Source organism: Lacerta agilis, chromosome 6, assembly GCF_009819535.1.
Source record: "Lacerta agilis isolate rLacAgi1 chromosome 6, rLacAgi1.pri, whole genome shotgun sequence".
Taxonomy (NCBI): domain Eukaryota; kingdom Metazoa; phylum Chordata; class Lepidosauria; order Squamata; family Lacertidae; genus Lacerta; species Lacerta agilis.
In genome coordinates this window covers 93,310,250-93,382,338 of record NC_046317.1, presented here as the reverse complement: position 1 = coordinate 93,382,338, position 72,089 = coordinate 93,310,250, and the positions used below count along the sequence as shown (strand labels likewise).

At 47.6% G+C, this 72,089-nt stretch overlaps 1 long non-coding RNA gene across 1 annotated transcript; it reads right to left on the bottom strand.

Moving 5' to 3' along the window:
• Window positions 1-64,947: 64,947 nt before the first annotated feature.
• Window positions 64,948-68,265, bottom strand: LOC117047834. The gene is made up of 4 exons (XR_004426782.1): window positions 68,219-68,265; window positions 67,524-67,569; window positions 66,139-66,202; window positions 64,948-65,024 (listed from the first exon to the last, which is right to left on the bottom strand). It is a non-coding gene; the product is annotated as an uncharacterized LOC117047834 (long non-coding RNA).
• Between the last annotated feature and the right edge of the window lie 3,824 nt (window positions 68,266-72,089).

The window sequence follows — 72,089 nt, the reverse complement described above, 5'->3', positions numbered from 1 at the left end:
GCAATCCGCCTTTCTATTAGATGCTGTTGGAGTCTTCATTCCTTTTGCTGGTGAGGTATAATAGGCGTGCCATTTTTTTGGCCTTTATTCTATATTTTAGGCATGACAGGTGTGGTTTTTTTTTTAAATTTTTATTATGCTATATCCTTCCTCGATGGTCATGTTATTGTTGTTGTTCAGTCGTTCAGTCGTGTCCGACTCTTCGTGACCCCATGGACCAGAGCACGCCAGGCACGCCTATCCTTCACTGCCTCCCGCAGTTTGGCCAAACTCATGTTAGTAGCTTCGAGAACACTGTCCAACCATCTCATCCTCTGTCGTCCCCTTCTCCTTGTGCCCTCCATCTTTCCCAACATCAGGGTCTTTTCTAGGGAGTCTTCTCTTCTCATGAGGTGGCCAAAGTACTGGAGCCTCAACTTCAGGATCTGTCCTTCTAGTGAGCACTCAGGGCTGATTTCTTTGAGAATGGATAGGTTTGATCTTCTTGCAGTCCATGGGACTCTCAAGAGTCTCCTCCAGCACCATAATTCAAAAGCATCAATTCTTCGGCGATCAGCCTTCTTTATGGTCCAGCTCTCACTTCCATACATTACTACTGGGAAAACCATAGCTTTAACTATACGGACCTTTGTCGGCAAGGTGATGTCTTTGCTTTTTAAGATGTTGTCTAGGTTTGTCATTGCTTTTCTCCCAAGAAGCAGGCGTCTTCTAATTTCGTGACTGCTGTCACCATCTGCAGTGATCATGGAACCCAAGAAAGTGAAATCTCTCACTGCCTCCATTTCTTCCCCTTCTATTTGCCAGGAGGTGATGGGACCAGTGGCCATGATCTTAGTTTTTTTGATGTTGAGCTTCAGACCATATTTAGCGCTCTCCTCTTTCACCCTCATTAAAAGGTTCTTTAATTCCTCCTCACTTTCTGCCATCAGGGTAGTATCATCAGCATATCTGAGGTTGTTGATATTTTTTCCGGCAATCTTAATTCCGGTTTGGGATTCATCCAGTCCAGCCTTTCGCATGATGAATTCTGCATATAAGTTATATAAGCAGGGAGACAATATACAGCCTTGTCGTACTCCTTTCCCAATTTTGAACCAATCAGTTGTTCCATATCCAGTTCTAACTGATCATGTTATGCTTTGGTCATGTTATGCTTTGTCCTAAATTTGATGCGCTTTGGCCCAGCGGTTACGGAGCAAGGTGCTGTCGCGCACGCACGCACGCAATGGGAACATTTATATATATATAGATTGCTGGGTGCTCAAGTTCCTAGTCCCTGGGGTTTGCTTGTCTCTTGAGTCTCATGGTGGGAAAGGAAGTATGCAGGACAGCCCCAAAATGTTTGCAGGTAATATTGATGCATGTCCAATGAAAAGGATGTTCAGAAGCACCTTGCTTTGCAAGGGAAAGAGAGCCTCTTCCTCCACCTCGTCTTGGGGCGTCTTCCCTGCCCTCCCTCCTCACTGTGGGACAGTTGTTTGGCTCGGGTTTTCTCTCCCGAGTTACTTCTTCTTTAGCAGGGACACAGGTGAGATCTCCTCACCTGCACCCTGTGCCTCTCCCTTAGCAATTCTTTCCCCCCACCCCAGTCCCTCAATGCAGTGGCGTTCCAAGCCGCTTGGCTGCCGGGAGCGGCAAGCAAAGTGGCACCCCCTGGGGTGATGTTACGGCATGTGCATTGTGACATCACGGCATGTGTGGCATCTGGTTGGACTGCGCATGCGCAGTCCACCCATGATAGCGGCAGGCACCCCTTCCGCAGCGGCTGCTCGCGCGGCAACTTGTAAAGCTGCAGCAGCACAGACAGGGGTCTGTGCTGTAGCTTTACAAGTTGCCGCGCGGCGGCTTGGGAGTCGGGTGGCGCTGAGTGTCACCCTCCCCCCTGGCTCAGTGCAGTGGCGGCCGGGCTGACTTGCACGCGTGGCAGAGGGCTCAGCCTGTCACTCCACCTCCTGAATGGAAGGGGGTGGTAATGGCGGCACTCCGCTCCCATCGCCCCCCCCCCCGAAGCGACGCCACTGCCTCAATGGGGCAAGGGGAGCGGTGTCAAGGCTGGCCACCATCGGGAACAGGATGCTGGGTTAGAAGGAGAGGCTTTCCTGATTTGCTCCAGCGGGGCTCTTCTTCTGTTCTTGGGTAGAAGGGGGTGGAGAGCAGGCCTGAATGCAATGGCCCAGGACCACCAGAAAATCACTTGCATCATGCAAATCAGAAGGGGTGAATCAGGAATTTATTGACCCCCTTAAGATAAATTGGGAGCAGGGAGGTTCTCCAATGCAGGACGCAGTTCAGTATTGGGGCCACCAAGCCCCAAACAGATCAGTGCTTATTATTATTATTATTATTATTATTATTATTATTATTATTATTATTTTCAATAATTTTTATTGATTTTAATATACACATATAATTACATATAATTACATCTGGTAATTACATAAAGTAACTTATATTCTGTATCTAATATCTAATATCAACTTCCAATCTTCCATATTCTGTCTTCTTTAAATCAATCTTTAAATTTCACATTCTTGTCCAATTTCCATAATATATTAACTAATCTCTCAAGCTTATACATCTAATATTCACAAAAAATACATAGATTGTTTCCTTTCTCCAAACATCTACTAATTACCTTTCCGTTCTATTTCCATTTACTGAATTTCTCTTCCCGTTATGAGGTTTAATTCCATATTAGTCTACTATACACATCTTGTCTATATACCGTGTTTCTCATAAAATAAGACGTGCCTATAAAATAAGCCATGGCAGGATTTTTAAACGTTTAGAAATATAAGCCATACCCCAAAAATAAGCCGTAGAGATACCTGTAGGCACAGTTCCGGTTGGCGCCCGGAAGTGGATGCTGCCGCTGCTGCAAACCCCTCCAAAACGCTCAGCAACGCGTGCTGCGTGAAGCCCTGAGCCATCGGGACCCGGTAGCAGGAGGAGGAGTGTGCCGCTTTGAGCCCCAAGCCAGCGGGGCCCAGGAGCAGCAGGAGGAGCGCTCCACGTCGAGCCCTGAGCCATCGGAGCCCGGCAGCAGCAGGAACAACGTGCCGCTTTGATCCCCAAGCCAGCGGGACCCGGCAGCAGCAGGAGCGACTTGCAACGTGGAGTCCCAAGCCGGTAGCAGCAGGAAGAACGCTCTGCTTTCAGCCCTTAGCCAGCGGGACCCAGGAGCAGCAGCAGCAACACCCGGGAGCCAGGGATTTGCATAGGTATTGTGTTTTGTTTGTTTGCTTTTGTTTCAAAGGCTTTCCCTGAAAGGCTAAATGGAAGAGCTGGCAGAGCCATTTAGAAAATCCTTTGCTGCCTCACACTGCATAATGGTACAGCTGGCCCTGGGATTCCTTGAATGAAAAGGGATATTGTGTTGGAAGTTTAGCTTTTAACCTTCAGGCTGACTTGTGAAGCCCAGTTGCAATTGCATGCAATTGCTTTAACCTCCAGGGTACCGATATTTTTGCTTGGTGCAAAAATAATATTTATGCATGGTTGATGCAAGCTGTAACTGCATGCAATTGCTTTAATCATGAAAGATTGGGGCCAATGGTTCTAAAGGAAATGGAGTCGCAAGAAATTAAGGATGGAATTCTGGGTTTGGAGAGTTATGAAGATGTTCCAGAAGAAGACGACTTAGTTCTAATTGAATAAATGTAGTTTGCTGTACCATGCCAATACTTACCAGTAAAAAATAAATAAGACATCCCCTGAAAATAAGCCATGGTGTTTTTTTTTTGAGGAAAAATAAATATAAGACGGTGTCTTATTTTATGAGAAACACGGTATGTCATATAATTTCCCCATTCTTTTCGAAAGGTTTTGTCGCCCTGTTGCCTGATTTTTGATGTCAATTTAGCAATTTCCATGTATTCCATAATCTTTTGTTGCCATTGCTCATTGTTGGGATCTGTTGAGATTTCCAAACCTGTGCCAACAACAGTCTTGCCCCAGTCGTTGCATACATAAAGAATTTTCTGTCATTTTTTGTTATATCATCACTCAGCATTCCTAAAAGAAAAGCCTCTGGTGTTTTCCTAAAAGTATATCTCAAAATTTTCTTTAGTTCGTTATCATTTTTTTCCCAATAGGCTTTGACCATATCGCATGCCCACCACTGATGAAAAAAGCTGCCTTCTTTCTTCCCACACTTCCAGCAATTTTTGTTTCCAACTCTATACATTTTAGCTAGTTTGGTGGGAGTCAGGTGCCACCTATACATCATTTTGTATAGGTTCTCCTTCAGTGCTGTGCATGCGGTAAATTTCATACCTTTATTCCATAAATTCCACCATTTTTCATACTCAATATTATGGCCGATGTCAACTGCCCATTTAATCATAACACTCTTGATCTCCTCGTCTTTAGTGTTCCATTCGAGCAAAAAATCGTATATTCTTGACAATGTTTTGGTATTACTTTGTAACAGTGTTTCTTCTATTATTGATTTTTTTGTGCAAAGCCTGTTAGTTTTTTATCTTTTGTAAATATGCTATTCAGTTGGTGGTATTGTAGCCAACTTGTTACTTTGTCTTTTACTTCTTCATATGGCTTGATTCTCATAATGTTATTTTCTTCCGACAATAATTCCCTATATGTTATCCACCGACCTTCCATATTTGGTTTCTTGACACTGAATGCTTCCTGGGGTGACAGCCAACCTGGGGTTTTCTTTTCCAACCAATCTTTGTATCTATTCCATACCTGGTATAGTGGTTTTCTAACAGCATGGTTTAAAAAACCTTTATGCACTTCCACTTTACCATACCATAGGTATGCATGCCACCCAAACCTGTTTTCTACTCCTTCAATGTCAAGAATATCTGTATTGCTGAGTTTGAACCATTCTCCTAACCATTCCATGCAGGCCGCTTCGTAATATAGTTTGAAATCCGGCAGTGAGAAGCCTCCCCTTTCCTTCTTGTCTGTCAAAAGTTTAAATGCTATTCTAGGCTTCTTTCCCTGCCAAACGAATTTTGATATGGTCTTCTGCCATTCCCTAAAAGGTTTCTGACTTGTGATGATAGGAATATTCTGAAATAAAAAAAGTAATTTTGGCAAAACTGACATTTTTATTACTGCGATCCTCCCCAAAAAAGATAATTTTAGTCTATTCCATATATCGAGATTTCTTTTAATTTCTTTCCAGTGTTTCGTAATTGTCTTTAAATAGATTTGCATTTTTGGGGGTCAGCCAGATTCCCAAATATTTTATTTTCTTTGCCACGGCTACCCCTGTTTCTCTTTGAATTTGGTCGATTTGTTCTCCGCTTAAGTTTTTCCACTAACATCTTGGTCTTATTTTTATTAATTTTCAATCCTGCCAGTGCACCAAAGTCTTCCATAACCTTGAATGTTTCTCCTATTGATAGATGTGGATCTTGAATTGTTACAGCTCTATCGTCAGCGAATGCCTTTACCTTGTATTCTTTTGTTCCATATTTTATCCCTGTAATTTTGTCTGATGTTCTTATCCTCTGTAATAAAACTTCCAGTGTTACTATAAACAGAAGAGGGGATAATGGGCATCCCTGTCTTGTCCCTTTCGTGATTTGAAATGTTTCGGTTAAGTCATTATTTACTATCAGTTTTGCATTTTGTTCTTTGTAGATCGCATCTATACTCCTCCTGAATTTAATACCTAATCCCATTAATTCCAGATTTAATTTCATGAAGGTCCATGACAGGTTATCGAATGCTTTTTCAGCATCGATAAACATTAGTGCAGCTTGCTTATTAATTTTCACCTCTAGATATTCAATTATGTTTAACATATTTCGTATGTTATTCCTAACAGTGCTTATTATTATTATTAATATTATTATTAATTTATATACCGCCCTACACCCTGGGGTCTCAGGGCGGTTCACAGAATAAAATCAAGATATAAAACCAAAAATTACATAATATAAACAAAAACCCAATAGCCCCCCCCCAAAAAAAACCCACTTAAAAAGGGCATAGGATACAAATCAGATCAACCAAAGGCTTGATTAAAAAGAAATGTGATGAGGAGTATGCAAGATTCTAGTCCTTATTTGATACCCCAAGATTCCAGAGCACCGATTCTAGTCAACAACCCAAGATTCTAGTCCAAACTTTGTCATAAATTCATCCCCAGCGGCAGCTTAAGAAGACAGCTTAAGAACATAAAATGGCCTGGATGAGGCCCATCTAGTCCAGCATCCTGTTTTCACAGGGGGAAGCCCCCAAGCAGATCACAAGAGGGCCATTCCATGAAAAATGAGCCTGATAACAATGCTAGATGAGCGCTGGACTTTGGTGAGGAAGATTCCAAACGTGCAGTCTAACCATTTTTTTAAAGCTAAAGACAAAAAAAGTTTAGTTTATGGACATTCTTTTCAAAAGTCCACCCACATAGTCTTCACAGAAGTGTTCAAGTTAAAAGTTTTCTGATGATTGTCCCACCCGTGAAAGCATTTCCCCCTTAATTTTGTGTCGTTAAATTTCTTAAACTTAATTTCTGATTGCATAGTTTCACTTCCATAAATCAAACTTATCTCAAGCTCCATGTCCTTTTTTTGTCCCACCCGTGACAATACTTTAACATTTAATAAAATTGTCAAAAATATCCATAAAAAATAATAAAAAATTAGTGAAATGTTCAGTATCTTATTAAGAACATAGTTTAAATTTTGGTTGTTAATTTTTATGTATATTTACATTGTTACACATGTGTGAATACCAAAAAACATGGTCCAAGTGTCCCACCCGTGACAATGGAGTGGCCCAAGAGCTCTCTGGACAATAACCTCCAGCAACAGGTACTATAATTGCTTCTCCCAAAGAATCCTGGGAACTGTAGTTTGCTAAGGGTGTGCTGGGGATTGCAGATTGTATGCTATAGTTCCCAGGATTCCTTTTGGTTGGTGCTTTAAACGTATGGCCACTCAGTAGCACATACTGACTTTCAGAGCCATTCCCTGCCTTAGAAGCATAGCTGGAAGGGACCCAGTGCGGTCATATAGTCCAACCCCACTGCGATGCAGGAATAGCAGCAAGCTCTCATTCGTAGTGTTTTCGTTTCTCTCTTCTCTGGCTTGGTTTGGTAGGAATCGGATCTTATTTTTCCTTCATTTAATAATTTCAATGTGTGTGGGGGGGTGACAAAAAAAAATCGCACCCGGGTACCAGTTTACCTTGCTACGCCACTGCGCCCGGCATTTAGTCACCCCCATCATTGGTGACACCCGGGGCAGACAGCATCCACCGCACCTGCTTTCCTCCGCCCCTGGGTTTCAAATCCTCCGAAGCAGATTCTTCATCCATTTTTGATTCTGCAGCACGCCTTTCAATACCAGTGATTCTGACAATAGGTATCGGTCCTCTTGTTAAACGAATGCTTATTTCATGTTTGGGAACATCTAGGATTTGTATAGCTGAGGCCGCCTGTGATGTAGCAGGATGAAAAGCTGAGGCATCCATTGCACCAAGGTGTGCCAGCAGCCCTTATGTAGACATTTTAAATTGCCCACCTTGGAGTCCAAGACCACCCCTAGAAACCCGTGTGTTGTATAGATAAATATGTTACAGGATTAATCCAGGTCACAGGCTCACACCCTGTTTAAGTTTGGAAGTCCCCATGGGAGGGGCCCTTCTTGTGATGATGCAGTTGTGGAGGCGAGAGGAAGGGGGGAGCCACTGTAACAGTGAAATACCCCCCCTCCCAACCCACACCTGAAGAAGCGCACAATGTCTGCAGTCTCAGGGGTTGGGGCAGCCGCCCTTTGATGGCCATGGGGCAGGCCGGAGTGAGACTGAAACTTGGTGGACATGCCTCAAAAGCTGAATGTTGGAAGATTCGGGAAAGGTTTTACAAAGTCCTCCTTCAAGCAGTGCAGTTAACCTGTGGAACTCATTCCCGCAGGAGGCAGTGATGCCCACCAGCTCGGACGGCTTTGAGAGGAGGGGGCCATTGTTGGCTGCGATGGCTGTGCTCTTGTCTCCAGAGTCAGCAGCAGCAGCAGCAGCGATGTTTCTGGGTACCAGTTGCTAGAAACCTCAGGAGGGGAGATGGATCTTGCAATGGGGTCCTGCTTGTGGGTTTCTCACAGGCGTCTGGTTGGCCACCGGGAGAACGGGATGCTGGACTGGGTGGTCCATTTGCCACCGGATTCTGACCCCAGGCCTGCTCACATCCAGGGATGAGGTGGGTGGGCTTGCCTCAACGGTGCTTTGGCCGCTTTCTGGAAAAGCTGTCCAGGCCGTGTATGTTGTGGCTCTGTTGGGCCCTATCTGCTAGCATTCCTTCGTGGCTTCGACAGGCCCTTCCTGAGCTCCATCGAAGGATGCCGGACAGCAATGTCTCCGCTGCACTGCAAGGTGCTAGTCCGCTGCACTGCAAGGTGCTAGTCCATTCAGCTCAGCCCTCTCAAGGCCACTTGACTGCTACATTGAATATTCCCCCTTCTCCCTGCTTAATGACATATTGCAATGAATATGCTAGTTTTAATTGCATTTCAACTTGATTTTTTAAAGAAAACACTTTTTGGTTCTGTTTGGTGCTGCTGATTAACGACCTTTCTTGGAGGCATAATCAGGCAGGACAGAGGAATGAGGCAGAGTCTGTGTGTGTCTGTCTTGACTGTAAAGCAATTTCTTATTTTTTTTTGCATATTTTATTATGCGTGTATCTATAAAGTGAAGCTTTTCATCAGTTTTGCATCAAAATTGCAGCTTGTCAGGCAAAAGTTTTTCTATCAAATTTATTGTGCCTTAGGTGACACACGTGTGTCGTTCAGCAGAGAATTCCCCTGTAGAGATATTGCCAGACATGAAACGAATTGAGAGCCCTTTCACGCAAAATGCTTCCCCTTAAAAAAATCTCTGTGCGTTAGGTCCTTTGTGAAATTGAAAATAACGCTTCCCCCCCCCCCCCCCCGGACATATTGCCAGAAGGAAATGAACTTATAATCATTGCTGGAGGCACACTGGCGAGCTTTGCTTTTTGTGCATGGCTTCCAAGGCTTTGGTTTTTAAGGGCAGACGGGACAAGTGCAGATAAGGCGAAGGACCACCTGCCCACAATTGGGGAGACGAGGGGAAGGGGGTGCGCCACTGTAACAGTGAGACACACCCACCCCTACAAACACACACCTGAAGAAGCGCAAAATGGCAACCGGAGGGACAACTGCCAGTCCCAGAAACGCAGCCACGTGGTTTCTAGGGCAAGTAAACGGTGACTGCAAGAGTCTTTTCTGAAGCCCTTTTCCAGGAAGCATTCTCCAGATGAGTCTCTCTCTCTCTCCCCCACCCACCCACACATGCCCTGCCTAATTCCAGGGGGTGATCCCCCCCCCTCCGTTGTGTTACCTGAAGGCAAAATCATGGACAAAATGGGTCACCTGCGCTCTCTGCCTCCGACTGCCGCACAGCTCCGTCTCCTCTTTCTGCTCTTCTGCTGCCTTGTAGTCCCAGGGATGGGGGCAGCCGGCCTTTCACGGCCATGGGGTGGACCAGAGTGAAGACCGCGCCACTCAGGTCTGCTCCCAAGCCGCGTCCGCCTGGTCTGGCCGGAATGGCCGGAATTCAAACCAAGGCTGCCAGGGAAACCCAACATTCTGCTTGGTCGCCATGGAGAATTCCCACCCAACTGCCGGCCGCCTCTGCAGCGTTGCCCCCAGGGATCCAGCCCCGTTGCGATGGGCCAGAGCTGCCACCCACAACAAGACTGGGTAAGTGGCCGTCACAATGTGACTGTAATTCTGTAGACAGCCTGAGTGACAGCATGGAGCTGTGTAAGGAAAGTTAGTTTCCTTTTCAGTTATTTTTAAAAGCTCTTTCAAATTTCCATTTTTGTATTGGGGGGTATATAGGTCAGGCCAAAGGGGCCCCTCTTAAATCCAGCGTGGTCAGCCAGATCCCCACACAGCGGGTTGGGCTAGATGACCCTTTGGGAGCCCTTCCAATTCCACACTTCAGTGATTCTTCCTGACCTGTGATTCCTGCCTTGCAGGGGTTGGACTAGATGAGCCTCAGGACCCCTTCCCCCTCTACCATTCTGTAATTCTTTGCATCTTTCCTGGGTCTTCCAGTCTTGAGGATTTCCCCCCCCCCTTTTTAAACCCAGTTTAATTGGACAGCATAAAAGAAAGAGTTAACAATGACAATTCCACATATACCTATCTAATGCCCTCTTTGTCTCAAGCTTGGCTGATACGTAGCATTGGAGCTGTTTGGGTGTAGGAGTGTTACCTAATGGTGCCCTAGGATTTCCCTGTTGGTCCTCCCCAAGGTCAGGGTCAGAATACTCCCATCTTCAAGATGCCAGCGTGAAGTACCAGCACCAGGCCTACGCAGTGTTGACAGAAAGTTAATTTGAATTACTAGGCAATAGTCAGGTTGGTTTCTGGCAAACACTTACCCATCCTGTGCAAGGTGGTTTCTGCATTCTCCTAAAAAAGAAGGAAGAAAATTCGCTAAATTTGTGTGCAGACAGGTGTGCTGAAAAATTGCAACATCACAGACCTGTGAGTCTTGTCTCTAATCTTTGTCTTTATTTTGCTATAGTTTGTTCAGCTTAACAGAAGTGAAGCCTGTGACCGGATACTTCTAGTATGAAGTTGAAACCCTCTCAAAGAAAAGGAAAGAAGATTGAATGGTAACATTTCTTAGTGAGATTTTCCCACTCCATCATGCTAACCACTACAAAACAGCGACAGTGGGAAGCCCCATTAGTGAAAGCACGCCTCAGGTTAAGAACGGTTTTGGGTTTTAAGAACAGACCTCCAGGACAAATAAAGTTCGTAACCCAAGGTACCACTGTAATTAAAATCGAGAACAGAATAATAAAACCAGGTCAAGGGAAACTGATCACAATATTAAGTTCACATTGCATGTAATGTATTCAGCAAATCCTCTCATAAGCAAGAGTTGGAGTCCCTGCTTTTCCAAATCTAAGCCCTGATATCTTGGTCATGTTGCAAATCCTGTGCTGTGTTCTGCTTCCCATCAGGAACAAGGATGCATCCTCCAGTGCAAAGGTAGAGGACACCTGTCTCTCCACCTCTTCAGATCTGGGGGAAGATGGTCAGTATCTTCAGTTGCAAGATCCAGACTTCTCACCCCAACCTAGACGTTGGAGGGGGGCTTCGGGATCTAAGGGGGTCCCATTTCTTTTGCGATGTGTCTTGGGTCCTTCTTGCAAGACTTCCTACCACAAATAAAGACCCAGCATAAAAAATAATTTCATAAAAATATATATAAGCCGCCTGATTGTGTGTGGGGGTGGGCAGCTGAGAGTGATATTGCCACTGAAAATCTTTACAGCAAGTATTTGAAATGTCCCAAAGGGTAAACAATAGGCTGGGAGACATTAAATTTCACACCAACTTTCTGAACATCTAAGCTCACCATTATCAGGGCAGGCTCCCTGTTCTATTCTTCATGTTGTTGTTTGTTTGTTTGTTTGCTTGCTTGTGTATTCAATTTACCACCCTTTATCAAAAGATCCCAGGACAGTGTACAACATTAGAAAACATACTACATCAGAACATCAATGATAGAAACATGATAAAAAGCATACTGACAGCCTAACAATAAAGTAACACGATAGCAGTCCTCTTCCCGCACACTTTCACAGGCCATGGATTATTTAATAGCTGCAGGGCTGAGTAAAGAGGAATGTTTTTGCCTGGTGCCTAAATAAAAATGGTACGAGAAATAGAAATAATACTTTATTATTTATGTGCTGCCAATCACACTGGGCTGCCCCAGCCACTCTGTGCAGCTTCCAACAGATTAAAAACAGAATAAAACATCAAACATTAAAAACTTCCCTAAACAGGGCTGCCTTCAGATGTCTTCTGAAAGTCAGATAGTTGTTTATTTCCTTGACATCTGATGGGAGCCCAGGATGCTGTCCTTCTCTCCACAGATCCCTGTACAGCAGCCTCCTAGCTATCGTTGAGCCATTCATCAGATACGCCGTGGGGGAAAGGTAGGACCCTTCCGACTCTACATTTCTATGACAACCTTGTATGCAGAACTGGGGCCTGGCTGGATGCTCTGGCTTTAGTGGGAGACTTTGTCCAAGGCCCTCCCATCAGGAGATGGTTACCCAGTTTTCAGCTTTAAAAGGGGTTCACCAAAAAGCTTCAAGGCAGGTGAAGCGCAGAGCGCCCTCTGGTCCCACCCCTGACTCCCACCCACGTGAGATGTGAAGGGGCTCTTGGAGGGGGGAGGGGCTTTCTATGCAGCTGGGACCTCCTCCACTAGCAGGTGCCCCCAGCACACTTTCTGCTGCATGCGTGGAGGTCAGGGATGGGGTCAGAAGGAGCAGCCTCACTCCCCACAAGCACGCATTCAGTGAGCACGGTTTGCAGGGGAGAACGAAGCTCAGGGCCGCCTTGGGGCCAAATGAGACAGTGCATGTTTGGCCCTTAAGGCAAAGGGATTTTCTTCTGCAAATGGGCAGCATTCTTCAAAAGTGTGGGGCAGGGGGCATGTAGCTTGCCCAGTCAGACTCTCGGCTCCTGTTTAACCCTTGTCTTTCCTCTGTCTCTGTGCATTAAAGAGTTTGGCAGAAACTGGAGGAGTTCTTCACCCAGCAGCAAGGGCCGGGACCCCGACCAAGCAGATTCCCCAGTGTTGAAGCGTTTGCCAGCACAAAATCACAGACAGCATATCCTGGTGTGCGAAGAGGTCAGTGATCCCATATTATTGTCTCTGGAAGAACATATTCCCCCCCTACAAACCTGTCTGGGCTCTGAGATCTTCAGGGGAGACCCTTCTCTTGGTCCTGCCACCCTCACAAGCCTTTGAGGCCATTTTGGATCTCCCTCCGTAGAGAAGAATTTGCTGGCTTGCACCTTGCTGGGACCCCTTCTGCCCACAGGTGGAGGAAGACCTTGTCCCCACAAGACCCCACAGGGCAGCATTCCAGGGTTCGTCTGACCAAGGCAGAACAGAGGGGGGCTGTACAGCTTCCCTTGATCTGGACACGAGACTTGTGTGGATGCAGCCTCGAATAGCGTTGGCTCTCTTTGCCGCTGCATCACACTGTTGACTCATGTTCAGCTTGTGGTCCACCAAGACCCCCTAGATCCTTTCCACATGCACTGCTGGCAAGCCAGGGGCCCCCCATCCTATACAGAAGATGCCTGCCAGAGATGGGGCAACTGGGACGTGTTGCGCTGCATGAGAACATGATCCACATCCCATGGACAGGACAGAGAGAAGGGTATTGGGGATGTTGCCAGAGAGAGCAGAGAGCACAGTAAACCAGGAGACCTTGTCCTGGATCTTAATGACTGGGTCTCTCTCTCTCTCTCTTGCTTGCAGATCAAAGCTGGAAGCAGAAGGGGAAAGTGTGAACTTCAGCACCAGTGGAAAACCCAACTCTGTTGAGAAATCTGTGTAATGAGGCAGTGTACACTTGCTTTGGGCTTTCATCTCTCGTATTGCTCTGTTTGTGGAAGTCATGGTGAAGAGACAGTGCGGTGTAGGGGTCACAGCACCGGCCTAGCACCTCTGGGGGAGAGCAGTTTTCAGGTTCCCCCACCTGGCCATGAAGCTAACTGGGTGTGACCTTTGGGCCATTGTCCAATGCTCGGCTGAACCTACTTCGCAGGGTTGTTGTGAGCACAGGGGAGAACAATATATGCCACCTTGAGCTCCTTGTAATAAATAAATAACAGCAAGTAGTATATCTTTTGGGGGAGCACTGAAGGTATTGTAAATCCAGTAAGCTTCCATGGTAGCACCCTAAGAAGCTGCCCCCATGCATGTGCAGGTTTTGCTCCTGCTTTTTGGAAGATTCCCTGGTCATTTAAAGTTGTTCAAAAACAGTGGTTCCCAAACTTTTTTGGGCCCCCGCCTCCTTGGTTCCAAAACCCTCCACCCCCCGGGGCCACTAGGTTACCCTATAAAACGCATTGTTCACAATGGTGGTTTGCACAGCTGAGTAAGGACGATAGCAACTCAGTAAAATTCAATAAAAACAGTAAAAATTAATTGCGCATCTATTCAAAATCAAGTGAAAACTCTTTCATTTAAGAAAGCTGATGAACTGGATCCAATGAAACCAGCTTTTCAAAGTCTAATAGTCTCCCCCCTGCTCTTAGCCCCCCACCAGATAATCCCACCAAGGCCCCCACTTTGGGAACCACTGTTAATGCTGTGCTTCAGTGTTGCAGCCTGCCTTCACACCTTGCAAGGAAGGGCAGGTAAATGAAGAGGAGTAAGAAGAACTTTGAGGTCCATCCTGGGAGCCCATCGCAACCCACGCCCACCTTAAATTGGCTCTGGCTGTGCAACCCACTTGCCCCAAGGTTGTTCCTTCTTGAAGGATGTTGGTCCCTATTATCCCAGCAAGGAACAAATCCATTTACCAGTCACAGGTAATTGGTCTCTATTGCGAAGGCTTTGGAAGGGGCTCTGCAGCGGTTGAGGAAAGTCATTTGGGTAATGGGACCCCCCTGCTGGTGCCAAGGATGCTCTGCTCTGGCAAATCTGCATGGCAGTTTGACAGAAAGTGGAAGCCTAAATCCTGCACAGGACAATCCCTTCGCTTCTGGGGAGAAGGGACTCCCTGATCTGGGCACCCTGAATCTCCATTAACCACCCCCACTCTCATTCTTTACTTTTTATATAACCTCCAATTTAATAATTTACCCAAGTATACTTGAGACTACATTGGATAACTCATTACTGCCGCGCTTCAAACAACAGAAGCAAGCAGAAAGATGCAGCCGCAGGTGTCGCCCAGCCATCCCAAATTCACTCTTTCTTCTTTTATATAAGTTCTTAAAAATTAAAATTATTTAAAGTGTATAACAACATGCGTATACGTAATGTTTCCAGTCTCATTCGTTTTGATTTGCAAGGCCCTTGTTAAGGCAGGTTCATGTTATTGTAGAAATGGACAGTGGCGTAGCTAGCCTCTGCGGCAGCACAGAGGCACCCCCCCCTGGGGGAGGGGCACGGCGCGTGCGTCGTGACGTCATCATGACGTCACGGTGCGCGTGTATGCAGAAAGGGGGAATTTCCCCCTTTCCGAGGCTTTTTTTCGGCGGGGTGGTGGTCAGCTAGGAGGGGGTGACAAGTGTGACACCCCCTCCTCGCTGGTCGGCCCCCCCCCGCCGAAAAAAGCGGTGGAAAGGGCAAAAAGAAGCAGAGCAAGCGCTTGAATGCGCGCCTGTTCTGCTTCCTTTCCTCGCCCCCCCCAGCGGGTTTTTTCGGTGGGGGGTGGTGGCCAGCGAGGAGGGGGTGACAAGTTTGACAACCCCCCTCGCTGGTCGGCCCCCCCCCCCGAAAAATAGCCGCTGGAAGGGGGAAAAGGCGACATGCCCCCTATTCGGGTCCGCGGGGCGGGGCGGCAGTGGCCGGCCAAAGTGTCACCCCCCCTCCCCTTGACCTAGAGGTGGCCCGCCCCCCCTTGCGACGCCCCTGGAAATGGATATAAAGGGAATTTTCATCTCTTCCGATGAGATTGTTGGAAGATTCAGGGTGGAGAGAAGGAAAGGCCTTCATAGGTAAACTCTGGAACTCCCTTCCGCAGCAGGCAGTGGTGGCCAGCAAGTTGCACAGCTTTAACAGAGGACTGGGCAGATCCATGGGAGAGGAGAGGGCTGTGGGTGGCTATGTTAAGACCAGGGATGGGCTGTTAAATGACTCCCCAAAAACCCCAAGTCCTCACCACAGCCTCCAACTAAGGCCAGGAAATGACCGTTTACAAAAGCACAATACATAGACAACAGCAAAGAGGCTCAGAAAAGCAGTCTATGAAATTATAGCAATAAGCAAATGCCATATATTGTACTATTTCCTCTGCCTATCCAATACAGAAAACTGTAGAAACCTCAAATCATCGCCAAAATTCAACAGATTTCCTTGGTTCCAAAGGCTAATGACTCCTCTGGAAGAGGGCGATCCAGGGCTCCCCCTGACTCCATAATCCCTTAAGGAGAAGGTCCCATACTCCTTGCTCCCCCCGCCACAAGGTGTGAACTTAGCCACACAATAAGAGGCAGGAGGCAGTCCAGGGCAGCACTTACCCCAGACAGAAGTCCTTGGGGATGGTGGATTGAATCCTGATACTTTCAAAGGAGAAGCACAGGAAAGCCTTGCAGCTAGGGGTATTTGTAAATGCTTCTTGGGAAGCAAGTACTTGAAAGGAGTCAGGAACAAGGATGATGGGTGGGTGGGGGGGGGTGGGCTCATTGTTCTACCTGCCAAACACTCCTCCTTTGTGACATACTTGTGATGTGTCGGTGATGCTGTTGAAAGGTGTATTGTGGGAAATGGGGAGAGGTCTTAAAAGTTTGCGCAACCCCATGCTCAGGGTTTCTATTCATTGTGTGTTTGAACCTTGTTGCAACAAATACAGATCAGGTCTGCTGGCTGCTGTTTTGTTTCTTTAACTTGGCTGGAGACTCCTTTTGCTGACCAGAGGGACTCGCGGGGAGTGGCACCCCATGAGCTGGGCAGCAGAGTAAGTCCGCACCCCAGGATCTTTTCCCTTATCAGCTGCTAGCCAGAAGCAGCAATGCCTCTCTGAACACCCATTGCTGGGGAGGGGGCTCCTGTGTGTGTTTGGGTCTCACATTTAGACATAGGACATGCAACACTTGGGCAAAATGAGAATTAAAGCAACAGAATGTGCTCAGATAAATGTTTCTGAATATATTAACAAAGTTCTGTTAAAGTATGTATATCATAATCATTACAGATGTGAAATGATGTATATTATCACATATGCTTAAATTGTTGAGCATTAGTAAAATGTATTTTGTATCAATTTTAATGTATTGGGAGAAAGAGGGAAATTAGGATATTTACTTCATGCCCACCAAACTGCTGTAAACTTTGGATTCTGTTCTGCCATATGCCTCGTTATTCATATAATTAATAAAATCACACCAAGCTGGATAAAAATGGTCGTTCCTTTTGGCCTCTTGCCACTTTTACTTTTTGCGCCAGTTTTTCCAATAACGCTGTTTGACAAATTGCATCGATCCATAATCAATAATCAGGATGCTGGACTGGAAGGGCCAGTGGCCTGATCCAGCAGGCTCTTCCTGGGTCTCACGAGAGGGCTGTTGGCTGCGGGTTTCCAAGAGCATAGGAAGGAAGGTGGGTCCTGTGACTGGATTTCTCCACATATCTAATTTAGACATTTCATGTAACTGGTGGTATTGTAACCAATCCATAATATGGCTCCTTGCGTTTTCCATTGATTTCAGTTTGGTGGTCGTCTGCTTGGAGTTCCCTCCCGTTGCCCCGTCTCAAAAAAGGACATCCTTGGACCTGAAAAACCCCTGAAAGAAAAGGCTGCCCCCAATCATCAGGGGGGGGGGGGTGATATAAGCCTTTCCCTGAGTATTTCCACTCTCAGCAGGATTCCCACAAGGCTAAACCATTCTGAGCTTTTTCATTTGAGAGAATATATTTTGTTTATTTACTTACTAAATTTGTATGCCCACCCTTCACCTGAAGATCTCGGGGCAATTTACAGGATAAAAATAGGAGATGAAAACACAAAATGCGTAATAAAAACAAGAACCAATCTCTACCTACCTTCTATTATGTTACAATGTTGGGTCACCCAGTGAGGCCAATTTGGCAGTAGGTGCTCAACAGATAAAGTACACACACACGTGAGCAATACACAATTAGACTACGGAATTCATTACCACAAGATGAGGTGATGACACCTAGCATATACAGTTGTACCTTGGAAGCTGAACGCCATGGGAGTTGAACGTTTTGGCTCCCATATACTGCAAACCTGGAAGTGAGTGTTCCGGTTGTCGAACAATTTTTGGAAGCTGGACGTCCGGCATGGCTTACAATTGGCTGCAGGAGCTTCCTGCCAGCCAATCAGAAGCTGCGCCTTGGTTTCCGAATGTTTTGGAAGTCAACGGACCTCTGGAACGGATTCGGTTTGACTTCTGAGGTACGACTGTACGGTGTCTTAAAGAGGCTCGGAAGAATGAAGCAGCGGGAGGCAAGTCTTAGCAGTTTCACAGGGAGCTAGCAGCAACGCACACTACTGACTAAATGGAACCTCTGTGTTCAGGGGCACTGTACCCCTGAGTAGGGACAGAGCACAGAAGAATATTCTCTTAAGCAGGACACAGCCTGGTTCTAATCTTTTTTGTTTGTTAAGGTCTACTCAGAAATGAGGGATGAGGAAACCACCAATTATTGACTCTAAAGAATGAGGGAGAGTTCGATTTGGGCTCACGGCTGAGCAGAGCAGGAAAACATTTTGGAGAAATTAAAAGGAAACCTTGGGAAACTTATGCCCAGTTACGTTATGGCCTAAAGACCCTGGCTGAGGTAAGGAAGGGTCAGACATTGGAGGAACTGAAGCAACTGATAGTTCTTTAAACATGTTCCCTCACATTTGGGCTGGACACTGGACGAGATGGAAGGGGATTGGGGAGGTTTGTGGTTCCCACCTGCCTTCTGGAAAAGCAAAGTTTGAGGCTGCTCGGAGAAGTTTGAGACACCCAAAACCAACCCTGCGAGGCAGGACCTTCCCTTACAGAACAGAATGGGGGGTGATATGTTTCCCCTCTCAGACGAAGCTCAGAGGATTCCTTCTCTGGCTAGAGGAGAGTTAGAAGGGATCCCCAGGCAGGAATCCTGAGTCACGAGAGAGGAGGAGAGATGCCAGGATCAGTTGCTGCTGGAAAAAGGAGTCCCATGGCAGCCCAGCTTGAGACATGTCCTCGGAGTAGAAGGATGTGTGATTGCCATGGCCCTCCTCTTGCACTTGAGCCCCAACCCCGGCTATGGCTGCTTAGAATCGCAGGACTTCAGAGCTGGAAGAGAAAGCTGGTGTCCCTTGCAGTACCCAGAAGATCCCTTTTGCCTCATCACTGTTCTGAGTAATTTCTACTCCCCATCCCAGCATCCCAGTGTGGTGTAGTGGTTAGGAGCGGTAGACTCGTAATCTGGGGAACCGGGTTCGTGTCTACACTCCTCCACATGCAGCTGCTGGGTGACCTTGGGCTAGTCACACTTCTCTGAAGTCTCTCAGCCCCACTCACCTCACAGAGTGTTTGTTGTGGGGGAGGAAGGGAAAGGAGAATGGTAGCCGCTTTGAGACTCCTTCGGGTAGTGAAAAGCGGGATATCAAATCCAAACTCTTCTTCTTCTTCTTCTTCCCAGTAGCTTAACCATGAAGAATTCATTCCCCTCAAATTTCAGGGCTCAATACTTGCCTCTCTTCCTTCCCAGCGACCCTCTCCTTCCTGTTTCTGTTGTTTCCCATTCAGTTCAGAGTGAGGAACCCCAGGGAAGGAGCAACTTTGCAGGTCCTGAGTTCCCCTAAGCCTACACCAGTGTAACTTGTCCCGTGGTGTGCACACTGACTTGATGTCAAGATCTGAAATGCCAGGGCACCAGTTATGTGTGCATGCATGAACGAGTGCAGAGAAAGGCATGAAGCAGCAGGTTTAGGTGCTTGCGAGTTTAGTACTTATCTGGCAGCCAAGAAAAGGCTCCAACGAGCTGTAAGAATTGCAGAAAGGGTAATTGGTGTTAGCTTGCCTTCAATAGAGACAATTTATGCTACCCGAGTTAGGAAGAGAGCAGAGAGAATTGTAGCAGATCCTTTACATCCCGGTCATCATCTGCTTGATTTACTTCCATCTGGACATCGCTACAGGACTTCATATACAAAATCGGCCAGGCACAAGAATAGTTTTTTTCCCTTGTGCCATTAAATTGTTAAATTCGTAGTTGTATAGCTTAAGGGGAGGTAAAATATGGGTGGGGTTTCTTTGCTTCTTTGTATTGTGAGAGGAACAGTGTCTGTATGTTTACATTGCAATGTAGCCGAAACAAATTCCAAGTATGTTGGAAAATGTACTTGGCCAATAATAAATTATTCCTATTATTCCTATTCCTATTTGGGTCTCCCTCTCTACCAGAATACTAATTTGGGAAGTAATGGGAAGATATAACCATAAAAATGCGGAAGAAGCAAAGTGTTTATTAATGCAGAGGGCTTCGTTGATGTAAAACCTTCATGTAGTAGCAAAGCTGATGTTTGGTATAATGGATTATTGTTAATTGTTGCTGTGCCCTTCATAATCGCAGAAGGAGGAGAGGTGAGATAATGGCAGTAGGTGTAGACAATATATTTTGCTGGTGTTATAAACAAAACCTGCTCCTTTTCCCTTACTGGGGTATCCAAGAGCCCATATAGAGTCCTTAAATAGGTTCCCCATTGGTAGGAGAAAATAACAGGCCAGCCAGAGAATATTGAGAAGCAAAGCAGCTAGTAAGCCTGATCTTTATTAAATTGTTGCAACAGGGTCCCCGTTCCCCACACGCAGGAGGGAGAAGGAACCCAGAACAATGGTGTACAAGCCCTTATATAGACTTTTGAAATTGCCCACCCTGTAGCTCAAGACCACCCCTCAAAACATCATACATACATCACAGAAGGATATCCTGTCTTGCCAGGATACTTGACAATGGTCACTCATTGCTTTACCTGGGCAGTCTGGCTATTCTTTTGTGACCCTATTCATACACAAAGACGCCCTAAAGACAGGTAAGCAAAAGACAATGGAGAGCCCCTCCCATTTCCTTCCTCCTTGCAGAGAAACATTTGAGGTCAATTTGGGAGAGTCAAATGGTTTCAGGATTGCTCTCCTGTACTATTTCAGACGTGGTTTATATACTTATGGATGTGTTTGCATTGTAAATTTATGAACATTTAATTTATATATTTGAGACCTTAAATTCTTACAACACTGGGCAAGCACCTGCTAATTGGTGGTTGGAGTATCAAAGGAATAGTAGATCTGGAGACCTCCATGCTCATTTCATCCATTAAGAGGGATTGATAAAATGGGAAATCGGACTTCCTCCCCTTTGGGCACTGACCACTTGAAAGCACTTTCAAAGGAGCTCCAGTCAAATCAGTGGGTGCTGCTTCACCAAGAGGAGCATTCAGGGCCCCGTGTGTGGCCCCCACCTTGCAAAGGAGTCCCAAGCATGGGCACTGCCCATTGGCACAACACAAGAGCTTTTAAGCAATTTAAATCCTAAGAGAGGCCTTTGCTATAGAAATCCTAGGCTTTCCAAATTTGGAGGCCGCACCTTTTCCTGCTGCTGCTGGTTGGTGCTACTGAAGGGAATGGCCCCAAAGGGAACGGAAGTGCAGAGAGACGATTCTGGCTTCTTTGTTTTCTAGCAGGATCCAGAGGACTTCTTACTTTGCGATTATAGAAACCAAGAGGTATTCCTATAGGGAAGAAAAAGGAAGAGATCAAAATGTGCCCATCCGACTGCTTTCTGACCCCTTCCCAGCGGGCTCCCACCCTCTGCCCCCTGACTCCTGGAGCCACAGGCCCCTGCTAAGATCCCCTCCTCTTCCCTGCTGCCTCCACAGCCTTCCCTTGCCCTGCTTCATGCCTTCCCTGAGGCCTTTTTTCTGGGCTAGAGGGTGCTCTTGAATCCTGGCCACGCCTCACACTGATCTGGGTAGAGGGGGGAGGCGTGTCCAAACCTCTGGACTTCTGCATGGCTGCAAACTAGCTGACCGTATAAAGTTAAGCGTCACAACCATGCCTAGACCTTCTCCTGGTTCTGGCCCCACCCATCACCACTGATACGTGCAACCGCCCTCCCCACAAAGGCTTGTGGCTTGCTGGCTGAGAAGAGTCCCCTGCCCCTGTCCTAGGGGAACCACAGTCTCCGTGACTCCACTGGAGTCGATGCCTGTTAAAGCAGAGACTGGACTCCTTTAAATGAAGAGACTCAGCTCAGTGAAGCTCAGGGCCGGGCTGCCCATGAGGCAGATGGAAGCAGCTGCCTCAGGCAGCAGAGTCCCACGGGGCAGGGTTGCTGCCAGCAGGGTTGCGTGGAGACGACTTCCAGCAAGATCTCGCAACATTTAACAAGATCTCACTGAAAGCTGCCACCACAGCCATACAACTCCGTTAGCGAGGCTTTGGGGGAGAGCCAGTTTGGTGTAGTGGTCAAGAGCGGTAGACTCGTAATCTGAGGAACCGGGTTCGCGTCTCCACTCCTCCACATGCAGCTGCTGGGTGACCTTGGGCTAGTCACTCTTCTCTGAAGTCTCTCAGCCCCACTCACCTCACAGAGTGTTTGTTGTGGGGGAGGAAGGGAAAGGAGAATGTGAGCCGCTCTGAGACTCCTTCGGGTAGGGATAAAGCGGGATATCAAATCCAAACTCCTCTTCTTCTTCATCGGGGGTAGTGGTGACTCTCCTGTTTCACCTTAGATGGCGAAGCAGGACGGGCAGTCCCTGGGGAAAGTTTAGCTAGCAAGCATGATAGAACTCCTGGCTGCTGCTGAAACAGGACGTGGCCCCTTCTCCTATGGAGGTCTCCAGCCTCAGCTGTCCGAGGTGCCTTTGCCTTGCCCCTGCAGAGGCCATTGCTTCAGGAGAATACCACCCCTGCACCCCAAATCTCCCCCTCTCCCTCTTTTCAGCAGCCCCTTTCCTGCTGCCTGTTTGCCTGGCTGTGGGTTCCCCCTGCACACACACGCAACAACTCATCTCTTGCCGCCTGTTTGCCTTGCCACCAGGGCTTCCTACATAGAGCGCCTGCTCTGCTGAACTGCGACAGGGCGCTGCACTCTTGAGACTTTGCGGAAAGTCCCCTGCGGCACTCCAGGGCTATTGCTGCCCCTTAAGACACTCCAGGGCTGCATCAGTCAAAGCCTGCATCCTGAACCATGCACTAAATGCCAAAGGCTCACGTCATAGGACGTATCTTCCATCTTCATCACTTCGCCAATGTCTGGAACCAGTGGCAAGGGAAGCTCCTGCTGCAGGTAATCTAGAGAGAAGAAACACAACATGCACCAATTTTGGTCAACAGAAGGCATCCGGTTCTGCCTGGTTCATGTCACTAGGCCAGTTTGAGGAGAGGGAAGGGGTAGTACTACGTTCCTCTCCTTGACATTAGGGCTTCTACACAGCCACAAAGGGGTGCTCCTCCAGAGAGCCTGGTTGAACTAAGGGGGGATCAGCAGAAGGGTTCAGTTCAGCCATCAGTGCTACCCAACAAGCAAGCTTTGTGGTTTGAGGCTGAAGGGATGGCTTGGAAGGAAACCTTCCAATCTTGGAAGGTGATCAAGGCTGTGACTACCTGAGTCAACGTCACCTCGGTACCCCAGAATTCTTACCCAACATTGGAAAAGGACTCTCTTGGTTCAGCACCTTCTCCAGCATTTCCACAGCCTCGTATGCGCCTCCATGGAGCCGTGCCCTCTAGAAGAAGAGAGGCAATCAGCAATGTAAGTGAAATATACTTGGGAGTCAAGTGTGGATTTCATGCTCTTTATTCAGCTCATAGTTGTGAGGAATGCAGTTCCCCCAAAACGTCTGCTTTATATACACTATTTACACAATGGGCCCCACGTGATTGGCTAATTCCGGGCTACTCCTGTATGCCAATCGGGTTGCGGATTCACTTCCACCAGGAGCTGGATTGTGTGGTTCCTGCGGACCAACCAGACTGCTGCATTCTGGATCCTATTGTTCTAGGACCAATCAGACTGCTGCATTTTGGATCCTATTCAACTCTGTACATAACAGCAAGGAAGCAACATGGAAAGGGAGACATCTCATGCCCAGGTCCAACAGCACCATAATCCATGTGGATTCGACGCAGAGTCAGCATGAAGAGCCATCTCAAGGCACTTTGCTCCAGAGATGGACAATCCTTTTGACACCTCCCTCCTTCCCATTAATCAGTTGTGGTGCCTTGGGCTTCACCTCCCCCTCCTGCAAAAGCAGCCATACCTGTTTCCATCCCAGATGCGTTTGCCGCCCTGAGCTCCTTGGGAGGAGTGGAGGGATACAAATTTAACAAATAAATAAACACACAATTTAACAAATAAGTAAATATAGTTAGGGAGAGCATTCCTTTGAGCTAGGCCAGGAGCAGCCATGGCACTGGGCCCAGAACATAACTGGTGGCCACTGTATATCCTGATATCATCCATGAACAAAACCTTAGACTGAATGGAAGTCAGCCTCTGAGGTCCTGAGTTCAAGTCCCTGCTTGACCATGAATTTGCTAGGTGTCTTGGGCAAGACACTTAGAAGCTTTTAAGCACAATCATGGCCATTGCCACGATTCTCTGACGAGGGACTATGAGTGAGGAAGGTCAAGTAAAAAAGGGCTAAAGAAATGAATCTTGCTATACGACAGAATGTATTAGAATAGGTAGAGGAGCTTACATTATCACCTTCCATGTCCAGAAATCCACTGCGAGGAACAAAAGGAAATGCTTGTTAGAAGTGGCTTGGCGCAAGATTCCCGTCAACTGCATTGTGTGTGATTTCCACCACCACCACCCCAATCTGAAGCTTCCCATCAAGGGTCATAAATCCATACCTATGAATTAATTGTTTAATTAATTACATTTGTATACCACCCTTCATCCGAAGATCCCCAGGGTGGTTCGCAACAGGAAAAAAATATGAGCTTGGACTCTTAGCAACAACTATCTTCCACTGCCCATCTGACCCCACCAGTCTGCACTGTCCCCTGCAAAACATGATCTGTATCCTGGTTGCCCCTGATACAGGGATGGCCTCCCTGGAGAGCAGGACCTGGGACAGAGCTGCTCCTACCCCTAGGGAGAGTGAGGCAAGTGCCTTGGGTGGCCTATCCTGGGAGGTGGTGGGGGCCCTCGGCTCTTCCTCCTGAGGTCCCCAACGGGCCTGACCAGAGTCTTCTGTTGCAGAAGAGAGCTGTGTGCTGTGCCCATTGCTCTCCACTTTTCTAACAACCCTTCAAGACCTTGAATTGTTGTTGTTGTTCAGTCGTGTCCGACTCTTCGTGACCCCATGGACCAGAGCACGCCAGGCACCCCTATCCTCCACTGCCTCTCGCAGTTTGGCCAAACTCATGTTAGTAGCTTCGAGAACACTGTCCAACCATCTCATCCTCTGTCGTCCCCTTCTCCTTGTGCCCTCCATCTTTCCCAACATCAGGGTCTTTTCCAGGGAGTCTTCTCTTCTCACGAGGTGGCCAAAGTACTGGAGCCTCAACTTCAGGATCTGTCCTTCCAGTGAGCACTCAGGGCTGATTTCCTTCAGAATGGAGAGGTTTGATCTTTTTGCAGTCCATGGGACTCTCAAGAGTCTCCTCCAGCACCAGAATTCAAAAGCATCAATTATTCAGCAATCAGTCTTCTTTATTGAATTATTATTCCCATCTATGGATGGAAAGCATCATCTCCAACTACTCATAACCTTTTGCTTCTGCCACTCGACTCACGTGAGCAAAACGTGCCAATTTAATCGGGGCTTCTGTCTTTATGTTCCATCTTAACTGATTTTATCTGAGATTTTGGAAGAGGTAATATCACGGCACACTGCTTAGAAATGACGGTGATAAGCAGTATATTGTACTGTTTTGACTAACTTGCTTTACTGTTTTGATGGAATTGTTGTAGTGTGTACTTCAGTTATGAGTGCTTTCTGATTGCTTTTATACTTGTAAATCACTTGGAGGCCATCCTGGTAATTAATTGGTATATAAATTTAAAATAATAATAATAATAATAATAATAATAATAATAATAATAATAATAATAATAATAATAATAATATCTACCAGCATGCAACCTCTTGCTTCTATCATCCTGCACTGGCAAGCAAGAAGTTCTACCAAGTACGTCAAGAGACTTCCGGCGGCTGGCGCCATGATGGATGGTCGTGGGCTGCTTCGGCTGCGAAGCACCCAGTTCATCCCGGGGGTCAGGAGCCCTGCAGCCGCATAGCGGGGCTTCAGTTGGGGCACGGGAAGAGCGTCCCGTGCCCTGGGCTCCCCGGCAGTGCCCGTTGTGCTCCGAACCCTTCCCCCGCACCCCCTGTAAAGGGGGAGTGGGGGTGAAGGGACCACGGAGCCGGGCTACAGGGGAAATGCCCCAACCGGGATGTTTACATGCGGCGGCAAAGTCCGTGATGAGCGTCTCTGTTCTACCTGTCATTAAGGAGTTGCTAAGAAACCAGAAGCTGTGAGTAATTGATTGACTCTTTGTATTCCGGGAAAGCTCTGGGATTAAGAAGAAAGGCAGCCCGCTTCTCTCCCTTCGGGCGGTGAAAGAAATTAACTCTTTAAGTGACTGCTGCTACAATAATCAATTGAAAGTATTTGGAATTTGAAAGCTGAGTCTGTTGAGATCTCCTTTTGGGGGTTAACTGAGGAAAAAATATCTCCATTTGAAGTTTGGGTCTTTATACCCCGGCATCGGAAGAAATGGCGGCGATTTGGACTTGCGTAGGAAAAAATTGAGACAAAGGAAGGAAAAGACAGGAAACGTAACTTGATACCCACCTCCCCCCGAAGATGTTGGACTTTGCGCTTATGTTGGCACTGAAGGACTGGGAGGATGAGGAAAAGCTTACTGTCTTTCAACTGGAACTGCTTGATCGAAAATTAAGAGCCTTGAGTGCGATTATAAATGGAAAGAATTTGTTTTCCACAGAGGAGGCTTTTCGAAAGTTTTATTCAATGGAAACAGACTTTTGCAAAGAGCTGGAAGATGTGCTGGAAGGATGGTTTGAGATGGCTGAGCAAATCCGAATGGAACAGGGGCCGATTTCAGGGGGTGGCAGTAGCCCTGGAATGGAAAGATTTTTAATATCCAGACTCCGAGGTGGCAGCCCGGGGTCGAGGGACACAGAATTAAGATTTCTACAAGAAGAAGAAGTATGGTACAAAGGCACGGAGAAACTCAGAATGGAGAGGATGAACATCTTGGAGCTCGATGCAGGGTTTGTTGTGGTTGCAACCTGGATCTGTGGACATTCAGAAGAATATAATAGGAGATCCGGTTCTGGTGAAAGACAGGAGAAGATAATGGACAGAAGGGGAGTGGGTTGAACTAATTAATGTATAATATAGATGGTCTGCCATGGCATCCGAAATCGGAGTGTGAAGTCTGTTAATTACAAGTTTATTTTAATAAGTAAGGAGATATTGAATTTAAGTTAAAAGCAGCATGATAAATGATAGAAGAAATAAGTTTAGCTGTAAGAATATATGGTTAAGTTTTAGGTTACAATGCAAAGATTAAGACAAAGGTGTTTTTTCTTTTTTAAGTAAAGTTAAATTTTTATAGAGAAAAGTTGTTAAGGAAATAGTGTATTGTTTTAAAACCGAAGGTGTACAGGCGGGGGAAGTCAAACGTCAAGATTTGGAACTAGAAATTTTTTTTTTCAGTAAGGTATACAGATAAGAAGAAGAATCCTGACATTATGTGTATTTGTATTTGTTTTGATATTTGTAGGTGTGGGGGTTGGGTTTGTGTTATTTTGTGAAAATGTCAATAAATTCTGTTTAAAAAAAAAAAAAAAAAGAAGTTCTACCAAGTACGTCAAGAGGCAATGATTCTGGATAGGGCGTCAGGGTGTTCGTTACCTGTCTAGAGTTAATGAGAGTTTCAGCTTGTTGTCTGTAATGAAAATATCAGCTGGTAAACAGTAAGCCTGCCATGAAAGAGAGAGAGAAAACAAGAGAAGGTCCATTCAGTGGAGGGAGACGGAGCTGATGGACCAAGAAGGTTCTCCTCCAGAAGACTCCCCGGACTGGAACTCACATCGGTCAGAGTCCAAACGGCGACCTCCATTTCCTTGGTATTGAACACCTCCATCTTTAATGGGTGGATCACATACAAACTACCATAGGCCCCGTGGAATTTAGGTGGCCCACGAGCCGTTACGTTCACCAGGTAGTCGTTCAGCTCCTGTAGAGATGCAGTTTAAATGGAAAAACAAACCACTCTTTATTTATTTTTTAGAAATTTATTTATTTGGTTTTTCATTTTTAAAAATAAATTTTTATTAATTTTAAGAATTTTAAGCACATTACATAGCTGTTAAATTTTTTCATCCTCCCCCCCTCTCTCTGGGGGGGAGCAAATTTCCACTCCCCTCTCTCACAGGGTTTTTCAGATTGAAATTTCACAGTCACATATCCAACATACAACATTAAAAACTAGATTCCAATGAATCTCTTGGACTTCCCTCCTCCCTTTTGTGGATCCTACTGTTAATCATTTCCTCCTGCATCTTTTATAACAATCCAGATCTTTTATCTCTCCATTGTATCCAAAATTCACCATTAAACTACAAGTGATATTCCAATCCTACTAACGATTTTAGCCGTTTACAGCGGTCTTTAAGATAAGTTATAAATTGATGGATTGTGCTGAAATGGCTAAAATGACTGGAAGAATCAGAAATCAGGAAGACCAAAAGTTTAATAAGGAATGGGGGAAATATAAATCACTCATTCCTTGAAGAGCAGCTCTCTGGCTGGCTGTTTGTAATGTTCTCGCATATCCTAATGCATCAAAAGGTAGTACTGGGACTAAGTTCACAAGAATTTTTATGCCTGTTTTTGTTCGTTATTATGCAATTAAAAATAAATGAAAAAGACAAAAGAAATTTCAGAAGGGGAAACCATGTTTAAAAGCTGAGCCATACTAATGAAAAGTACTCACATCATAAGAAACGTCCCCTGGAAGCACAGGCAAAACACTTTCCAACAGGCAATAGCCCTGGGAGATGTAAATGGAATGAGAAATCAATGGAGAAGGTGAGAGAAGAGACATGGACTATCATTCTTCCGCATTCTGCAGACTGTCCTTCCCCTCAACAAAACTAACCTCCATTTGGCTGAGCCACACTTTGGCCTTATTATCCCGTGAACTAACTTGCTATTTAAAACCCTCTCTGAAAACAGGAACATCCGTGTGTATCTGAAGAAGTGTGCATGCACACGAAAGCTCATACCAAGAACAAACTTAGTTGGTCTCTAAGGTGCTACTGGAAAGAATTTTTTATTTTATTTTGTAAGAACATTCGTGTTAGATTAGTGTTAGAATTAGAAGTAATTCAAAGCCATTTCAAACAGTTCTTAGTGAGGAGGAGATGCAAAATGTATTTAAGTTTTGCACGGGCCCAGAGTTTGCCCTACAGCAGGGATGCCTGCAGTCAACTATTTTTGCTCAACCTCCCCCCAAAAAGCTCAACAACATTTGCTCATCCACTCCCCCCAAAAAGCTCAGCATCTCTGGTCAATCCATTGGGTAGATCCCTGCCAGTTTATTTATAGTGGGAGTAGATTGCTTTTGAATTATGGTGCTGGAGGAGACTCTTGAGAGTCCCATGGACTGCAAGAAGATCTGGTCCATGGGGTCACGAAGAGTCGGACACGACTGAACGACTGAACAACAACAACAACAGATCGCTGTCTTTTGGAAGTTGAAACAAAATGAAAAATAAATAAAAATTCCTTCCAGTAGCACCTCAGAGACCAACTAAGTTTGTTCTGGGTATGAGCTTCCGTGTGCATGCACACTTTGGAAGTTGGGCATGCCTGCTCTACAGCGCCAAGGGCAGTGGAAGGAACCAGATGCAGCTACAACAGACAACACTACTCACCATTCTGTGATCTTTGTCCACAATGAAGGGCTCAAAAGGGTATAAGAGCTGGTTAAAGTTCTGCTCCAGCTGGTTTTTTGTCATGGCAACGTCAGCAACAGCTCCATCTTGCATTGCAGGAAGAGACTTCAAGAGGTCAGCAATCCTGTCTTCTGCTCTGCCGTCTGCTGCTCCTCCTCCTGCAGAGAGCTGGAAGCAGCAGCAGCAGGAGGAGGAGTTGTGTGTTTCTCACGCATCTCTTGAATACCAGTAATGTCTTCAAACGGCCCTTTCCCTGTTACTTATAGCACTGTTGATGTCCCAGCTAGAGCCACCATGCTTACATAAGAACACCAGAAGAGCTTGCTGGGTCAGGCCAACGGCCCACCTAGCCCCCTAACCTCCTCTTCTCACATTGGCCAACGAGACGCCTGTTTTAAGCCCCAAATCAAGAGATGAGCCAACCACACTTTGCCCACTTGTGATCCCCAGAAACTGGTATTCAGAGGCAGTTGTTTGTGACACTAGTCATGACCTTGAATGTTGGCATTATGACAGACCTTCACAAAGCTATGAAGAGGAGATGTCTATGAGAGATGGTGGCCTCCAGGGCAGGAATACCATAAGGGCATGCTCTAGGATTTGCACCAAAAAGTGTCTATAATTCCCCCCCCCCTTTCCACAGAAGTGGATGAAATCCACCAGCATAGGAGGCAGTCCAGAGTTGAATCATAGAATCTTAGACTTGGAAGAGACCACCAGGGCCACCCAGTCCAACCCCCTGCCAAGCAGGAAACACCATCAAAGCGTTCCTGACAGATGGCTGTCAAGCCTCCGCTTCAAGACCTCCAAAGAAGGAGACTCCACCACACTCCTTGGCAGCAAATTCCACTGTCCAACAGCTCTTACTGTCAGGAAGTTCTTCCTAATGTTTAGGTGGAATCTTCTTTCTTGTAGTTTGAATCCATTGCCCCATGTCCGCTTCTCTGGAGCAGCAGAAAACAACCTTTCACCCTCCTCTATATGACATCCTTTTATATATTTGAACATGGCTATCATATCACCCCTTAACCTTCTCTTCTCCAGGCTAAACATACCCAGCTCCCTAAGCCGTTCCTCATAAGGCATTGTTTCCAGGCCTTTGACCATTTTGGTTGCTCTCCTCCTGCCAAATTGTAGACAGGTTCCTCCAGGGGGGGTTAGAACAGGGCTTTTTAAAATTTTGATTTCCTTTAAGAGAAACTTTCCTTTCCTGCCAGAATTGGATGTACAGTGGTTCCTCAGGTTACAGGCGCTTCAGGTTACAGACTCCGCTAACCCAGAAATAGTACCTCGGGTTAAGAACTTTGCTTCTGGATGAGAACAGAAATCACGCGGCGGCGACAGTGGGAGGCCCCATTAGCTAAAGTTAAGAACAGTTTCAGGTTAAGAACGGACCTTCAGAACGAATGTAAGTTCTTAACCCGAGGTACCACTGTAATTTGTAGGTTAGGCCACCCCACCAGAAGGGGACAAAGCCTGATGATTTTGAGGTTCCACATACCTACATTGCAAAGGTCCACTTGGGTCCCTTCCAAGTCTACAATTCTACGATTCTATGAACTCCCTTGAGCAACTTGTTCTGATACCAAATGACTTGGCACATTGCCCCAAATCTTTACATCTATGGCCTCGTTTAGAAGATTGCTGTATGGCGCTGAACTGATACAGTGCTCCCCTTCTAATAGCTAACACAAATATAACAGATCCCATGAATTTGGGAAATCCAGTGCTTTGAGCCACTTGGTCCCCCTCGTTGCTCTCTTTCTGGACAAGCAGGAGGCCCTGCAGGCAAATGCTTGGTACTTACGCTCAGCTGGAGGATGAGAACATCGTCTTGTATCTGGAAGCTCTGGAGAGAATACTGGATCCCGGCAGGTGACAAGTCAACTGGAGAAAAAGCAAAAACGAGATAAAGGAGAAGGGTTTTATTGTTGTGGTGTCAGGGCTCCCGAAGGATGTCTCCCTTGAGCAAACATCTCTCCTGGCCTTGAGGAAACCTGGGAGGCCAGGGTTCAAATTCCCACTTGGCCATAAATTAATTAATGGGGGGGAAATAGCTGGGTACTGAACTAAAAGGTGCAAAAGAAGAACTTACACCCCAGTTAACAGCGGCCCATTAAAGTATGCTTCCCGCAGAGTTAAAGAATAAACGCAACAGAAAAATTAACTTGACTAAAGCAGGCACCAGACGGAAAAAATAGGAAGGCTTTCTGTCGGGGTTTGGGTGCTGGAGCTCCTCGTGCACGGCCTTGGATTGGTTATGCACGAGGTACCAGTTGCGGGGAAAGTGGCCAGCGTTCCGCGTGCTTTTGAGCACGGTCGCCGGCCAAGCCTCACAGTCTGAAGGATGATGAGTAAGCCAATTGACGACTCCGATGAAGTGTGAGTTTCTAATTGCCTTCTTTAATGAACAGTTGCCTCGTGAAATAAAACATATACCCTGACTCTGAATAGACGGACCAGTTTAAAGAAATAAAAATTTTACTTTACTCCCCCCTTTAACCCCAAAGGAAGACAGACACCGGTTGTATCTTTAGTGGCTTCGGCAGAACCCGCGTAGGCTCGTCCCCTAAGCTAAGTTCTCCTAAGCTTAAAGACCCTGCGCGCCCAATCTTCCGCGAGGCTAACTAAATAAACTAAAACCGAAATATCTTCCGCAATTCTAGCCCTAGGCTAAACCTAAAGAAAACCTAACTAAGGCTAAACCGAATGATCTTCCGCGATCTAACTCTAACTAAAGAAAAACCCATCCAACCCGTCCAGCCCGCTCCTAGCCCCTTAAACTAAACTTGACTTCAACTAAAACCCAACTAAAAGAACATAAGAAGAACGTGCGGTCTCGTGCTACTCCTCCTGCCTAAGCGGGGTGCCTCTGCCTTTTATTAGGGAACAAACGTGACATCATCATTAATGCCTTAACCAATAAAATCACTGTTGCTGCCCTCCAAAAGGGCGGGAAGCAAGTTTAACGCTCATTAACAACTTTGAACATGACCGGATCTACAAAATAAAGGCGGATTAATCTTGTAAGTGAATCACACTATTCATTCATGCTTTCACTTTCACTTTTGCGCGCAATTATACCAAAAGTAAACCTTGAAAAACCCATAAAATAACCAATTAATTATGAATCCATGGCGGATCCGTGAAACGTATTCCGACATATCATCTTTCTTTTTTTGTTTTAAATTAAATTAATTTTGATTTAGTTATATAAAAAAAAAATAGAGATATCATAAGCATTTATCTGACATAAACATTACCATTTGTTTTGATATAGAACTCGACATGAAAGGGCAAAGCGTCAACAGTGCTGACAGTGTCCACATCAAGACTGTGATATAAACACCAGCAAAACTATCAACATCCACCCCCTTCATAGGAGGAAATACTTGTACAATAATGTAGCAATAAAGTCATGAAAATAACAAACCACTAGCCGAACATAAAAAATGATCGATCCGATACACTGTAAACCTTCTAGGCATATATAAATACTTCAATATGTAGTATAACACAACAAATCACCTCATAAGCATGTATACTTTCGCGTGCAGCGTAAAACAACAAATTACTCCCCAAACACAAGAGAGGACCTGATACAGGTCCAAAATTAAAAATAACGGATAACGACTGCCCAAACATAAGAGAGGTCCCGATCCGGGACCCAAAATTAAAGTATAACTAGAGCTGGGGCTACATGGCCTACCCAGACCCCTCCCCCATTTTTTTTAAATTTTTTATTTGGAAACTAAGGAAAATGGATAAGGAAACATAAAAGGGTTGTGGCTCTGAGGCTACAGAATCGAGGGAACTTTAGATTCTGGACTTACCACAGCGACCACAGGTAACGGGGAACTAGGGTCCGATTCCAGAGAGGGGATTTAAGCCACCTATGTACAAGTGGTTTTCGCCACAAGAGGGGATTTAAGCTACCTACATAAAGGTGTCCCAGCCAGGATGAGGATTTAAACCATCTACGCAAGGGTTTCCAGCGAAACGAGATGGGATTTAAACCAACTACATAAGGGTCTCCCATCAACAGCAGGAAACAGAGTGAAGGGAAAAGCTGGGAACCTGGTTTACTGCCAAAGGTAGCATATAGAGGGGTATTCTTCAAAGAAAATAGGGGTACCAAAAGGGTAGGACGCCACCAGACTTGACACATATATCTTGAACAAATCCGAGAATGACCAATTCTTTGACCAAAGGAAATATTTCAAATAAGGCATATAAGTGTTACCACATTTTGAACTACAACTTTTGCAAGCACAACGTGGAGATTTAGGATTATTGAAATAAAACATATATGTATAAATATGTCTATGACTAGAACTGCACAAAGATGATGTTTTTAACCTTACATAAACATTTCCATATCATCAAAGTTGTGACGCTCTAAATGGAAACCATTTCAGAAAAGTTTTCATGTAAATAAACATCCATATCATTAATTACCAAGCTATATGGAAAACACATGTAATATGCGAGGCGGATATTTCAAGAAGCATACAAAGGTAAATATGCAATTTTTACAAGTACAAGACAGGTTTAGAACTGCAAAATGGTGTTGGAGAGGAGGATGAAGACGATGAATGAGTTGCCGGTCGTCTTCTTCTCCGACTACACATGACCATGTAGAAGAAATAGTCCTGGAACTCAGGAAAAGTTCATGGAGCTCAGGAAAGTACTGAAACATCGAGTTCTGAAGAAACAATGATACCTGTAGAAGAAAGGAGGTTAAGCAAGCAAATCAGGGTGATCTGCTAGTGAATGCAGGTATGGGAGTAACTGGAACAAATCCAGGCAGCTAAGAATCAGAGGGCTGCCCAGAGACAAACAAAAGGCCTAGGCAGTAGAAAGGCAAGGCAAACTGCCCAGAACTCAACTGGTGCTATTAGTGGAGCACTTTTGAAGAGTTACTGCACTTGACACTGGAAACTGGTGCAGTCAGACAACGAGGTGGATATTCTCAACTTGGTTCCTTAGCTCTCCAAGGGCGCACACACCTGGCAGGCACCCAAACAGCCTTTTCTTCAAGGGCAACTGCAGCGTAACCACGACCCCAGGTGATGAGTGGAACTGGTCCTCGCCATTCAATGTCAGGCAAGAGGCGATAAGAGACCAAAGGTCGAGGAAGCTGTTCTTCTTTCTTGAAGTGGAGATCCACTGGGGAATGAGGCTTGTTATGTGGAAAGAGAAGAAAATTTAAGGTGAACAGCACCTTTGCAACTGCCAAAGGGATCTCCGAGGCTGGAAGGTGACGTCCTGCGGTCTGTTTGTGGAGCAGAGTTTTGAAAGTGAGGTGTGTCCTTTCAATGAGAGCTTGGCCTGTCGAATTAAACGGAATCCCGTGGGATAGGGAAATATTCCATTGCACACAAAAGTCATTAAAGGCCTGAGAAGCATAGGCCGGGCCATTATCTGTTTTAATGGCTTGAGGTTTTCCCATAACCGAAAAGGTTCTCATGCAGTGCTGTATGACGTGCCTCGTAGTTTCTCCCTTCAGTGCTGTAGCCCAAATGAAACCTGAAAAGGTGTCCACTGTGACATGCAACTTAGACATTGGAGCAAGGGCTGGGACATGTGTCACATCCATCTGCCACAGCTGATTCGCCTCCGTGCCTCGAGGATTTACAGCGTCAAATGGCAAACAGATAGGAGACTTGGAGCACGAAGGGCAGCATGAAATAATGTCCCTTGCTTGTGACATTGGAATGTTGAAGGTCTTGTGTAGAACCTTTGCTGATTGGTGGAAAGTTTCATGGCTTGTCACAGGATTGTCGAACAAGGAGAAAGCTAGAGTCCTGAGGGCAGCGTCTGCTACTGCATTTCCTTCCACCAGGAATCCTGGAAGGTTAGAATGAGAGCGCAAGTGTGCAGCAAAAAAGGGAAATGAACGTCTCTGTAGTAGTTCTTGAAGCTGCGCGAACAGATTAAAGAGATTTTCGTCCATGGACGGAGACAGATAAGCAACTGGAAGCGATGATAACAGTCTATATACATACTGAGAATCTACAACGAGGTTGAATGCTTCTGTAGTGAAAGTTTTAAAAGCGAGAATCACTGCTGCCAATTCCGATCTTTGTGCTGAAAGTTGTTTCTCTGTAAACACAGTTTTCCATTGTCCATCCTCCTTCCATGCAAGGACACCATAGGAAGAGGAGCCATCTGTGAACAGAGTTTTTGCAGTGGGAATAGGCTGAAGCACCAACATGGATGAAAGGTGATAGTTTACTTGTTGCAACAAAGTGAATCTTTTGTCCTTAGGAGGATTATACAAGAATGAACCGACAAAATCTGCAATAGCAATTTGGAAACTATCTGAAAACTGAATCAAAGTTAGTACTTGTTCTTGAGAGAAAGGAAGGTAGATGGAAAGCAGATCATTTCCACTCAGGCGAATTGCACGGCCTCTGCACTTAACAAGGAGATCAGCAACAGCGTCCATACTGGGGTACACATTCCTTTGAGGCGTGTGCGAAAGATGAATCCACTCCACGATCGCCACCTTTGAGGAAGTATCCGGAACGTATAAGGCTGCTGTCGGCAATCTTGGTGTAGTGAAGATAGCACATGAAAGAGCGCAGTTGGCTGTTAGCACACGATCTACAGCTATTTGGTGCAGTTTTGTGTTTACCCCTTGTAAAGCAAGACGCATCTCAGAAGTGCATGGAATAACATCTGAAGGAGATGTATGTCCCTTAAGAGCAGAAAACAATGGCGAGAGTTCAGATGTTGGAACTGCTAGAGACTTTCGAGCCCAGTTTATCTGTCCCAAGAGATGCTGCAATTGTGTTAAAGTAAAGGATTCTGGAATGACTATGCTCGGCATCTCTGGCAGGGCTGTATCTTGAAGCAGTCTGTGACCCAAGTAATGAAATGGAGCAGTGCGCTGTACCTTTTCTGGGGCAATACAAAGCCCAAAAGAGTTCAGGATGCGCGTAAGATGCTCAATATGATGCTCTGAGACCTTTTCTCCATGGATCAAGATGTCATCCATGTAATGACAAACTTCTAAGGCTGGATATTGTGCTCTGAAAGGCTGTAATGCTTTATCTACAAAGTTCTGGCAGAGAGTCGGCGAATTCACCATTCCTTGAGGGAGTACCTTCCAAGAGTATCTGGAAGCTGGTCTGGTGTTATTGAACACAGGTAGAGTGAAAGCGAACTTTTCTTGATCTGCAGGTGCCAGTGGAATGGTAAAGAAACAATCTTTAAGATCGATGATTGCAAGCTGATGGTTTCTAGGAATGAGGTTAGGGTTAGGAAGTCCACATTGAAGGGGACCCATTGGAACAATTCTTTCGTTGATTTTTCTCAGGTCTTGAAGCAAACGCCATTTTCCACTTTTCTTCTTGATGACGAAGATTGGAGTGTTCCAAGGGCTATTAGAGGGTTGCACACGATCCTGGTGTAGCAGCTCTTTGATTAGGGCCTCTGCTGCAGCGAGCTTTTCTGACGTCAGCGCCCATTGGTCGACCCATACAGGGGGTCCTTCCTTCCATGTGAGTGGAAGAGCATGTACTGGCGCTGATGCAAAGGCCCACATCAAAAATGCGTATGGACAACAGTTCTTGCTTTAGACAATAAGTCTCTACCCCAAAGGGTGATAGGCACATCCATAACAAGTGGACGGAGCTGCACCATGGAGCCTGAGTCTGACTGGAAGGTAATCGGATGCACGCTCTGGTGGGCGGGTTCGAAACCTCCGACTCCGAAGACTTCCTGGGTGACAGTCGTTGCCCACTGGTCAGGCCAATCCTTTCTGGCGATCACTGTGACATCTGCGCCTGTATCAAGAAGACCCTTGATCTTTCGTCCACCCATTTCTAAGACGAGATGAGGGCGTTCTTCTGTAATCTTGATTAGCGCCATTGCTGTCTGAGGAGGCAAAGAGTCTACAGGAGCTGTAGGCGTAGAAGTAAGCAAATAGAGTCTGGCAATTTCCAAACCTTTTGTTAGGACACAAGGAACAGTTGAAAATCCTGGAATCAGCAACTGCGATGAATCTGTGATTCGAACTAGGCCTGCAGTCAGTGTGACTGTGGCAGGGAGGCGATCCATCCTAGGCAGGATAAGGCAAATTGAGGTGTCTGGGAATGGACCACGAATGGATGTTGGCAATTGCTGAGCAAACCATGGATTTGAAAAGTAACAGTCCTCTGTTAAGAAGAGTGGTATACCTGGGACAGAAGATTCTTCTTGTTCTTCGTTGGCAGTGTTTGAAGATATCTTTTTGGCTTCGGGTTTTTTGCACTGCTGAAGTTGGCAACTCTGAAGCTGCTTGGCGTTGAGTTGGCAAACTTGAGGTTCCTCTGTTGGTAAAAGTTGCTGATGCTGTTGAACCTGCTGGCATTCAGTCAGTTGTGCATCAAACTGGCAGGATGGAACTTCTTCTTTGACACGAGGCAGTAGAAGTTGTTGTTCCTGATAGTTGTTTGGTTGTGGCGGGCTGAGCTTAAAAGCTGGAGGTGACACAAAGGTGTGGACATTGTTAACTGGAGTGATGCTTAAGCTTCCACAAGAGGGAGCTGGCTCACTCACTTGCATTCTTTGGCCACATGGAAAGTGATCATCAGCTGGGTTGCAACTTGAACACTGCTGTTTCATCAAGGGCAAATGTCCTTCAATGACAGATTGACCTTGATTTGAAGATGAATAAAGCTCAGGAGTTGCGAGATTGATCTCAGTAGGATGTCTTCTCAACGTTGAAGGCAATTCTGCGATCAGAGGCTTGACTGTGATTGCTTGCTGTGAAGCAGGATCAACATCAGCAGGAACTGAAGGGCGGTCAGCAGAAGGTGAACTGAATGCTGTGTTCTCTACTGGAACCCTTTGAATAGGTAAGGCAGATGATGAAACCTCTGGAACCTGAATGCTTGATGAGGTCACATCTTTTCTCTGGACATCTGAAGAGTAGATATCTCTCTGGATCACTCTTTTTTCCTGATGACCTGGATAAGGAGTAGCGTTGTTCACCTTTCTGGGATGGTTGACCTTCATGATGTTCTTGAACTTGCACCCTATTGTTTTACCGGGGCCGGGGCGCGGCCCGCAGAACCGTTTCCCTGAACTGGAGATGAGGTAGGTGATGTGTTTTGTGGATTCAAGCGACAATCATTCGCCCAATGAAATCCTTTCTGACAGATGGGACATCTCTCTGGCGGCTTGGCAGAAGGCCTTGGCGTTGTTGTGCACTGCGACCGGAAATGCCCATCGCCTCCACACCCATAGCACTTCTTGACTGGCGTAGAGCTGTCTTGACGTGGCATCTGTACCGCAGCTGCCAAGAGCTGTGCTTTGTAGGAGTGGGTACCGACATTCTGGCAGACGCGTAGCATCTCAGTCAATGTGGCATCTGGACGAGCTGCAACTGCTGTTAGGGCATTCTTGCAGTCATCATTGGCATTTTCAAAGGCAAGTTGTTTTGTCAGCATGTTTCTGGCATGACGATCTTCTATCTGGCGTTCCACTGCAACAATCAGGCGATCCACGAAGTCCCCATAAGGTTCTTTTGGACCTTGCCTAACTGCAGCGAATCCTGATACTGAGCTAGCATCTGTGCGATTGGGTAGTCTGCGCCAAGCTTTGACTACAATGTCTGCTATGGTGACAAGTGCAGCATCAGGTATGGCTAGCTGTTGATTGAGATTGGAGTAATGTCCTGATCCTGTGAGCATATCTTCTGTGGCAAGTGGCGTTGCACGTCTGGCTGCTACTTCTTTCCACTCTTGCAGGCACAGAAGAGCATCTGTAGGCGACAGGAAGGTGCGAAGAATCAACTTCCAATCAGATGGCAGAAGTCTACTAGTGGACAGTCCTTCAAGTAAACTTCTAGTATAAGGAGCTTGAAGTCCATTTTCGCGTATGGCTTTTCGCAGTTCACGTAGTGTTTCAAAAGGAATGGCTTGATATCTTGCAGGTTGTCCTCCATTAGCACGAATCACTGGAAAGATGTGCATTGGATCAGCACTAAAGTCTATTTGTCCCAAAGCTGCTTCCAAAGCTTGGGTTCTGCAGATGGGCTGCATTGCTGTAGGGTCTGTAGGTGGCATCAGTGAGTTTAAATCTTCTTGATGCTTTCCAAATGATGAGCCACTAGATGGTGCTAAAGAGTCTTTGACATCTGGATGCCTTGAAGATGGCTGACTATGAAGACAAGATGGCTGACTTGAAGTTGGATGAAGACAAGATGGCTGACTTGAAGTTGGATGAAGACAAGATGGCTGACTTGAAGTTGGAGCATAAGGTTGTTGGCTCTGTACTGCAAGTCCTGGCATCTGGATCATCATTGTTTGGCTTTGCTCTTGTCTTGGAATCTGCATTGGCATTGGAGGTGCTGAAGGGTTGGTAAATTGCTGTTGTGCTGCTTGCATTGAAGCTTGGATTGCTGTTGATTGGAAATCAGCTTGCTGCAAAACTGGAGCTGCTGGCTTGAGCGCGGCCTGCAGGGCAGCAGGGTTTGCTGGCAAAAAGGCTGCTTGCTGCTGCTGCTGCTGGATCGCTGGCAAAAGCGCGGCTTGCGATGGAGGAAGCGGGACCGTTGCTTGGAGCGAGGTCCGCGGCTGCTGCTGACTTGAAATCGCTGGCTGGTAAAAGGCCTGCGATGACTGCTGAGCGACTGGCGGTGGGGCAGTCCGCGGCGGGGCTTGAAAGGCCGACGGCGTCTGCTGCACCGGCACAGGCGGCAATGAATCTGGCAATGACAAATTGGACAAGGGCGAGTGCGTGTACGACAACGGGGCCTGAACTGGCTGCTGCGAGGGGGCCGAAAATGGCACAACCGCAAGCGGCAGCACAGGGGCACTATTAAAAGCAGTATTTCCTAAATTCACTGTTCCATTAAGCAAAACATTTCTTGGAGCGATTTGTTGAAAGCAGTTTCTTACTTTGCTCCATACTAATTGTACAGGAATTCCGATTTTCGGGTTGGCCATAAATTCTAACCCGATCCTTTGCCATGAGGCTAAATCTTTCGTTCCCTCCTTAGGGACCCAGGGACAAATTTCCCCAATGGTTTTAACTAAAAGCTCTACTTCTGATTCAGAGACAGGGTGACCATTTCTTTTCAAAAGGTACAATAAATCTTCACAAAATTTTACTTGAGCAGTTGAGAGTGAGGAGCCCATTTTTTTAAACACTTTTCAAAAACTTTTCCTCCCCCACCCGTAGGCTTCTACTAGGGGACACCGGTTCTACCCGTAGGCTTTAACCGAAAAACCTGGCACCCGTAGGCTTTAGCCAGAAAACCTCCGCCCCCACCCGTGGGCTTCTACTAGGGGCTACCGGCCCTACCCGTAGGCTTTGACCGAAAAACCTGGCACCCGTAGGCTTTAGCCAGAAAACCTTTCCCTCCCACCCGTAGGCTTTTTCGGGAGACACCGGCCCTACCCGTAGGCTTTGACCGAAAACCCTGGCACCCGTAGGCTTTTGCCAGACCCTGGCACCCGTAGGCTTTTGCCAGAACCCTTCCCACCCGTAGGCTTTAGGGAAGACCTTACTCTGCCCGTAGGCTTACACTAAACTCCTTGCCGCTCTACCCGGGGACCCCTTGGGGCAAAATATACGCGCGCAATTTCTATTTACACTACTTTGGGCAAGCGGTGGATTCGCGCTACTGCAGCGAAATCCTGGATAAACCGGGCCGTTATACCTCACCTCTCAATGTCTGTTTCCGAGCCACTTCCGATATGTTGCCTTTAACCGGAGTCTTCGTGGAAGCGATTTTTGACTACGCTTTGCCTCAGAGAGGGCACCACTTGTCGGGGTTTGGGTGCTGGAGCTCCTCGTGCACGGCCTTGGATTGGTTATGCACGAGGTACCAGTTGCGGGGAAAGTGGCCAGCGTTCCGCGTGCTTTTGAGCACGGTCGCCGGCCAAGCCTCACAGTCTGAAGGATGATGAGTAAGCCAATTGACGACTCCGATGAAGTGTGAGTTTCTAATTGCCTTCTTTAATGAACAGTTGCCTCGTGAAATAAAACATATACCCTGACTCTGAATAGACGGACCAGTTTAAAGAAATAAAAATTTTACTTTACTCCCCCCTTTAACCCCAAAGGAAGACAGACACCGGTTGTATCTTTAGTGGCTTCGGCAGAACCCGCGTAGGCTCGTCCCCTAAGCTAAGTTCTCCTAAGCTTAAAGACCCTGCGCGCCCAATCTTCCGCGAGGCTAACTAAATAAACTAAAACCGAAATATCTTCCGCAATTCTAGCCCTAGGCTAAACCTAAAGAAAACCTAACTAAGGCTAAACCGAATGATCTTCCGCGATCTAACTCTAACTAAAGAAAAACCCATCCAACCCGTCCAGCCCGCTCCTAGCCCCTTAAACTAAACTTGACTTCAACTAAAACCCAACTAAAAGAACATAAGAAGAACGTGCGGTCTCGTGCTACTCCTCCTGCCTAAGCGGGGTGCCTCTGCCTTTTATTAGGGAACAAACGTGACATCATCATTAATGCCTTAACCAATAAAATCACTGTTGCTGCCCTCCAAAAGGGCGGGAAGCAAGTTTAACGCTCATTAACAACTTTGAACATGACCGGATCTACAAAATAAAGGCGGATTAATCTTGTAAGTGAATCACACTATTCATTCATGCTTTCACTTTCACTTTTGCGCACAATTATACCAAAAGTAAACCTTGAAAAACCCATAAAATAACCAATTAATTATGAATCCATGGCGGATCCGTGAAACGTATTCCGACAGCTTTCTCAAACTAGAGTTTAATTTACATAAAGTAAAAAAACTCTCCATCAGTTTCTAGCCTTTTTCAGAGACTCTGTTACACTAAATCAACTGTACTTTATCTAAGAACTTTCACTCCCAAGGCTAGGAGCACCAAACACTTTGCAACAGAGCCTTATATACACAGAGTAATGGCCACGCTCCAGCCAATTAAGAACGAAACACCGGCGCCTGTTTCTTCGATTTCTTAAACAAACAGTACTGACACCAGACCGGCTTAGGTATAATTTCAAACCCAACATAAAGCTCACCGGGTGACCTTGGGCCCATCTCTAAGCCTATCCCACCTTGCGGGGATTAAATGAGGAGGGGGAGAACCATGCCTGCCACCTCGTGGAGGAATATCAATGCAATGAATAAGAAATTAAAAAATAAAAATAATAGCACACACCCTTTGGATACATTTTCCAGTGCTGGCTTTTCCAAAATCTACAATAATGGAATGGAATGTGGATAAATTAGGGTAAAAATAATGTTTCATTTGTTTTTCTTCAACCAAACAACCACGAGGCAGATTTCCCTGAATTTCCCTGAATATTTTTTTTTGCAGATGCTGCACCCTAATACGCCCATTGTGAAAAACACTCCAGCATGAATCCCCATGTTGGTTTTGTTTCAAATTATTTATCACTTTCAATTTTACAGATTGGACATTTAACCAAATGCATTTGCCACCAACTTCCCTTCCTTTGTTCATGGTTCGTTCTGTTAGCCTTCTAACGCTTCTAGTTCTAGCATGTGCCCCGTGAAGTGGAGGCGAGGAACAACCACTCGCTTCTCCACCTGGGACGCTTCTCTGTTTTGGAAGAAAAAGTGTTGAGGGAGAAAGGAAGAGACTCACCCAGGTCCTGGAGGCTCAGCAGGAAACCATCGGAGTCAGAAAGGGACGACAGCAGGAGGTCACAGGCCTGCGAGAGAAAAGCCGCAGAGCAAGGGGAGGCTGCTGTCATAGGAGCTGCAGGCCATTGGGGTGGCTTGGGTGGTCTTTGCATTTAGCAGGGCAATTAGGGCCTGCTAACGAGTCATGAGACTCCTTCACCCCAGAGCTGCCACAACCATCTCTGTTTGTGCCCCATGTGTGCCAGTCCTTGTGCCACAAGGAGATGCGCCAACGGAGGATCTTCTGAGCCAATACTTCAAATACAGGTAAAAGGTAAAGGATCCCTGGACAGTTAAGTCCAGTCAAAGGCAACTATGGGGTTGCAGCGCTCATCTCGCTTTCAGGCCAAGGCAGCCAGCATTTGTCCACAGACAGCTTTCTGGGTCATGTGGCCAGCAGGACTAAGCCGCTTCTGGCACAACGGGACACCGTGACGGAAACCAGAGCATGCAGAAATGCCGTTTACCTTCCCGCCAGAGCGGTACCTATTTATCAACTTGTACTGGCGTGCTTTCGAACTGCTAGGTTGGCAGAAACTGGGACAGAGCAACAGGAGCTCACCCCGTTCTGTGGATTCGAACCACCGACCTTCTGACTGGCAAGCCCAAGAGGCTCAGTGGTTTAGACCACAGCGCCACCCACATCCAATACTTCAAATACAACCCCACCCGAGAATATTCCAGGTAACACCTACGTTTGCATCCAAAACAGGAACCAGGTTTTTATCCAGGGACTTTTGCACCATCGGTGTGACGCCCCCCTTCAATGCTTTGACAGTTCTGAAGGGGAATAAAGACAGTGGCAAAAATGAGAAAAGTTGGGAGAAGATAGAGTTCCTCTTTAACCAGGTCTTAGACTGATTAACATCCAATGCCTTTTCAAAATGTGTTTTTTTTGGGGGGGGCGGGTTATTGGGTTTGTTTTTATTTTGATTGTGTATTTCGTGCTTTTATATTGTGATTTTATCTTCTTAACCGCCCTGAGAGTCAATCCAAGCAGAAGGGCCAAGTGTCACAACAGATGAAGGAGGGCGGAGATTCGAGAGAAGCAACTGTAGTCTGAGGGTGAAATGCAATGAGCGAAAGGGCAGGGACCAATGGCCTTTTGTGAGTTCTTAGGATGGGCCTGGGGCTACAGCTTAAAAGCATAAGGTGGACTCTGCAATTATATATTTCTGTTATTCTAGATATTATTCTCGGTGGCACCAAGCATTAGCAAGGGGTTTCAGCTGTTGGAGTCATTTTGCATCCAGTCATTACGGTTGAACTCGGGGCCGGATTTAGGTTTGATGAGGCCCTAAGCCACTGAAGGTAACGGGCCCCTTTAAATGTCCAGCTGTCCTTTGTCAACAAAAAATTGTCACTGTTTTTAGGGAGCAGGCTAGCAGGCGGGGCCCGTTACTTACATTATAGGAGCCGACACAACACAAAACACTGTTGCTGTATGTAGGTTTTATTTTATTTGTTTTTGATCTTATATTTCGGAAATGTACATCCAGAGTTTTTTTTCCCTTTAATTTTTTTTGGGGCCCCCGAGATTGTGGAGCCCTAAGCTATAACTTGTTTAGCTTATACGTAAATCTGGCACTGGTTGAAACAAACAAACAAAATCCTTCCAGTAGTACCTTAGAGATCAACTACGGTAAGTTTGTTATCGGTATAAGCTTTTGTGTGCATGCACGAAGAAGTGTACCTGAAGAAGTGTGCATGCACACGGAAGCTCATACCAATAACAAACTTAGTTGGTCTCTAAGGTGCTGTTGGAAGGATTAATTTTTTATTTTTTATTTTGTTTCGACTACGGCAGACCAACACGGCTACCTACCTGTAACTGGCACTGGTTGAACTGGTTGCAATAGCCCTCCATTTCACATGGGAGAACCAGTGAATTGGGCAGGATTTACTATCAGGGCTATGCCATACCCAGGAAAACCTCAGCAAAGTGCAGATTCAAGGCACCTTGAGACATAATGTTTGCAGACTAACCCTTCAGCGAAATGCCCGGAGAGGACTCCCGTTTTGTGCCTTTACCTGCCATGCTGTGTCCCAAGTGACCGGTTTGTCTGTCTGTCTGTCTCCCTCCCTCCTTTCCCTTCCCCAGAAGCTGGACCATGCTCTCAGATGGATATTTACTTGTACCAGGTTTTGATGTGCGATATCCCAGCACAGGAGTGGCAGCCCTGGAGGCGGAATCCATCACTGCTTCCGTTTGCAACAGCGGAGAAGTTCTTTGTCACTTGAATCTCAACGTCTTTGCTGAAGGCATCCGGGGGAAAGGAGAGAAATAATTTATCGCAACTTGGAGACTCAGAGCGATAATAGTTTTAGCCTTGCAGAAGCCTGGTGAGCAAAGCCCGAGAGACAAAATGTAGGAATCATAGAACTGAGAAGGAAACCCAAGGGGCCTATGATCCAACGCGGCAATGCAGGAAGGACAGCTAAGGAATCCCTGACGGATGGCTGTCCATCATCTTGAACTTCAGGGCCAATCAGGGATTTGAACTTGGCTTTCCCAACCCAAGACCATAATAATAATAATTTATTTATACCCCGCCCATCTGGCTGGGTTTCCCCAGCCACTCTGGGCAGCTCCCAACAGAATTAAAAGCACAATGAAACATCTTGTTTGTCTTGGTTTTCCATCGATTTTAGTCTGCAGCTTTGGCACAGAATCTCACTTGCTTTTTATATATTAGATTTCTCATTTATTGAACTTCGTTCATTCGGAGAAATAATATAAGATGGAGAAGCCACTGTCTCTAAGGTCTGGCAACCCAGTAAAGCATAGGGGTCTGTGTGTGTGTTTGTGTGTGTGTATTCAAGACAAAAATCTTACAAAAGGGGAGAATGCTTGATTATTATTTTTTCTTAATTAGTGATTTTTTTGAATGTTCAAATCAAATTCCAATAGAACATTACTATAAACCAAAATACAACCTTGCATTAATAATTTTGCAGAAGACACCAGTTGGGACTTATCACTGGTGAAGTAGCACAATGTACTGGTAACATCAGCCTAAATTACAAGCATACTAGGTGTGGGGGGATAATAATAATAATAATAATAATAATAATAATAATAATAATAATAATAATAATAATAAATTTTCATTTACACCCCGCCCTCCCCAGCTAAGACCGGGCTCAGGGTGGCTAACACTGAATATAAATACAGTAAAAACATTTAAAAAAAAACCAGTTGTTTAAAATAAGTTAGAATACAGTTTAAAATGCAGCTTAAAATGTAGCCTTGTTTTAGTGGTAGCCTATAGATCAAAGCCGTAAAGGGGGGGGTGAGTCAAATATTCACCGGGGCCACATATCCATGCTGGTCCTACAAGGGCCAGCAAAAAGAGCCGAGGGAAAATTTATACAAATCCCACATAAGGGGTTCCATTAAAGGGGGGGGGTTTAGACTGAGTCCAGCCCAAAGGCCAGGCGGAACAGCTCCGTCTTGCAGGCCCTGCAAAAAGATGTCAAATCCCGCAGGGCCCTGATCTCCTGCAGTAGGGCGTTCCACCAGGCTGGGGCCAGAGCTGAAAAGGCCCTGGCCCTGGTTGAGGCTAATCTAACCTCCTTGGGGCTCAGGAGTTCCACAGTGTTGTTATTTATGGGCCTTAAGGTCCTCCGCAGGGCATACCAGGAGAGGGGGTCCCGTAGGTACGAGGGTCCTAGCCTGCATTGGGCTTTAAAGGTGAAAACCAGCACCTTAAACCTGACCCTATACTTCACCGGGAGCCAGTGCAGCTGGTAGAGCACCGGGTGAATGTGATCCCACAGTGAGGACCCCGTAAGGAGTCTCGCCGCAGCATTCTGCACCCGCTGGAGTTTCTGGGTCATCTTCAAGGGCAGCCCCGCCTAGAGCGAATTACAGTAATCACGCCTGGAGGTGATGGATCACTGTGGCCAGATCGGGGCGAGAAAGGTAAGGGACCAACTGCTTAATGCAGCGGAGTTGGAAAAATGCCGCCTTTGCTGTAGCTGCAACCTGCGCCTCCATGGAGAGGGAGGCGTCGAAGGTTACACCCAAACTCCTGACAGAGGGCACTGGCACTAATTGCACCCCTGCAAGAGATGGGAGTTGGCCCCCCCCAACCCCATGTCGTCCCGAAATGAATGTCCCTACACTTACATATTAATTTGGAATATTTCTATCTCAGTCTTCAGCAAACAAAGGTTCCTAGATTAGTTTACAGAGATCAATGGCAAGGCATTTAAAGTTGCTCAGACTGTTAGGAGCCCTTTTGAGCTGAGCAGAGGAATAATCCTGCATCCTTAAGGAACAGAATTGTTGGGATCCCCCTCCTCCTCCCAAATTCCACAGACTTACAGAGAGTTTCTACACTCGTGTTCCTCGAGGCTGTTTCCCAAAATGAAGATGCTAACAAGGAACTCACTATTCAAAGTAGATCCCGAATTGCACACTGAGACGGACGTTGAAGGAATCATTTGATCGCATGGCTATTTCGACAGCTGGGAGATATGGGGTCTCCACCTTTAGCCTGAAAAGAGAACCAACTCAGATAGGGGCCCAGTCTATGGGAGAAGCACCAAGTGGGAAGGTACCTGAAACTGTGGGTTTTACCTGCCTTATGCCCCGAGGATAAAAACACAATCCACTGGGACATTTTCTTGGAGAAGGCCTTTTAAAATGACATTAGGTCCAGTCGCGGACAACTCTGGGGTTGCAGCACTCATCTCGCTTTACTGGCCAAGGGAGCCGGCGTCCAGCTTCCGGGTCATGTGGCCAGCATGACTAAGCCGCTTCTGGCGAACCAGAGCAGCGCACCAAAACGCCGTTTACCTTCCCGCCAGAGCGGTACCTATTTATCTACTTGCACTTTGACATGCTTTCGAACTGCTAGGTGGGCAGGAGCTGGGACCGAGCAACGGGAGCTCACCCCGTTGCGGGGATTCAAACCGCCGAACTTCTGATTGGCAAGCCCTAGGCTCTGTGGTTTAACCCACAGCACCACCCGCGTCCCTAATACAGTGGTACCTTGGGTTACAGACTCCGCTAACCCAGAAGTAGTACCTTGGGTTAAGAATTTTGCTTCAGGATGAGAACAGAAATCGCACAGCGGCAGCGGGAGGCCCCATTAGCTAAAGTGGTACCTCAGGTTAAGAACAGTTTCAGGTTAAGTTTGGACCCCCAGGACGAATTAAGTTCTTAACCCGAGGTACCACTGTATTGTTGTAGGTTTGGGGCTCTGTCTGGATGGTGCCCTGAGTTCTTCCAATTCTTGAGGTCCTGGACCCAGTGAGACTTAGAATCCAATAGAGGACTCTGTTGCTGAACTGGTCAGGCAATTTTCTGTGTAAGACAATGGCTTTACCTGGGCCTCACGAGCATCCCAAAAGAATGAGCCAAGCTGCAAGAATCATAGAATCATCGAGTTGGAAGAGACCACAAGGGCCATCCAGTCCAACCCCCTGCCAAGCAGGAAACACCATCAAAGCATTCCTGACAGATGGCTGTCAAGCCTCCGCTTAAAGACCTCCAAAGAAGGAGACTCCACCACACTCCTTGGCAGCAGTTAGCTGTAAGAGCTGCTGCTAAGTGATGGGACTCTCCTGGCTAATGGGTGGGCCTTCCTCACACCTCACCTGGCTGCTAGGTAGGAGAAGGATAGCCAAAGTTTTGGGCTGTGAGCTGAGCAGGAAGCAGGCTGGAAGCTGGAGACACAGAGACCAGCTTGCTCTGTGCTGGATCCAAAGCTATGACTATTGGAAAAGTAAGGTTTATTGGGGTGTCAGTGCTGTGAACCCCTCCTTCCTATGCTCAGGTTGTATATATGTGTAAATAAGACCAAATAATCCTAAAGACACCACAGTCTGCTGACTTTCATCCCAAGGAAACGGGACCCAGGGTCTCTCACTGCTCGGAGTTTGGAGTGGCAGGTAGCAATATTGTTGTTCTCTTACAGAGTTCCCATTCCAAAGCGGGGACTCAGCTACACAGGTCAATTATAACATTAAAAATGCATTGTAAAAATGTGGCACCTGGGCACTTTACAGCAGTCCATGGAAATTTACATCGGAAGCTATGTAACATTTTTTTCTTAGCGTTTTTTTTTAGATCCCTGTAAATCCAACCAGGGTTTAGCTGCCCCATATCTGGTGCTCTGATGAAAGGCTCTGCCCTCAGCTATGCCAACAATTCTCCACACCAGTACGGACCCTACCTGGGTGATAGATTTTCTAAGTATCCAAAGAAGAACCTTCCAGCTCCGTGCCGTGGCTCCGGGTTGCGGGCCGAAATCAAATGGGTTAGTTCTTCTCCCAGGTTGGACTCGACCAGGCACTTTGCAAGCTCTGAAAGAAATGCAAGCCCATTATAATTGTGAGTTTGATTGTGGGTGTGGCGGTTCGCTCAACCTGCACAGGTCCCCCAGACGTTTAACGGTCCATTGATACCTGCGCTCACCACTTTGTTAATTAACCGCTGCCACCAACCAGTCTGTCTGGTATTTACTTCACTCAGTTCAGTCAAGGAGAATATTGGAACAAACCTATTTTATTTGAAGTTTAGTACATAAGCATGTGGTTTCTGAATAAACAGTTCTTTCTTCGTTGTGTTCTTGTTAACAACAGTGCCCAACGATTTCTCCCGCCCTTGTTCCTACTCCTTCCCTTGCCACCCTCCTTCCAACCTCTCAATACCCACAACAAGCTCCCTAGACAAGCACCAAGACCCTGACAAAAGACAAGCCCCAAAGACTAAAGACCATCTGCCTTCCCCGGGAGGGGTTTATATAGCCCACTTAACTTCGCCCCCTAAAGGTTCTTACTGGTTGTTCCTTTTAACTCCTTCTATGCCATTCCTAAGTTTGGGTGAACGCCACAGTGGGCATAGCCATGAGCTCTGCCAGAGCGCATGGTCTGAGGAGGATTAACTCCTGCAGGGAGAAAGCCAGGATGAAGCAGGAAGGGAGTTAGGGGAGGAGTTAGCAGCCAGCAGCAGCTCTGCTTATGTGATGGCCTGGGAGTCAGACTCTGATGCTGAACCTGAGGGATCCCAGCCTGCACAGGATTCCCCGCCTCCAGAACCAGCTGAGCCGGGGCCAGGGCTTGAGCCTGAAGGATCCCCACCTGTGCTGGATCCCCAGGTGCAGGCATCAGCAGAGTCTGCTCTGGCTCCTGATGGGAGGGAGGACCCATTGCCTGCAGGTGCTCCACTCCCAGCCTCTTCAGAGGAAGCTGAGGCGTCCCCTGGGTCCAGTAACCCACCAGCCTCTCCTGAGCTACAGAGGCTCAGGGCAGAGAGGCGAAGGGAGTTAAGTGTCTGCAGGAGGAGTGCTCGCCTCCAGGCCCGGAGGAGAGGCGAGTCTCCAGAGGATCGGGGCGGCCCTAAGCATAGGGCCAGATAAAAGCCAGCCAGACCCAGCCCAAGTTGCGTGAGCAACTTAGTTGCAAGCGTGTGCTCAACCTGCAACCTTGTGCCCGAACCTGCCTTGGACCTTGACCTGCTCCCTGCCTCACTCCCCGCCGGACTGACCTCCTTTGGACCCCTAGACCCAGGACTGGACTTGGACCTCGCTTCATGGACAAACCCTTGGGGCCAGCACAGTTTGCTCACGCCACACCCGCACTCCCCCTTCGCTGGGGTGCGTTCGGGAGGAACTAGTAGCCATGGCTGACCAGGCGGCTGCGCTGGTGGCATTGGCCCAGGAGAACCAGGCCTTGACCCACACCGTGCAGCAGCTAAGCAATGCGGTTATGGCGCTTCAGCAGCGTTTGGATGCCTTACCGGCTCCTGGGGCCGCCGCCCCAGCTCCTGGCAAGTACCCAGTGGCCCTGCCAGAGAAATTTGATGGGTCCCCAGCCAACTTTCCCATGTTTCTCGCCCAGGCCAAGCTGTATATTCAGGGGCGAGCTCGGGATTTCCCCGACGACCGCACCAAGGTGCACTTCCTGATCAGCTTGCTGAAGGACCAGGCGGCCAAGTGGGCGTTGCCGCTGCTCCGGCAAGACTCCCCCTTGCTGACAGACTATATGGGGTTTTGCAATCATCTGGAAACCACGTTCGCCAACCCTCAGAAGGGGAGTCAAGCCAATCGGGCAATTCGGCGGTTGAAACAGGGCAAGTCCACAGTGGCCACCTACGCCACAGAATTTCGGCTGCTGGCGCAGGACTTGACCTGGAACGACTCTGCACTGCGGGACCAGTATCTCGAGGGACTTTCAGACGAGATACTGGATCAGCTGGCCACGTTGGATCGCCCTGCCACACTGGATGCCCTCATCCAACGGAATCTGCAGATAGATGATCGGTTGGAGGACCGTCGCCAGGCCCGGGGCCGCCGGCACTCCGGGCTCCCAGCGCCGGTGCTTCCCTGCAGTTCCGTGGCCAGAGCTGAGTCATTGGAGGAGCCGATGCAGCTCGGGGCAGCGCGGCCTCGCCTCTCCCCCTCAGAAAAGACTCGGCGTCGGGAGGGGAACCTGTGTCTCTACTGCGGTGGGAGTGGACACTACGCCCGAACCTGCCCTGAGAAACGCCAGCCGCAGGTGAAACAGCCAACCCCAGTAGCCGATGGCCCAGGCTACCTGGGGCCCCAAGCATCGCATGATGGGCCCTCACCAGTGGAATTGCAACACCTCATGATACCGGTGCGTCTATACCCCCCCGGTGGGCCCTGGATTCTCACCCACGCTCTGGTGGATTCGGGGGCAACCCGCTCCTATATGGACTCTGCCTTCGCCACTCAGCATCAGGTGCCGCTTCAGAACAAGCCGGAACCAGTACAGGTGGAGGCAATTGACGGACGGCTCCTACGCTCAGGCGCGGTTACTCGGGAGACCCAGCCCTTGGTCCTGTGCTACCAGCAGCACCGGGAGGTGCGAACCCTGGACATTGCCACCATGCCCCGGTTTCCCCTGGTGCTAGGGATGGACTGGCTGGAGTCGCACAATGTTCAGATCGACTGGGTCAATCGGACTGTACGCTTCCCAGACCCGGGTTCCCATGCTCAGTCCGAGTTAGTAGCAGCTGCCCCCATGGGGCAGGCTGTGTCAACGCTCCCTGCCGTGTACCAGGACTATTTAGACGTGTTCGAGGAACAGGGAGCAGACCAGCTGCCGCCTCATCGGTCCTTCGACTGCGGCATAGACCTCCAGCCTGGGGCGCCCCTGCCTGTGAGCCGCCTATATTCTCTTTCGGAGCCAGAGCGTGAAGCCTTGCAGGACTTCCTTCGCAAGAACCTGGAACGCGGGTTCATTAGGCCCTCTACCTCACCCACTGCCGCTCCTGTACTCTTCGTTAAGAAGAAGTGTGGGGAGCTTCGCCTCTGCCATGACTACCGGGCCCTGAATAAGATCACCATCCCAGACCGGTACCCCTTGCCCCTTATTGCAGAATTGCTGGAGCGGGTGCAGGGGGCGCAGATGTTCACCAAACTGGACCTCCGAGGGGCCTACAACTTGATTCGGATCCGTGCCGGGGACGAGTGGAAGACGGCATTCGGGACCCGGTATGGGCAGTTTGAATACCTGGTTATGCCGTTCGGATTATGCAACGCGCCCGCCGTGTTTCAACGGTACATCAACCACGTGTTCCAGGACTTGCTAGACAAATACGTGGTGGTGTACCTAGATGATATTCTGATTTATTCCCGTGACCCAGCCCGTCACGAGAGTCATGTTCGGTCCGTGTTGCAGCGCTTGCGGGAGCACCGCCTGTATGCCAAGCTCAGCAAGTGCGAGTTCCACCAGCGGTCAGTGGACTTCCTTGGACACCGACTCTCCCCTGACGGGGTGCAGATGGACCCTGGGAAGGTGGCTGCGGTTCGAGAGTGGGCAGCGCCCCGGAACCGCAAGGACTTACAGCGGTTCCTAGGGTTCGCCAACTATTACCGGACCTTCATTGCAGATTATGCTCATCGCACCACCCCATTAACCCGACTGCTGCGCCCCAAGACGCCCTTCTCCTGGGATGAGGAGGCTGAAGTGGCATTTCAGGGGTTGAAAGCCTGTTTCCAGAGGGCGCCGATTTTACAACATCCTGATCCCTCTCGTCCCTTTGTGGTGGAGACTGATGCCTCCAGTACGGCTCTCGGTGCCATCCTGTCTCAGCAACACGGACCCGATGCGCCGCTGTTACCCTGCGCCTACTACTCCCGGCAGCTCCTTCCGGCGGAGCGTAACTATACCGTGTGGGAGCGGGAACTACTGGCCATCAAGGTGGCCTTTGAGGTCTGGCGCCATCATCTTGAGGGGGCACGACACCCGGTGGAAGTAAGAACGGACCACCGGAATCTGGAGTACCTCCAGACCACCCGCAAGTTGAACCAAAGGCAGATCCGGTGGCCGCTGTTTTTCTCCCGGTTCCAGTTCCGGATCCGCTACATCCCTAGCTCCCAAAACCGGAAAGCAGATGCCCTGTCCCGGAAACCCGAGGACGTCGCAGACACTGTACAGCAGGCAGTACCGACGACTATCTTACCACCAGCCACATTCCTGGCCACTCAGGAGGCCAAGCCACTGCAGGTTCGGGTGCGAGAACAGCAACGGGTCGACGCTTGGGCTCAGGAACGGATCCGGGAACTGTCTGACGGGTCATGCCCTCGATATCCGGGGCTGGCCCTGCACCAGGGCCTACTGCTGCACCAGGGTCGTCTATACATCCCACCAGGACCATTGCGGGCTGAGGTTCTCCAGATGTCCCACGATGCCCCAGCAGCAGGGCACTTTGGGCGGTACCGGACCACTCATCTGGTAAGCCGGGAGTTCTGGTGGCCCCGCCTGAAGGCTGATGTGGCACGCTATGTTGCTGGTTGCGATGTCTGCCGGCGGGCCAAGGGTCCTACTGGGCGACCCCCCGGTCTGCTCCAGCCATTACCAGTCCCACCACGTCCCTGGCACACGGTCTCGCTGGACTTTGTGGTAGACTTGCCCCCATCTCGTCACTGTACCTGCCTCCTGGTTTTCACGGACCATTTCACTAAGATGGTGCACTGTGCCCCCTGCCCGTCCATACCCACAGCTAAGGAGACGGCTCAACTGTACTTGCAGCACATCTTCCGCCTGCATGGCCTTCCCGAGCGTGTGGTTTCTGACCGCGGTGTCCAGTTCACATCCCACTTCTGGCGAGCCCTGCACCAGACCCTTGGGACGGAGGTCTGTCTATCTTCGGCCCACCACCCGCAGACCGATGGCCAGACGGAACGGGCAAATGCGGTGCTGGAGCAGTACCTCCGGTGTTACTGCAGCTTCCAGCAGGATGACTGGGTCGATCACTTGCCATTGGCGGAGTTCGCCTACAACAATGCAGTGAACGCCTCCACCCAGCAGACCCCGTTCCAGGCCTCCTACGGCTACCATCCACGTTTGTTCCCGGACGTGCTGCCAGCTTCCGCAGTCCCCGCAGTGACAGACTGGCTTCAGGAGCTTCAGTCCCAGCAACAATTATTGATGGAGCAACTGCGCCAGGCCAAGGACGCATACAAGGCCCAGGCTGACCGACATCGTCAGGAGGGGCCAGAACTCCATGTTGGCGATCGGGTGTGGCTCTGTACCCGTCACCTGCATCCTTCTCGGCCCTCAAGAAAGCTGGATGCACGGTTTGCCGGCCCATTCACCATCACTGCGCAGGTGTCACCGGTGGCGTTTCGCCTCCAGTTACCTCCATCACTCAAGGTTCACCCAGTATTCCACCGGTCCCTACTTAGTCCAGTCGCCCCGCCCGACGAGTTCCACCCAGACAATCCACGACCGCAGCCAGTTTTGGTTGAGGGGGAGCCTGAGTACGAGGTGGAGCGCATTCTCGACTCACGATACCGCAGGGGGAAGCTCCAATACCTCATCGACTGGAAGGGGTATGGGCCTGAGGATCGTTCATGGGAACCAGCGGAAAACGTCCACGCACCTGCCTGCCTCCGTGATTTCCATGCAGCTTACCCCAACAAGCCTGGTCCGGCCCCTCGGTTGAGGGGGAGGCCTGGGAGGGGGGATGGTGTGATGGCCTGGGAGTCAGACTCTGATGCTGAACCTGAGGGATCCCAGCCTGCACAGGATTCCCCGCCTCCAGAACCAGCTGAGCCGGGGCCAGGGCTTGAGCCTGAAGGATCCCCACCTGTGCTGGATCCCCAGGTGCAGGCATCAGCAGAGTCTGCTCTGGCTCCTGATGGGAGGGAGGACCCATTGCCTGCAGGTGCTCCACTCCCAGCCTCTTCAGAGGAAGCTGAGGCGTCCCCTGGGTCCAGTAACCCACCAGCCTCTCCTGAGCTACAGAGGCTCAGGGCAGAGAGGCGAAGGGAGTTAAGTGTCTGCAGGAGGAGTGCTCGCCTCCAGGCCCGGAGGAGAGGCGAGTCTCCAGAGGATCGGGGCGGCCCTAAGCATAGGGCCAGATAAAAGCCAGCCAGACCCAGCCCAAGTTGCGTGAGCAACTTAGTTGCAAGCGTGTGCTCAACCTGCAACCTTGTGCCCGAACCTGCCTTGGACCTTGACCTGCTCCCTGCCTCGCTCCCCGCCGGACTGACCTCCTTTGGACCCCTAGACCCAGGACTGGACTTGGACCTCGCTTCATGGACAAACCCTTGGGGCCAGCACAGCTTAGCTGACTGCAGCTTCTGGGAGCTTGTGACTTGAAAATAGCAGTGGGGTGTGTGTGTGTTTGCAAGGGCGTTTAGAGGGGTGGCCCAGAATGCTTTCTCACAGTGCATGTAGGACCAAGAGAGATGGATGCCGATAGAGCTGCTGCAGTGACTTGCAACACCTGCGCCATGTTTCTCTTCCTGCCTGAGGATGTGCAAAACTGCACCTGCAGCAAGTGCAAGCTGGTTGCTTTGCTGGAAGAGAAGGAACAGCAACTTGGGGCACTTGGAGCTACTGGGCCAGAGGAGGAATTTCTCAATAGAGCAGAGTGGACTGTTTTGGAGCCATGACACAGATGGGGTGAACTTAGGAAGGAGGAATATCGTCCACACCGGGAGGAATGTGACGCCAAGGAGCAGGACTGTCAGGAACCATGCTGTGTCACTGCAATTGCAAAATTGACACCTGTCAGGAGGCTGTCAGTGACTCCCTGCTGGTTGCCCAGGAAATTATAAAGACAAGGGAAAGTTACCTATCATCCTTTTTCATTCCAATCTCTACAGAAAGAGGCTATAGAACCCAGCCTCTTGGATAATGGCGTTGTCCCAAGTGAATCTCCACACACCCCCGTCTCTCCCAATTCCTCATTTGTCATTCTCTTCATCTCCTCTATGGGTGCTGCTCCGTGCCCTCTGTCTTTGAGATCTTTGCTCCCCTACTTTTAAGGGTCACCAGGTTCTGGGAGAGGGAGGGTCTGGAATGCTTTCTAATGGCAACGTGTCAGCCGGGTGTTGTTGCTCTGGCTTCCCCCTGATTTCCCAGCTCCCCCCCCATCTGCCTCTGAGCTGTGACTGTCTTCCTCTTCCTCCTCCCTGGAAGGCTCAGGATGGGGAGGCGGTCTCCACCATTCCTCCTCTGCCCAGTTCCTGACAACACCACGCCCTTGCCTCAGATTCCGATTCTGGGCCAGAGGAGGAAGGACAACAGTTGCAGGCTTCAGAATACGCCAAGGTAGCTGTGAAAGGAGTAGTGGATAGATCAATTCCTGCCCCTCCCCAGAGGAGGAAGAGACATGGGGTGGTGGTTGAGCCCATGTTTTGCCTGCAGAAGACTCTGGGCTCATTTCCTAGCATCTCCCAGAGGCAGCTGTGATTGTGTGGCTTCCCCAAGTCAGGGAGGTGTCAGTGTGGCACTTACTTTCTTCCAGGTATTTCTTTTTGATCCTCAGGAAGACCCCCCGGCCCTCATGACCCAGAGTCAGGCTCAGGAACCCGCAGAAGAAGAGAAGTCTCCATGCTCGGATCATCTTCTCCTCTTATTGCAGAAATTTCTAGCCTGAAGTTCGCAAGAAGGATGCCAGAAACCTAGAGGTGCCGGTTAGAGATGATAGGGAAATATTCAGGAAGAAGAAGAAGAAGAAGAAGAGGAGGAGGAGTTTGGATTTGATATCCCGCTTTATCCCGAAGGAGTCTCAAAGCGACTCACATTCTCCTTTCCCTTCTTCCTTCCCCACAACAAACACTCTGTGAGGGGAGTGGGGCTGAGAGACTTCAGAGAAGTGTGACTCGCCCAAGGTCACCCAGCAGCTGCATGTGGAGGAGCGGAGACGCGAACCCGGTTCCCCAGATTATGAGTCCACCGCTCTTAACCACTACACCACACTGGCCCTCTGGAGGGTTCAGTCCAGCGTCAAGTATAGGGACTTGCTAATCCAATTTGGAGAGAGAGAGAGGACTAGTAGAGGAATACTTTCCAGGAAAATTTTTGCAACTCTGTGGACAATTATCAGTGTTGGATAAGGAGGGGGAGGGGGATAAATTTGGTTCTGTTTGCATTTAATTCACATGTTCCAAAACAAAACACAAAGTGAAGCTCTGCTATCCTTTGAAATTCACAATTCTCTGAATTTTCCAATGCACTTCTCCAGTCAATTAATGTGCACCAAAATGCACTGGGATAAAGTCTCCATACAAATGTACCTTTTTGGAGAAATAACCCATAAACCTGCATCTTATCAAGGAAAATTGCTTTGCAAAAATGCGTGCATTAGGCAAAATCACATTTTTAAAAGTGTCCCTGTAAGGACATGTGCATGTCGACTTAAAAAAAAATCCCAAAAGGATATGGAAATGTGGGGAACTGACCATAGCACTGAAAAGTGAGAAACTGACATTGCGTATTAATCTATCCCCAGCCATGGACTACAAGGTATACCTTCAACCACAGGTTTCGGGTTGCTTCTTGACCCCTGATTCTGGGTACTCCAGGCACCCCTCCCCATGCGCAAGCCCTCCCCCCCCCGCTTCCCCTCACCCCACAGGACTTTGCAAGAGACCAGAGCTGGCATGCAGCTAAGTTAGTCATTTGCTGCTCACCTCTTGGAATCAGCTGCGATTCTGCAATGATGAAGCCCTTTTGCTTTGGGGAGTCTCCACCAGACCAGGCTGAGAGAGAGGACTGATCCTGCTCTTGCTGCTGCTGCTGCTGGCACCAGAAGTCCCTGGACACAAATGTTCAGGTAACCTCCCTCCCCAGGGATGCAGCTGTGTACTTGCAAGCGATCTGCTCTCACACCTGAGCCCCGACCTCAGCTATTGCTGGGTTTTGCTGCTGGAAGGGAACCGGGAGATAAAGCTTCCAACATATATAAAAAACATAGCAAAGCATTACATATTAAAAGACTTTCCTATACAGGACTGCCTTCAGACATCTTCTAAAAGTTGTGTAGTTCTTTATCCCCTTGACATCTGAAGGGAGGATGCCACTACCGAGAAGGCCCTCTGCCTGGTTCCCTGCAACTTCTCACAGGGAGGGAACCACCCTCGGTGCTGGACCTCCGTGTCTGGGCTGAATGATGGGGGTGGAGGCACTCCTTCAGGTATAATAATAATAATAATAATAATAATAATAATAATAATAATAATTTATTTGTACCCTGCCCATCTGGCTGGGTTTCCTCAGCCACTCTGGGCGGCTTCCAACAAAGATTAAAATACATTAAAAAACCACAGGTTAAAAACTTCCCTAAACAGGACTGCCTTCAGATGTCTTCTGAATGTCAGGTAGTTGTTTATCTCTTTGACATCTGATGGAAGGGCGTTCCACAGGGCGGGAGCCACTACCGAGAAGGCCCTCTGCCTGGTTCCCTGTAGCTTTGCTTCTCACAGGGAGGGAACCGCCAGAAGGCCCTCGGCGATGGACCTCAGTGTCCGGGCTGAATGATGGGGGTGGAGACTCTCCTTCAGGTATACAGGACTGAGGCCGTTTAGGGCTTTAAAGGTCAGCACCAACACTTTGAATTGTGCTCGGAAACGTACTGGGAGCCAATGTAGATCTCTCAGGACCAGTGTCTCGGCGGCCGCCCCCAGTCACCAGTCTAGCTGCCACATTCTGGATTAATTGCAGTTTCTGGGTCACCTTCTAAGGTAGCCCCATATAGAGCGCATTGCAGTAGTCCAAGTGAGAGATAACCAGAGCATGCATCACTCTGGCAAGACAGTCTAAGGGCAGGTAGGGTCCAGGTAGACAGCTGCCCTGGATACAGAATTAACCTGCGCCTCCATGGACAGTTGTGAGTCCAAAATGACTCCCAGGCTGCGCACCTGGTCCTTCAGGGGCACAGTTATCCCATTCAGCACCAGGGTGTCCTCCACACCTGCCCGCCTCCTGTCCCCTAAGAACAGTACTTCTGTCTTGTCAGGATTCAACCTCAATCGATTAGCCACCATCCATCCTCCAACTGCCTCCAACTCAGACAGGACCTTTACCGCCTTCACTTACTGATTGCTTTTGATTTAGAAGAGAGGTAGAGCTGGGTATCATCCGCATACTGATGGACACCCAGCCCAAACCCCCTGATGATCTCTCCCAGCGGCTTCATGTAGATGTTGAAAAGCATGGGGGAGAGGACGGAACCCTGAGGCACCCCACAAGTGAGAGCCCAGGGGTCTGAACACTCATCCCCCACCACCACTTTCTGCACATGGCCCAGGAGGAAGGAGCGGAACCACTGTATAACTGCCCATTTACTGTATAAATGGGCCAAGGCCATTTAGGGCTTTAAAGGTCAGCACCAACACTTTAAATTGTTCTCAGAAACAATGTTCTTAAATTCAGCAGAAAGGGGGCACTCTTTGATTTCTTTTGGGAAGGACTATGGTGTTTTGGTGGATAGAGTACCTGAAGAACTGTGGATGGAGGCTCGTAACATTATACAGGAGACAGCAACGAAAACCATCCCAATGAAAAAGAAATGCAAGAAAGCAAAGTGGCTGACCAATGAGGCCTTACAAATAGCGGGGGAGAGAAGACAAGCAAAATGCGAAGGAGATCGTGAAAGATACAGGAAATTGAATGCAGATTTCCAAAGAATAGCAAGGAGAGACAAGAGGGCCTTTCTAAACGAGCAATGCAAAGAAATAGAGGAAAATAACAGAATGGGAAAAACCAGAGATTTATTCAAGAAAATTGGAGATATGAAAGGAACATTTCGTACAAAGATTACCACAATTAAGGACAAAAGTGGAAAGGACCTAACAGAAGCAGAAGACATCAAGAAGAGGTGGCAAGAATACACAGAGGAATTATACCAGAAAGATATGGAGGTCTCATACACCCCAGGAAATGTGGTTGCTGACCTTGAGCCAGACATCCTGGAGAGTGAAGTCAAATGGGCCTTAGAAAGCCTTGCTAACAACAAGGCCAGTGGAAGTGATGATATTCCAGCTGAACTATTTAAAATTTTAAAAGAGGATGCTGTTAAGGTGCTGCACTCAATATGCCAGCAAGTTTGGAAAACTCAGCAGTGGCCAGAGGATTGGAGAAGATCAGTCTACATCCCAATCCCAAAGAAGGGCAGTGCCAAAGAATGCTCCAATTACCGCACAATTGCACTCATTTCACACGCTAGCAAGGTTATGCTTAAAATTCTACAAGGCAGGCTTAAGCAGTATGTGGACCGAGAACTCCCAGAAGTGCAAGCTGGATTTCGAAGGGGCAGAGGAACCAGAGACCAAATTGCAAACATGCGCTGGATTATGGAGAAAGCCAGAGAGTTCCAGAAAAACATCTACTTCTGCTTCATTGATTATGCAAAAGCATTTGACTGTGTCGACCACAGCAAACTATGGCAAGTTCTTAAAGAAATGGGAGTGCCGGATCACCTCATTTGTCTCCTGAGAAATCTCTATGTGGGACAAGAAGCTACAGTTAGAACTGGATATGGAACAACTGATTGGTTCAAAATTGGGAAAGGAGTACGACAAGGCTGTATATTGTCTCCCTGCTTATTTAACTTATATGCAGAATACATCATGCGAAAGGCTGGACTGGATGAATCCCCAACCGGAATTAAGATTGCCGGAAAAAATATCAACAACCTCAGATATGCTGATGATACTACCTTGATGGCAGAAAGTGAGGAAGAATTGAAGAACCTTTTAATGAGGGTGAAAGAAGAGAGCGCAAAATATGGTCTGAAGCTCAACATCAAAAAAACTAAGATCATGGCCACTGGTCCCATCACCTCCTGGCAAATAGAAGGGGAAGAAATGGAGGCAGTGAGAGATTTCACTTTCTTGGGTTCCATGATCACTGCAGATGGTGACAGCAGTCACGAAATCAGAAGACGCCTGCTTCTTGGGAGAAAAGCAATGACAAACCTAGACAGCATCTTAAAAAGCAAAGACATCACCTTGCCGACAAAAGTCCGTATAGTTAAAGCTATGGTTTTCCCAGTAGTAATGTACAGAAGTGAGAGCTGGACCATCAAGAAGGCTGATCGCCGTAGAATTGATGCTTTTGAATTATGGTGCTGGAGGAGACTCTTGAAAGTCCCGTGGACTGCAAGAAGATCAAACCTATCCATTCTCAAAGAAATCAGCCCTGAGTACTCACTAGAAGGACAGATCCTGAAGTTGAGGCTCCAGTACTTTGGCCACCTCATGAGAAGAGAAGAATCCCTAGAAAAGACCCTGATGTTGGGAAAGATGGAGGGCACAAGGAGAAGGGGACGACAGAGGATGAGATGGTTGGACAGTGTTCTTGAAGCTACTAACATGAGTTTGGCCAAACTGCGAGAGGCAGTGAAGGATAGGCGTGCCTGGCGTACTCTGGTCCATGGGGTCACGAAGAGTCGGACACGACTGAACGACTGAACAACAACAAAATGGTGTTTGTGTTAGGAACTGGAAGCATTTAAGTAGCAGCTACACTGTGATTCCGTGCTTTATTATCAAAGCACATCTCTCTGTGCTTCTTAAATTTTCCTGCGCTGTTTATGTTGAATGATGTGGGGGAGGGGAATACATGAACAGCGCACGTACATGCGCAAAGTTGCATGTTGTACGCATGATATTCCACAATGTAGTCTTAGAGGGATCGGCCGCCGTGGCACGGCGATCCCTCGGTGCCCCCAGCGTGCCGCCTCTCCGCCCGCCTCCCTCCCGCGCTGGCTGCCCCTTGGGAGGGGGGGGTGGGCGAGCGGGGGATGAGGGGCGTGGCGCTGGAGCATCGCGGGGCTTTGCACGCCCTTCCAGCGCTCCAGCTGGGGCTCCGTGAGGTGAGGACGGCTGGCTTTCAGCCCGCCCGTCTGCTCGTGGGGGCGGGGGCGCCCGGTATGCCGGCGGGCTCACGGGGGTGCCCCTGGGTGGCCTGGTGCCCTGGCGCAGCGTGCCACCAGCCCCTATGGACGAGATGGCCTTGCACTCACACATTTCCATGGAGAAGAAGCAAGTTTACCAGCCCTGGTTTTCAAAACCCAACAAATGATTATGATTTCCATTTAAGTATACCCCCCCGCCTTCCTCCCAAAGGTGAAACTCAAAAAATTAGAATATTGTGGAAAGGTTCATTTCTTTCAGTAATTCAACTTAAAAGGTGAAACTAATATATGAGATAGACTCGTGACATGCAAAGCGAGATATGTCAAGCCTCTATTTGTTATAATTGTGATGATTATGGTGTACAGCTGATGAGAACCCCAAATTAACAATTTCAACTTTGGGGTTTTCATCAGCTGGACGCCTTAATCATCACAATTATGGCTTGACATATCTCGCTTTGCATGTCATGAGTCTATCTCATATATTAAACTCCAGTAGCTAATGAAAACAATTGCTCACATAAATGGACTTTTCCATGATATTCTAATTTTTTTGAGTTTCACCTGTATTTGAAGTTTTGCATTTTAAACTCACTTAACTCACAGGATAGTCTCAATACCCTGAATAAAATGTGGTTTTCTCCTGGTGCAAAACACACTTATTTGGAACGAAACCCTTGTGGAAGGCTGATCTCAGCCAACACCATCCCCTGTGTGTGGCAGCGACTCTCCAAGACCTCGGTCAGAGAGGTCTCCCCAAGCCCTTTCGCCTGAGAGCCGTTCAGCTGGAAGTGCTGGAGACAGGGCAGTGGATTAAACTACAAGAAAGAAGATTCCACCTAAACATTAGGAAGAACTTCCTGACAGTGAGAGCTGTTCGGCAGTGGAATTTGCTACCAAGGAATGTGGTGGAGTCTCCTTCTTTGGAGGTCTTTAAGCAGAGGCTTGACAGCCACCTGTCAGGAATGCTTTGATGGTGTTAGCTGCTTGGCAGGGGGTTGGACTGGATGGCCCTTGGGGTCTCTTCCAACTCTAGGATTCTAGGATTCTATGAACCTGTTGGGACCTTCTACATACATAGCACCTGTCCTCCCACCCTGCTAAGCCCACTCACGGTTGAAGCAAAGGCACCGTATCCAAATCGCCTCTTCTGCATCGCCCCACATGTTTTGTGAGTGCCTGACATGGAAATCAGGTTCTGGGGCTAAGCCATTATTAGAGAAGACCCCGCCGCTTCAAAATCTGAGCCAGGGAGTCTTGCCTTTGGCGCAAGAGGGGAGAAGATTTTCCCCCTAGATGTGTGAAAAGAGCAGACTCTGAAACCTTCATGGCATTGTGAAGAGAAATGTTTTATTATCAATGCAAGATAAAGCAAGCAGAACATCTTAGCAATTCGCAGAGGGAACCCGGCAGCCAACACTCCACTGCTTTCAACCAACAGACATTCAAGGCAAGGTTTTCCAAGAGCAGGATTTGAATCCAGCCTTATGGGATTTTCCGTGGTCTCAAGACTCAGGTGCCCTCACTTTTTAGCTTCGACATGTTCCCAAATGGCAGGAGGCAAATCCAGCTCTGGAAATCGCGTTGCAAAGGACCTATTGCTGTTTTCGAGCCCCTGAAGCAGAGAGAGAGAGTGAAAACCAAGGGATGTCGCAGGCTCAAAAGTTCCCAAGCTCTGCCTGCTGTCAGGGGTGCTTCAGTTGTGATCCGTGCATTGCAGGGGGTGGACCAGATGACCCTCGGGGTCTCTTCCAATTCTACAATCCTATGAAAGCAGAGGCGTTGAATAAAAAATAAAATTGAAAAAAGGAAAAAAAGGAAAAAAAGAAAGCAGAGGTGTTGAAACCATAAAGGGAGAAGGGAAGGGAAGGGAAGGGAAGGGAAGCAGCAACATTATCCATCGTGTTCCAGGATCTTTCCCTCTGATCCAGGTGAGGATCTTGACCCCCACATTCAGGAAGCCAGGGGGGGAGCGAAGAGCAGGAGAGCATTCTGTGAAAAGGAAGAGAGTCATGTTAACGCTGGCCATAATTTCAAGCCTGTTTTCTTCATGGCTATGGCATGTGGGCTCCCAAGAGCAGCTCACAGCTGTTTTGCTCCTCAAGGCACTGGAGATTTAAATGACCAGCAGACTTTGAAAAGCTGGGTTCGTCATTCTTGTTGAATTAGTAAAACCATTGGTTTTTTGAATGTAGTGTGTGTCAATTGATAATCATTACTGTTTAGAATAAGGGACGCAGGTGGAGCTGTGGGTTAAACCACAGAACCTAGGGCTTGCTGATCAGAAGGTCGGTGGTTCGAATCTCTGTGACGGGGTGAGCTCCTGTTGCTCGGTCCCTGCTCCTGCCAACCTAGCAGTTGGAAAGCACGTCAAAGTGCAAGCAGATAAATAGGTACCGCTCCGGCGGGAAGGTAAACGGCATTTCCGTGTGCTGCTCGGGTTCACCAGAAGCGGCTTAGTCATGACCCAGAAGCTGTACGCCGGCTCCCTCAGCCAATAAAGCAAGATGAGTGCCACAACCCCAGAGTCGTCCGCGACTGGACCTAATGGCCAAGGGTCCCTTTTCCTTTAACCTTTACTGTTTTGAATATTCTTGTGTTATTATCTTCCTTAGTGGGTTGTGCAAACCGCTGTTCTGAATAATGCTTTTTACAGGGCAGGGGCTACAGGGGAGGCATTCATGGAACCAAGGGGGTGGAGAAGTTTGGGGACCACTGGACTAGACCATCCTTACCTGGCCAGGGGCAGCGTTGAGATGGTTGATGCCAAGCTGCTGCACCAGAGGCAACGGGAAGCCTTCTGCCAGCAAATCTGAAAGAGAAAGATCTCATGAGTGCTGGGGACATGAAAGAGAACAGATGCAATCTCCCTTTTCACACATTACATTGGACTGTCTGTTTATTTTGTACTATCAAGCAGTGTGCAAATTTCATGAAATAAATAAACCTTTTCTAGCAGGGCCACGTTTGACACAGATCAGCCAAATGAGGTGACTGAACAGCCAGGGGCACTGTGATAATTATTATTTTTAATCAGAATGATTAACAGGCAACCTGATCAAAAAGTCAACACCCCAAGGAAAGAGAGGAGGAGGAGAATGGGGGGGGGCAAATCAATCTATTACTCCTCTGTGCCATTTTATATTAATTAATTAATTATATTCATATTCGTGTGTGTTCCTTCATAAGACTATTCTGTCTGTGCATTAATCTGCAAAATAATAATAATAATAATAATAATAATAATAATAATAGTCTGCAAAAATATTTTCTGGCAATGTATGTAATTCTGGATGCATTTCCAGCACATTTTGAGCCAGGAATCGCAGCACAACATTCAGCAAGTGCAGAATCTATAGACTAACTGTGGGTTTCTCCACACTTCTGCTAGTCCCTTGCCTAGAAAGCATGGGGCCAAGCATTTTTCTGGGCAGTGTTGCCTTTCCCCGTCCACTTTCCTGGCAAAACCCACTCTTCAGCACTGAATCGGAACGAACATCCATTCACAGAAAAACTGACTGATGTTTGCTCCAATTCAGCAGTAAAGAGCGGGTTTTCCTGGGAGAAAGTGGTAGGACATTCCTCTTATTCCAACCTGCACTTGAGTCCAGAAGTGCTGGATCAGGCAAGTTCATACAATGCAATTCCGAAAGCCCTTCTAGAAAACAGCTGCATTTCCCTGCCCTGTTCCGGAGACTTTTCACCCGACAGCGTTGGACTGATGTGCACGGCTGTCTTTGCGCATAGGAATCAAAGTGACTTCATGTTTTCCATGGCTTTGGCCACCATGCAGCAGTCCAGTGAATGACCGCCCCCCCCGGGTGGCTGGCCCCCAGCAGCAAGACAGGGAAGCTGATCGCTGGACCCTGCGCAGGATATGTTGCCTTCCAACCCCCCCCCCCCAACCTGCCACCCCTCGTCCTTACGGTTCTGATGTGGTAAAAGGAAGGCAGACACCAGGTGTGAAATTGCGCCCTTCAGGTGCTGCACCTGAAACACAAATGAAGGGAGGAATGCAAACGGGAGGTCAGATGATGACAACAACAGGTAAAAACAAAAGGCCCCTCAGTTAATTGGAAAGCAGGTTTTCGTCTCCATCACACCTTAGCAGCTCCATTGCTGAATCGTCCTGGTGACCCACAATTTAAATGTCGAAAAGCATTTCCAAATATTTGCATGGATGGATAGAATTATTTTAATGGTTGTTTATTATTACTATTCACTGCTGGGAAGCAGTTCTTAAGTTGTGCAAAGCAAACAAACCACGTTATTTTGTTTGGAGGTTCTAGCAGGGGAGCGCAGCTATAGTATACCCTTGACCGAAGAACGGTACACTCCTATCTGGGATGGTCGTCCTCTTCCACCGAGCGCGCAGCTTGGGGAAGGATGCACACGGAGCGGTGAGGGAGGAAGGGGACACCCGCCCAGCCAGCCAGATCAGCCGAATCAACCCTGGCGATCAATGGGGTGACAGATGTCGCAGCCAGATCGCCCTCACATCCTTAACCATGTTATTTTGAACACAACTCCAGCCTGCAAAGAGCATGCACGCCCTCTGCAAAGGGGTGTCCCGTGAGGTAGAATTTTTGCAGAAAAGAATTTTCAGTGAGGCCAGCTTCATGCACACAAGGGAGCAACCGGACCACAGCAAGAACCAGTTTAGGAGGAGCCCAAAGTTGAGAGTGAAAAACTGCTCCAGTTAAGGAGCAAGGAGGGCTCTGCATGTACAGTAAAAATAACAAGGACTGCGGTTGGATGAGAGATGGTTGGGGGAAAGATGAAACAAGCTATATGACACTCGCTCCTCATATAATGTGTCATAATGGAAAGCTCTTGCAGACTGTTTGGACTCTGTCATGGGACTCAGCTATACAGCTGCAAATGAAATGTTTGAAGTGTTGTAATGCGCATTATATAAATGTGACACTAGATGGCGATAGTGAGCTACGGCAAATTCAATATATTTTTCAAAACGGTTTTTTTTTTTTAAGCATTTTCACAGCATTTTTTATATGTGTCTATTCCACCCTGTAATGCGTTACTGAATAAAGTCTGGCTAACCAGGAATCAGGTTTGAGCCTCTGGCCTCGGACCCCCAAAGGGAATTTTCTTTTCCCTTGCACAGAACAGGACGACTCTCCTCTAGAGCTGAGCAAAGGTGACCCCCCAACATCCCCCAGACTATTTGCAGGAGGCACAATTGGAATGGGAAGCTGAAGGTTTATCAAGCTTGCGGCTGAGGTAAGATTTGAACGGGGGGCTTTCCTGGTTTACAGGCTTAGGCACTGCTTTCTTGGGATATGCTACTTACATCAAAGTTTCCAACTGAAGAGTTGATCAATGAGAGATTGTCAATCCTGAAAAGAAACAATAAAATAGGAGATTTTTTTATTTTATTTTTTAAGTGTTTTGGCTAAACGTTTCTCTTTGCTAAGGAACGGCTCTGTAGCATCTGAGCAACAACCTGAAATGTTGTATTTAAACCAACTAGTCCAACTCTACAATTCTAAGATCTGATGATGTTCCTTCCGGCTGCAGAGGGAGCTGGCATCCAGTGAGAGGCTCCTGCTGGAGTCAGAGTGGATTGGGCCCCCACCCCCATGCCCCATTCCCCTTCTAGCCTCTCACGTTGCTTTGGAGCAGTGGTTCCCAATTAGGGGTCCACAGGGGGTCCACGGCCCCATCCTTTTCCTCCCCCCAACTAATCCCCCCCTCCATTTTTGCATGGTAATATCACAAATTGTATGGTCTGTTTTAGCGCTGTGTGGTTTTTCAATATATTGGCCAAAATCACTTTTGAAATCATAATGTGATAACGATTTTGACCCGGCAATACGCAGCAATATATTGCTCCTTGCGTGAGGGAGAGGAGGGGGGCTGATTTCAAGGCACCACCAACATCGCACGATAATGCGACGGATCTGAGCTGCCTTCCCCTCACGCGGAGAACAGCGCAGCCTTGTTTTATGTCCCTGTGTTGCAAAATAAATTGGGGTTTTTCTTTACCCTTCAAGGTGAAGAGTGAGTCTCAGGTTCCCTCCTGCCACAGAAACGCCACCAACCGAAGTCACTGTCTGTGATTGAAAAGAAGAAGATGAAAAAGAGGAGGAGGAGGAGGAGTTTGGATTTGATACCCCGCTTTATCACTACCCAAAGGAGTCTCCAAGCGGCTCACATTCTCCTTTCCCTTCCTTCCCCACAACAAACACTCTGTGGGGTGAGTGGGGCTGAGAGACTTCAGAGAAGTGTGACTAGCCCAAGGTCACCCAGCAGCTGCATGTGGAGGAGGGGAGATGTGAACCCGGTTCCCCAGATTACGAGTCTACAGCTCTTAACCACTACACCACACTGGCTCTCAAGAAGATTGCTGTTAACTTGAAATGCTGCTTTCTTCTGAACTGAACCTTGGGGAAAAGGGGAATTCCTGGGATGCTCTGCTTCGGGGCTTCATGGGAGCATCTCCATGGCCTCTGGGAGAAACAGGATGCTGAGCTACACGGGTCCCTTTGGTCTGATCCAGGTGGGCTTTTCAGTGACCATAGCTGTCAACCCTCCCTGCTGTTCCCCACTGCTATATACATAGCTGTCAACCCTCCTTGCTGTTTCCCAGTGCTATAATAAGGGAATTTCCCGCAAAAAAGGGAAAAGGTTGACAGCTATTGCCTTTTCACAAATTCTGGTTTCCTTAAAGTAAAACGCTCAGGATATGATGGCAGAAGAGAAAAGCCGGCCTTGACCCAATCCACCCTCCGGAGTGGCCTGAGTGCACAAGCAAACCTAAAGGCAGCACAATATCTGAGGTGATGGGGCCATCTTGGATTATTTATTTGCTTAGCACCTGCCTTTACCCCAAGGTCCCAGGCTGCGATACAGGCCGAAAACAATTTGAAACAATGTGCAACCATAAAAATAAGTTACAGGTAGGTAGCCGTGTTGGTCTGCCATAGTCAAAACAAAATAAAACAAAAAATTCCTTCCAGTAGCACCTTAGAGACCAACTAAGTTTGTTCTTGGTATGAGCTTTCGTGTGCATGCACACTTCTTCAGATACACGAAAGCTCACACCAAGAACAAACTTAGTTGGTCTCTAAGGTGCTAATGGAAGGAATTTTTTTGTTTTATTTTGCATAAAAATAAGGTGGGTGCTAAGGACACACAGCTCAAACGCCAGGGAGAAGGAGCATGGCTTCAGCATCCTTTGGAAGCTGTGCAACGAAGTCCTGTTGTTCTGTGCGAGTTTATCCCTCGATGGCACAGTTAACCAAAGACATTGCCCATCATAGAAATATCAGGAGGGGGGGGGAGTGTCCAGTGATAGGCTCAGCGCATCTAAATCTAGAAGCTAAACCCTGGAAGGAAGAGACAGCCCCGACTAGAGAAGAATGGCAAATCAAGTTGATGGACTACGCCGAAATGGCAAAATTAACTGGGAAGCTCAGGAATCAAGAAGACAAGAATTTTTTTTTTTTAAAAAAAAGAATGGGAAATGTTTATAATGTATATACAAAATCATTGTAAACAGGACAAAACATCAGCAGGATTTTAAATACACTTGTAATGTAACGGAATGTATAGATAACTTAGGAAAGTGAAAAATTGGAGAAGTACTGATATGCAGTTGAAAATAGAATGCAAAGAACCCATGGAAGGGTTTGGGGGGGGGGGAATCAGGAGATTCAGAGTAATCTTGTTATTTGGATTTTTTTTAATACTGTTTTATGTTAGAATCATAGCGATGGAAGAGACCACAAGGGCCATCCACTCCAACCCCCTGCCAAGCAGGAATATAAACATGTTGTATGTTTATATCTTTGAAAATCAATTAAAAAAAGATTCTACAAAATGAAATAAAATAAAAGCTATGCCCAACCCTTCTCTGCAATGTTGTGGGTGATATTAGGATCATGGAAGTCACCCTGAGGATCGTCTAGTCCTACCCCCTGGAACACAGGTATGCAGCTGCCCCTTATGGGAATCGAACCTGCAACCTTGGTATATTATCAGCACCACGCTCTAACCGGCTGAGCTATCCAGCAGGCTCTAGGACATTTCTCAGACTGGCCGACTCAGGCCAACCCGCCTGGCCAAACAGCATCACGTCCGCAATGCCTTTAGACATGATTCCTGCTTTGCAGAGGGTTGGACTAAATGACTCTTTAGGTCTCTTCCAATTCCACGATGCCATGGTTCTACTTCTAAGCACGCAAACCATAGCCCAGGCTGGTTTCGGTGACCCAACTACTTACAGCACGAACAGTGAAGAGATGCCGGTTGCTGTACACCTTGACGTCAACATTCTGCTTCACCTCGATCCTTCCTACGGTCAGGGCGAGGACGGGAGCCCCATAGGAGACCTGCAAGGTTCGTATTGCGCCCTGCAAGGATCCAGGACATGAAGATGAAAGCCCTGAGCACAGTTAGGCTTCAAAGAGACTCTCACTTGGCACTTCGCTCCATAAATATTATGAATATGCACCAAGCCTTGCAGAGTATTTTATTGTTCGATTGATTTCATAACATTTTCATACCACTTGGTTGCAAAGAATATCCTCAAAGCAGTTTGCGGAAAACAACAAAGCAGTAAAAGGACCTGCGAAACGGTTAAAAGCAGCTATTTAAAAACATGCAAATAATAATTAAGATCAGCAAATCAACTACATACAGATTGAAAGCCTTGCCGCTTTGCATCTGGATAGGAATTGCCAAAAAAAAGCACCTGATTGGTGTCAATTGGCGGGGAGTTCCAAAGGTAGAACTAATAATATGCATATACATGCATACCTACATACTTGGCAGAGGGAGGCTAGAAGTGATGAGTCTTTAAAAATACTGACCTTAAAACTAGACAGAGCTGCCATCTGTTGACTGAATGCAGTAATCTTTGAAGAAACCAAAAGAAGAAGAAAGAGTTTATATTCCCAGTTTTCCTCCCTCAAAGCAAAGGTTAACCCAGACTCCTTCTGCACCTGAATGGATGAAGGGTGTGTGGGAAGAGGCTGCCTGACCCTTTCCAGCCCGCTCCTTTTCCAACTCCAGATCGCTCCCCCTCTGCTATGTGGGGAAGACATGGAGTGGGGGGCATACTGCCCCCCTTATCTTTCCACATAGGGGTGCATAAGAGACAGCTTCACCGCTGCAAAGGGCTCAAAGCAGCAAAAGAGGAAGTCTTTTGTCATCATTATTTAATTAATGTAATCATTAATTAGAACGAGGGAACTCGCTTTTATTTTGGGGGATGGGAAGAATATTTTAAGATAACACATAACAAGAATTTATGTGGGATCCTGAAATATACTCGGAGTCTAGTGTGAATTTCATGCTCTTTATTCAGCTCATAGTAGTGAGGGATGCAGTTGCCCCAAAACGTTTGCTTTATATTCACTATTTACACAATGGGCCCCACGTGATTGGCTAATTCCGGGATACTCCTGTATGCCAATCAGAGTGCAGATTCACTTCCACCTGGAGTTGGATTGGGTGGCTCCTGCAGACCAATCAGACTGCTGCAATCTCAATCCTATTGTTCTGGGACCAATCAGACTGCTGCAATCTCAATCCTATTGTTCTAGGACCAATCAGACTGCTGCAGTTTGGATCCTATTCAACTCAGTACATAACAGATCCATAATAGTGCCTGTTCTCCCCGGACTGAAGTGATCAAATGGGAACATATGGGGCCAAGCGATCTCGTGGGTAAACTGGTCCTTTATACGGATCACCTTGAACTTGGCCCCATAGCAATAGTTTTAATGTATGTTATATATTTATTGATGTAAGTCCCTTTGGGTTGCATTGACAAAGAAAAGGGCGACTAATAAGCTAAATTTGTAGTTTTGAAGGCATTCTCTCTTGAAATACACAGTTTTCAGCATGTATA